Source organism: Ictidomys tridecemlineatus, chromosome 6 (assembly GCF_052094955.1).
Source record: "Ictidomys tridecemlineatus isolate mIctTri1 chromosome 6, mIctTri1.hap1, whole genome shotgun sequence".
Lineage (NCBI taxonomy): Eukaryota > Metazoa > Chordata > Mammalia > Rodentia > Sciuridae > Ictidomys > Ictidomys tridecemlineatus.
In genome coordinates, this window is record NC_135482.1 from 147,855,876 (window position 1) to 147,927,964 (window position 72,089).

The following is a 72,089-nucleotide window of genomic DNA, read 5'->3' on the forward strand; positions in this document are numbered from 1 at the left end:
GGGTAGGAGCAACATTCCCTATATCACTGAAGTTATGCTTCCATAGGTTCCATATATTAGAATGGTTTCTCTCTTACATTAAATTATTTTTGCAACCACAGAGAAATACCTATAGAGTATTCCTAAAATGAAATTGATGTTATTTCCATACAAATATTTAGTGAACTGGAGATGGGATAAATTTATTATGATGAATGTCTTGGTTACTCAAGAATTTGCTCTCTCTTATCATTAGGTTCCAAGTCTCCATGAACCATCAGTCCACACTGCTCTCTTCATAAAGACACAAATTTCACTTATCCAGCCATCTGTCCTGCTCTTCTAAAAAGGTTACAAAGAAATGATTCCTTTGAAAAGACAAATCTGGGCAATCTTCTTACATAGGCAATCCTACAGTCTTTTTCACCATGCTAAGCCTTGCAGACTTTCATTGGCCACTTCAGCCTTTGTTTCAGGTTACCCATGTTTTGTTTTAGATGGCAGTAGATCTGGGCACTATTCACATGGTACAGGTTCTGCCAGAATGCAGGATGCTAATGTGAAGGGGTATTGGAGGCTTCCACTGAGATTCCAAAGGGAAATCTGTAAGGCCAGGCAAACTGTTGTAGGGTTGGAGTCCCTGTAGACTGCCTCTGAGAGGGTAATATGTAAAGTGGTAAAGGTGATGGCAAAACTGGAATGCAGCCTAGGGATTAAGAGATGACAGTAACATGGGTAGTCTGCTGAGAAAAGTTGCTAGTTATAGATAACCAGTTTAAAATAAATCTCCTGTGTTAATATGGGAAAAAAATGCAATGGTTTAAAGTGTTTGGACCTTGAGAGCTGTATCCTAATCAGATCCTCCTATTCCCACTGAACCAGCAGCCCACCCTAGTCTCCTTTTAAGAATGAAATTCACACTAAACAAACAGCTCACTTTACTTTCTCATTGTTCCATCTTAGATTATTTCATTATAAAAATGCCATTTGTGATAAAAAGGCCTTTTTCCTAGGTGTGGGAGTAGAACATAAACATATGTTTTGATGTGTATGACCCATAGCATTCTATATTCCTATCTTTATGAGATTTTTATTCATAGGTATTGACTTTTGTCATAGGATATTTTCATATCAATACATGTAATCATCAAATCCTGGGTTTGCCACTAAAATACATTATATAGGGATTTTTCATGTCTAAATTTATGATTTTGTTTGGCCTATCAGTTTTGAGTTAGTGTTTCTTTCATTGTTTAATTTTTGCACCATCTTTTCTGCTTTAACCATCTGGTAGTACCAGCTTTTTAAATTGTTATTTGTTCCCTGTTCTTCTCCTTCCTGGAAATGACTGTAGAGGAGTAAGGTACACATAAGAAAACCATGAAAGAATGAATCCTTAGCCTTGATCTTGTGATATCTAGAATTCAGCTTATCTCTAGGCCTTCTATTATGTAATAGAAGTCATAATTGTTTGTCAGCTTTTTAAAGAGTTTTATTATGAGTAAATATATTTTTGCATGTTAATCTTATTTTTAAGATTATATTATAAACATCAAATTACCATTGACTCATGATAAATAATAAGTAAAACTATAAATTGAGTTTGTTCTTCTTTTTTACCACATTTAGATTGTTTCAATATTAAGGTATGAAATTACAAGAAAAAACTTATACCAAAGTCTTATTTTTCCAGTAAAGAGAGAATATATGAGTATATATATATATATATATATATATATATATATATATATATCAAGTGGAACCATCTAATTTAATAAAGCCTAAATATATTTATCTTACTATGCTTAATGTTCAAAACAGTGTCCAGAGCCTTTGATTATTAAACAAATGGAGATTGATTGGCTGGCCTAAGCTATTGTCAATCCACATAATATGTAATAATTTTATCTAAATCATATAAAACAAATGGATTCTTGAAAGAAAGAAAGAAAGTATGGCATGTTTTAACTCAGTGCAAAAAAAATAGTATGTAGCATAGAACCACATAGATAAACACATAGAATGGACTAGTGCCTACATAAACTATTGACACAAAATGATAAGCTTCAAGAGGGTTTATAGTAAACTGTTAAATTGCTACATCTTTAACTGCAAGAAAGTTAGCAGCTAATCTGTCAAGAATGGGTAGAAAACTCTCTGAAGGTATATACTTCTCCTCTTCCTGCCAATATTGTAGATCTGGAGTCTGTAGTCCATTGACCAATGTGGTCAACTGTATGAAATATTGATGTGAAAGAAGTTTTATCCTGTGTGCTTAGAAGTACCTGCCATGGTATCATGGGCTTGCCCTTTTAGGTGTAGTGTCTCACTGCAGGTCATAGAATCTTCCCTGGGAGAATCCAGTGGAGGAAAGGGAGAGGGAACCTCAGATTTTGATTCATAACAGAGATTTAAGGAGAGCTTATTTTCACAATTTTAAATATTCATAAATTTCAAGTAGTTGTAGGCAATGGAAAACTAAGCTGGCCAAAAGAGGAATGTCATCGCTGTGTCAAGGTGATAAGAAATGCCATGAAAGGCTTAAGGTATTAAACATCTCAGCTGTATCATATTAATACCATGTCAATGACTTTATTTTTCCTCAGTACAATATAGGAATAACTATTATGTCAGATTTTCTTCCTAAGAAGTAACTGGAAAAATAACTAAGGGAATAGGAAATATAAATGTATTTTGTTTTCAACATTTGTCTTTAGAAAATGATACATCTTTTAAACTTCACCCAAATCAAAGTTTATGTGAAAAAATTTGATTTACAATGTATTCTGGAAATTTTATAAAATAATCTCATGAAATTTTGTATTGTTTCACATCTTCCAAAAATCATTATGAGCAGAAATGTAGGTACATCTGCAGGGAGATGTACTTGGGATGTGTGTGTGTGTGTGTGTGTGTGTGTGTGTGTGTGTGTGTGTGTGTGTATGCATCTGTGCATGGAGTAGAATTATGATGGTATGTATATATGTGCTTATAAACAGGCAATGGCCACACAATAAAAGCTGGACAAAGTTGGTAAAATCATTTAAGATGTTGATGTTCAAATTTTTTAAATGGCTTGTAAAAAAAATACACATGCTGATATTTTATTGTAGAATTCTTATTCTGTTCCTTAGACAATTGGAAAATTTTGAAATAAAAAATTCATTAGTAAAACTGATATTTAATATCTATATGCAAAATCATTTAAAATATCCCATTCATAAAATGGCTCAGCCACCAACTATTTATTGACCACATAGAATAAAAGAATTACTTTACTTATTTTATTCAGAAAACAATAAATTGAGTTTAATCAGAATTTGGATACATGTCTTTTTCATACAGAAAAACATTATCAAAAATATTGACTTCATTTAATTACTTAATAACCACCTTATTCAAGATTGACAAAGTTTGTGCATTCCATATGGTTTCGTTTACTCCTGAAAATGTTGAAGGCATATACTGGCATAATTTTTATGCTTTTATCTTCAGTTTCAACCTTGAAACTTTGAAAAGAATAGATGCAGGAATTTTTGATAAATTAATCAATGATCATTGAAAACAGAATCAGATGAGGAGATATAGTCTAAACTGAAACCTAAATATCTTTCTGGTTTAAACTTTAAACATTTTGCATGCACATTTTTGTATACATGGATTTTTATTTTCTTTAGTGGGTTTCTAAAAAGAATAATTTTGGATTTGCAGTTGATTTTAAAAGATTAAATATTTGAATTTAAAAGGTTAAATAGCCAGGCACAGTGGCACATCCCTGTAATCCTAGCAGCTCAGGAGGATAAGGCAGGAGTATCACAGGTTCAAAACCAGCCTCAGCATCTTAGAAAAGTTCAAAGCAACTTAATGATATTCTGCTTAAAACAAAAATATAAAAAATAAAAATAAAAAAAGGCTTGGAATGTGCCTCAGTGGTTAAGCACCCTTGGGTTTAATCCCCAGTACCAAAAAAAAAAAAAAAAAAAAAGGGGGGGGGAGAGTAAAATAAGTTACAAACTCACTTTTCTGTTATTTGCTAAAAGAAAACTTAGGTTTGTAAAGCTCAAAATACAGCACAGATGTTTTTCCTATTGAATATTTTTTAGTGTTTTGCATTTACTAAATACACTTCATGTAATATTGTTTACACTGCACGTCTTTATTATTTCCTATTTGAAAATATTTCTATACCATTTGTATCTGAATCGACTTTTCAATTAGGTAGTGAATCAGTGAAAAGAGAGCTAGAGAAGTGAAAGGACAAAACTGGCCTTGCAGATTTGGAGGAAAGATAGGAAATCAGGAAGAAATATCTAGAGAAAGAGTAAGAACACAAAAATCGCTGATGTCAATACATACATCATTAGCCCATAAACAAACAATTATTTGGGCTCACCAATGCAAAGGTTTAAAAGACTCCTTTGCTAACCACATTTACACAAATTCAAACTGTGTGAGGTTATTTTGTTTTTGTTTTGTTATTTCTGTTTTTAAATTTCCAAATATTTGAGGATTAGTTTTAATAACCAAGAAAAAGATATAAAGGACTAAAGTAAAGAATCTTTTCTAGAAATTGTCAAAACTGAAGTCAGAACAAGAAAGAGTTTTAAGAATTCTCTAGTTCCACTGCCTTATTATACAAGAGAATGCATGAATTCCTAGGACAGTGACTAGCCTTAGTTACACTGCGACTCAGCAGCACAGGGAATGGATCCTATGCCAGATACTCTAAAGGTTGGTTTGATATCATTTCCCCTGTAATATTTTTCAATCCATATCATTCAAAGGAGTTGAAAAGAAGGAAAAATATTATCAGTATCACACAAATCCAATCAGTTTCAGAGATTTCAACTTTATAATGTCAGATCTCCTTTAAGGCATCATTTCATCAACTTTTCCATCTTCGATTTCTCTCTTTCCAAAAACATTTTTCCTTCTCTAATTTCCATCATATCTTTCAAATACATTCCTAATGCAACCTATTTTACTGCCAAACATTTAGAAAAATAATCTATATTTATTATCACCAGTATGGTGTTTATCAATTTATTCCTCAGCATATCACCATCTGGTTTCTATTTGCCTCACTTTTCAAATCTTCAAAAGACGAACTCAGCAAAGTCACAAAATCACATATTAGGAGAGAGCAATTCCCCTTCCCCTTCCATTTTACCTTCCCCTTCCTCTTCTTTTTCTTCTACAGGAGATTAATTCCAAAAGTTCTTTACCACTGAGCCATATCCCAGGACTTTTTATTTTTTATTTTAAGAAAGTGTCTAAGTTTCTTAAGGCCTCACTTCATTGCTGAGGCTGGCCTCAAACTTGCAATCCTCCTGCCTCAGGCTCCCAGGCCACTGGGATTACAGGTGTTCTTATTTGAATTTCTATTAGACACTACTTACTATGATAGGAGGCTTATTTATTTATTGTACAGTACTTAATTTATCCTTCTATTTAATTTGTTGAAATACTAAATAGCTTATCCATTATTGTTCAAAGTTTATCTAACTATATGGATCATCACTGTCTATTATCTTTGACTTATAAATTTTGTTGTACCCTTTTTATCTTTACATTACATTTTATAAAATATTTTCCATGAATTCTCCAAGATTTTAATGGATTACTTCTAACACACCAAACATCTTCTTAATAAATGCTAAATTTAATGATTCCTTTTCGATTTTGTCTTTAATGTTTATCTGATTACATTTTGACTTTGGACATCATCAACTCCTGTTCTGGTATAGAGATGCCTTAATATGGTAAACAGAAATCTGATATATCAGCCGTTAGTTAACTTTATTTTCTAGATCTAGAGATGTGTAGCATTGAGCAAATTTAACAATTCTTTCCTTTACTCCTCTAGTTTGGAAAATTAGGAGCATGTTACTTTATAATACTGTTTGGAGGATGACTTGAGATAAAGCATGTAAAGAGCTCAGCACAATGTCCAACACACAAGAACTCTATTCACCATGACTTTTATTCTGTGCTTAATGTTTATTACTTTTGTCTTTTCACTCTTGGTATCAAAATACCATATTTCTGATTATCCTTTTGGCTAACACAAGTTTATTTAGAGATGATTTCCCCAAGTCCAAGGTTTCAACTGCTACTTCAAAGTCTTTTTATATACATATATAACTAGATCTATAATTCTTACCTCTCTCCACAGATTGGTTTGCAGCTCAAAACACTCCTAATTCTTTCTCAAAAAAGTAATATAAAATTCAAAAAGGTCCACAGAGGGTCATGTTTCCTTCATAAAAAATATATATACTGTTTTCAATCATACAAAGGTAGACAAGATAGATATCCAGAAATTTCTCCGGAGCTGGAGTGTGGCTCATTGATAGAGCACTAGCCTCACATGTGCAATGTCCTGGGATCGATCCTCTCAGCATCACATAAAAATAAATAAAATAAAGGTATTGTGTCCAACTACAACTGAAAAATAAATTAAAAAAAAAGAAATCCAGAATTTCTCAACTCCTTACCAATTCCATCCAAATATGTTAATATGAGAGAAAAACAACTAACAACTTGGTTTTATTCTTTGCTATTAACCCAGCCCACCATTCTACTTAATGGCATCAAAATCTTATCACTGGGCAACTTGTCCTCTAAAAAGTGCTTTGCTTTACCAGCCTTGGACATCTTTGACTATGTTCTTCTCTCTTTAGCTTGGTAAATTCCTTTTACAATATTCTTAACTTTTAAGTACCCCTTTTTTTGTTTACTTCCATAAATTCCCCAGGACTTAAATGAAAATTTTCAAATGTTTCCACAATCACTTTGCAAGAGTTTCTCACATGACAGGTATTAAAATCATTTTGATGTCCCTCTACTTCCAAAAAAGAAATATGAATATCATTCACTTTTCTATATAGCCTCATCTCTGGATTGTTTAATAATGATTTTTGAATAATAATTCATTTCTAATTGTAATTTTTTTGGCTTTGTAAAATCTATTTGTACAAAACTTTTTTATAATATACATTCTAAGAACAAATTTTGATAAAATATATTTAAATATGTATTGGCTACAATTCCTTGTCAATGCCTACATTGTGTAGTAGCTGATTAACAAAATACTGTTATAAAAATAGATTTGGAAAAAACAATAACTCAACACTTAAGAACTATACCAACACTCACTATTCTTTAATCATTCTTTGTCTTGCCCTATGTCAGTTCTTATATTTCTCTCAGATAAATGAGAATGCAAGTCTACAAGTTTGAATTATATGTTCATAATCCTTTTTTAAAAGTGAAGTTATTTTATATATGCAAATATCCATAAATAATGTTTAGTCATTTTTAAAAGTAAGTGGATTAATCCTCCACCAGATGAGTAGTATATGAGTTCACAAGTTCTCCCACAATTGGTATTTTCAGCCTTATTAATTTTTACGAATCAAACAGATAAAATCATGCCATCACCATGAAGTCTAATTTTAATATTCCTGTTTACCAATACAAGTTATTAATTTATTTTTTGATTGTTTAACTTAAGAACAATATGATCTGGTAGTTGTTCCTTGCTACCCAATATGAGTAATTACCACAAGATTATGGCCTTCATACATATTATATTAATTTGACCAAATAATTTAAAAATCAATGAGAATTTAAGAATCATCTGTCTTTTAATTAGTCAAATATAAGAAAAAGGAGAAGTCTTTTAAAATAAATTGCTATATTTTTCACACTGACCAATATTTAGGCATAAAATTGTTATAATAAGGACTCTCAGATTGAAAGATTTTAAGATAAGTATGAAATTTAGAGATTATCCCAATTCAACAGATTTTAAAATACATTATAAAATCAAAACACCAAAAAAGGTAAAATGATCTAATTAAGGTCATATAAATTATAAGAAAGAATTAAAATTAAAGTCCATATCTTTTTCCTACTAACCAGGATTCTACGTTGTAGTACAGAAATTAAAAGTGGTTTGTAACAGACTCAAAAAAGATTAGAAATCTCTAAGTAGGACTGGAGTTGTGGTGCAGTGGTAGAGTGCTTTCTTAGGAGGTGTGAGGCATTGGGTTAGCACTGCATAAAAAATAAATAAATAAAATAAAATTATTTTTAAAAAGACAAAAGTTGTTTTTCTTGTCAAAGAGTATAGGGCAAGAAAAAAAGAATACATTTAAAATAAAGGAAAGAATCTGTGAGTAGGTAGACGTAAAGTATAATATGATATTAATATTTCAGATCTATTTTTAGCTATTGTGATATATACATGAGTGACCACTAAGAGTAGGATGATTCCTACTGTGGTACACTGTTTTAGAAAAGCATTTTACTAATAATTTCTCTGAATTAATATATTGATAGAAAATACTATCAAAATAAAATTGTAAGTCTTCAGTTAAAATACTTTGGTATAAAAAGAGTAAAGACTGTAGCTAATTATGTTTTTAAAAAAAATTTTTTTAGTTGTTGATAGACATTATTTTATTTATTTATTTTTATGTGGTTCTGAGGATCAAACTAGGGCCTCATACATACTAGGCAAGTGCTCTACCACTGAGCCACAACTCCAGCCCAATATATTTTAAAAATAAAACTATTGCATATAATTGTCTATGTGTCATAATTTTATAGACTGTATAAAAATTAAATGTATCTCTTTTGAGATGACTAAGATGGCATTGTAACTCATAGAATAAGAGAATGAGAAAGTAAATTAAACACCCTAAAATGACAATTAAATTTATTACAATAACAAATTAATAAATGCCCTTATAATTAATTTATAAATTATTTTAATAGTGTTGCTGTTTTTTCTGCAAAATTTAAGGTGAATGTAGTAGACATCTTCTAATTAAAAGATTATAATATGCACACTGAAAATTTATCATTACAATAATTCAGTGAAAGATTAACGATAAATATACAATATAAATAGATAAGTCAACATGTCCTACCTCTCCTGTAGTTAATCATTTAGTGAGATTACCTTAACTTCTCTAAGCCTTGCTTTCCTGTACATAACATGAGGGATTTAAACACAAGATAGATAACTCAGGTATCCACCTACTCTAAATATGTATGATTGATTATAAAAGCTAATTCCAACTTTCCAAATTATACATATCAATGAAATCTGAGTTTACCTAAATTATTCTATTCTAGATTGTTAAAAATTTCAATGACTTTTAAAAAAATATCAAGCTAATGATACTTTTCTGACAGTGTAATACAATCATTGGTACTTATATTTAAAATTTAATCTAAATTGAAAGATACCAGTCTCTAAGCTCAAAACACCAGACCTTTAATATCATAAATTCTTTATCTCACTGTTCTGTCTGCTTTTTCTAGAAGATAAACAGAAATTTGTAATTCTATGTATTTTCCATTGCTTGTTCTCACATTTTAAACTAGAGACAAATGTGAAAAAAAACAGTTTTTCAAAGTAAAAAAGAAAAAAGTATTTTCCCTGAAGGAGCAAGGAGTTTTTATATTATTATGATTTGCTGAACTCCAGGGAAGACCTGACCAAGGAAAGAAAAAATAGATTAGCAAATCCCATGGGTCTATGGGTGCTAGGAGGTCCATCCAGCAGAGATGAAAATGAGAATGTGATGTTTACAATACACTTGATTTTGAGTAAAACAATTTCATATTTCTTCAATGAATGAACTTACCATGTTGTATTTTTAACTCTGGTAAAAGAATATTAATTAACTGTTTCTGCCATAAATTAGAAAACTATATAACATATTTTACAGGTGAAAAATATTAAAGGTAATATATATTAAAATAATCATTAAAAACAGTGTTTTGGCAGATACTCCCTTAGGCAGAGTCTCTTATGTCTTGAAAATGACTATCTATGCTTCTGGTAAAATTTAAATATATTTTGAGAATATTTACTAAAAAAATCTAAGCAATCGTTGCTTTCAGCCATTTAAAAATTATTAATTGAACATTTACTAATCTGCCTGGTCTATGTTTACCATATTTATAAAAACCTTATTATTTATTTTGGGAGATGAAAGTAAATATAAGTTAAATACTTAAGAAATGTATCAAACCATCCTAAAAAAACGGTGTGTGTGTGTATATACATATATAAATTTTAAGTTTACTAATATATATATATATTAGTAAACTTAAACCAGTAAGAAAAATCATTAATTTTCCTCCCCTAAAATGCATAAGATTTTTTCTAATTTTCAATATTATAAGTATCTCAATGACATTAATAAATATTCTTTGGGCTTCTCATAATGAAAATAGATTTTAAAAAATATTAACTGCTGATAATACTGTTGTAGATTTACAGAGTATATGAATGTACTGATATACTCTCAGTTATATTACAAATTACTACAAAATTCTAGAAGTATATTTATTAAAAACATATCAGGACACCTTAAAACTTTCTATTCCATTAGAAACACATATTCAATACTTAGTCATTTATAGTAAATAATAATAAATATTGACAAAGATGCACACAGAGAAAGCTTCACTGAAAACCTATGTGTATAAAACATTGAAACAAATAAAATGCAAACCTAGAGGAGTGTGTTTGAGTTCATCTCACTGACCAAAAATATCTGAAAAGAACAACTTAGAGGAAATTTATTTCGAGTTCCCAGTTACAGAGGTTCATTCTCTGGTCAGCAGACTCTCTAGCTCTGGTCCCAAGATTAAGTGGAAGAAAGTTATTCAGCTCAAGGTGGCAGGAAAGTGGAGAGTGAGGGCAGGGTACCACAACAAAATACAAATCTCAAAGTCATTACCCGAGTGATCTACTTCCTATGGCCAAGCCCCATCTGCCTACAGTTACCACCTAGTTAGTCCATTAAAATTATTAATCCATTAAACTGATTAATCAACTAATTAGGTTATATCTTTCATAATTTAATCATTTCACCTTCTGCATTAAGACGGGAGCTTTTGGGGAACACATCATAAGCTAATCAGAAAAATAAACAAATATTAGGCTGCCCAGAAAAGATATAGAACAATATGTAAAGACATTGAAAAACTTATTATGAAATATAAATGAAATGGTGTATAAAATCTCTAAGTTAAATACAAACGTCTAGGAATCAAAATTAATTAGATAAAGGCACCAAAAATGTATACTGAAGAAAGGTCACATACACTGCATTTTGAAAAGCAATCATGTTTTGGGAAAACCTTAGCAGACATTATAGGATTTTTAATTGAAGAAAAATGTGCTGGCAAAGGTACAAAAACAGCAACAATTATGTAGTATACTGAAAAGAAAAGGAACCATGTTCTAATTTGAATGAAAATGATGGGAAGGAGAAGGAAAGGGGAGAGTAGTTTTAGTATTGTTGCACTCAGCACTTATTAAACTTTGTGACAAGAACTTTGGTGAATATTTTAAATATATTTTCTCATTTAAACACATAAGTAAGTACTAGCATTAGGTAGGTTACTCAGACATGAGCAGGTGGGTAGGGGAAGGACAATGCAGGGCAGTAACATGCAAGGCAGACATCAGGCATATGCATTTTAAGAAAAACTCATGAGTCACAGAAGTGAAACCACAGGGACCTTATCAGACAGGTAAGCATCTGTAAAATGGGAACCTGAATGTTCAACTTCCCTTAACAAATAGATAATTATAACTCCTTAAGGGAATAGTTACTTGAAATAGTGGGGATCCTTACTGAAGTAGATAAGCTTCAGGAAAATGGATTCCAGTATGTCAGAACCTCCCCGAGACATAGTTCATAATAATCCCTTAACTACTGATACCAGACCACTATCTGATGTCCAGGTTGGAAGGATCCTCCCTTATCATTAAAGCCACTCCGTACCCCTTATGACTATTTATTACAACCCTCAGGCCCTTAGGAAATTGGCTAAAGGCTATACAAAAGGATAATTAAGGGGATACAAGATGGTAGAACAAAGTCAAAGAAACCTGAACTTTTCAAAACCCCAATTCTGTTAAGAGCCACACAGTTCCTTTCAGAGATGGTCAGACCCCTTAACAGCTGTACTGTTTGCTTATCTTTTTTTTAATTTGTTCTAATTAGTTATACATGACAGCAGAGTGCATTTCGATTCATTGTACACAAATTGAGTACAACTTTTCATTTCTCTGGCTGTACAGGAAATAGAATCACATGATTTGTGCAATCACACATGTACCTAGGATAATCCTGTCTGTCTCATTCTACCATCTTTCCTATTCCCATGACCCATTCTCTCCCCTCCCTCTACTTATCTGAATCTCATTTTCCCAAACAAATTCTTTCCAGCTAAGAAATCCTTCTTGCAAGATTGCAAAAATTGGTGACTGAGAATCCCCACAGCTACTTCAGTTCTGTGGGTGGGCTTACTCTGCAACAATAGTAACCCTGTTTTCCAGGGTAAATTACAAGGAAATGGGTGAGTGAAGAATTCTGAAGGCAACCTGCCTCATTCTTGACTCGGCTTTTCCACTACTGGCTGGGTAATCCCAGGCAAACTACATGGTCTCTAGATGTCTCATAGTAAAATAATGATAACAATGCCTAGCTCACATAATCCTTATGAAAATTTTAAAAATTAATGCATGTAATGTTCTTAGGACAGTATCTGGCAAATGGTAAGTGCTGCAAATTTTCAACCATTTTTATTAAATGGAAAAATTAAGTCTTCAAAATTCTAAGTAATGTTCAAGATAACACTACTAGTAACTTGCAAAATCTGAAACTGAAACCAGATCTTTTTTTTTTTTTATCACAAAGCCTAGTCTCATAAACAAATGCTTTCCCTTTGTTCATACCTTTAGTCTACAGTGAAATGCCTTCCCCTACCTTGGTAATGAAGTCTGTCCTCTGATTTGATATGCTATCAGAACAGAAGCATAAAAATACTCTTTAGTGAGAGAATGGTTCCTAGACCTTGGGCTTCCCATACTCTGAGAAAGCTCCCATGCTTTTAAAGAAATTATGTGTTCAGTGGCAGAGACTGATCAGTTTTTGAAACTCAAAAGGAGTAACCCAGAGGAAGTATGCATGGAAGCACAGAGAAATGCAAACGGAATCAGAGCCAAATGGCTGTAAGTACTCCATTTCCATTGGCATGATCCTTCCAGAATCAGCATGCCGTGAATAAACATTTTATTGATTTTACAATTTTATTTCCTTGGTTATTTTTCCCCTTCCCATTTCCACTATCTTTAGAGGGAAAAGAAAAAAAAGAAAAAGCAATAACCATGCCACATAAATATGAAAGTTTTTGTAAGGGTTAGATTTTTGTTACACATTGATCTTCTGTACCAATCTTGTAAATTTGGTTAATTTAAGTTGGCCACATATTTCATTCTCTAAACTACAGTATCTTGAGTGAAAGATGGGAATGCCCTGAGAAAATAAGCTAAAAATAGATTGTCCTTGAAAAACAAAAGCATATAGTCAGGATACATGAATATGAGTTAAGAACTTATTTAAAAGTACTCACTCTATTCTCTTTCCCTCCCCAAATTAGATTTTTCATCTAATTAGCTGCATGATCTTAAATAAGGTACATAAATTTTTAAGTAATAATCTACCAGTTTTTAAATTGTAAATAATTATGCATATTTCACAGGTTATTGTGGGAATTTATATACAATGCACACAGGCATAATACACACATATATATCTTAGTCCCCTGAAACCTCAACATACAGTAGCTGTTAACATTTTCTTGCTACTCTAATACCACTATCTCAGGTCTCTTGTGAAGCAGACAGTTGATTTCACTGAGGCAGAACTTCATTGTTTTACTCTATGCCTTCCTTCAACTTCTATATTTGTAGTGTTCCAAGAACAGTCAGTCGTCCATGTTATTAATTTGGTGATAATAAAGCTAGGAACCTCAATTCTTTCTTTCACCAACAGATGGCACCAGTAGTTATTGGTTTCATAATAGTTTGGATGTAGAAATAAATATATTGGTGAACTACCATTTCAGTAGCTAATATAAGTATGGATGTTTTTATTTTGTGTTAGAAAAATTGTCATATACAGATAGTTTGACATAGAATAGGGATATAAGATGGAATGAGACTCCATTCTCAGGGAAGAATATTTAAGTGTCACATGGGGATAAAGGTCTTTACAACTCTAGATGATGTCTCTTAATGACAGAAAGAATTTTGAGATGCACCGAATTTGAGGACTTTAGGGAATAGATATTGGAGGCATAAGTATAGATGACAAGAATTATTATAAAAGGGCTCTCCAGTGAGTGACTATAGAAGGAAACATGTGAAACCTTTGGAAGAATATATAATTAAAAGGTAAAAAGAGGAAAAAAAATCTAGCAAAGACAAAAATAGAGTCAAGATATAAAGTACAAAACAAAATTAAGTGTAGTGTCGGAGAAGTCAGGGAAAGTGAACTATAAATGTGTAAAGAACTCATAAAGGAAGCAATAACAATAAAAGCAATAAGAGCCTGTTACCGTCTCTGTTGTTACTACCATTATTCAATGTCTGATAACTTGTATGGAATATGCCTTTTCTTTGCCAAAATCTAGTGGAGGGAAAATATAAAACTGAAAATACCAAAGATTGCTGATATCTTATAACAAATGCTTAAATGTGAAAAAAAATGTCCTTTTGCTATTTTTTTTTAAAAAAGACATTGCTATTTTGACTATGGCATTATGGAGATAAAGTGTAGGCTGTTGTATAACATCCCAGAGAGGACTGGGCAGTGATGTAGATGCAAAGGATCAATGGCTAGCCCCAAAGAGCTTCTTTTAAATATTATAGTTATATGGTGATGGCACCTGAAATCAATCTTGATCTAGAACTTCTACAGGACTGCTAAGATTTAGCAGGGATTCCTGAGGTTTTGTAGCTTTAGGACTGACGTACACTATAGGTAAAATGCCTTTTATGAACATTACTGAATAGTTTAACAAGCTCTTGTAGGATTCTACTAGGTTCATTTTTTTTTTCCAAGAGGTACTGGAATACGAAAGTGGTAGTAATTGTGTTTTAATGTTTTTTTTTTTTTAATATAGCATGCCATGTATATCCACATTTAGAATAAGGAAAATTGCTCCAATATACAATATATTCCATGCTTATGGTACAGTAAAAAAATTTTAATCCTTTCATTTAGTGAAAACTATCATGAAAACTATGGCTTAAATTTCTCAATTTTTTTTTCTCATTTCAACTTTTTTTCTCCTTTGCTTATGTGTGTTAAACTGAACAAAGCCAAAATTCTGGGAAGTGATAACTATTAGTCTAGCAATATTCATCTTGTCTACATTTATTTGTTTGACTCGATCTAAATCCTATAAATACATGAATATAATATAAAGTTATTGATAAAATTTTGTCACTAACACTTTATTCCATTCAAATCTAATTAATGAGGGATTTATCTATAACAAGGAGAAATCCACAAAACACAATAATTATTGTTATTATATCCTAAATAAATTTGATATTGACTTCATTAGAGTTAAATATTATCTACCATTAAGAATTGGTGGGCCTTTAGGATATTTTGTTTCATTTTAAAGAAGCACATTATTTTTACCAAGCAAATGTTTTTCTGCCCTATAATTCTAAATAATTAATTAAATACAAACCCACATTCTTTTCTTGATAGTCCAAGTAACTTGAAAAAAAGAAAATATGTACATGTTTTATTGAATATAAAGCAGATGTACATTTTATTGAAATCCATTTTTATTCAATTTTTCAAGAAGTTTTGTATGTTTTGATATTGCTGTTACTATCAAAGTCTATGAACTATTTATAATGAGTATGCATGCAATATTCAGCATTTATGCTTACCTCAGTAAATATTAGAATAACTTTGCTATGTACAAAAAAGACTCACAAACATTATAATAAATGACTAAAATTTCCCTATTCAATCCTAACTTAGTACTTCCTAACTGTGTGACATCAAGCAACCTACTTAACCTACAAAAGTCTCCAATTCTTCATCTGTAAAATGGGGTCATCTTTAGCTTGCAAAAAGCTTGTGAAGATTAGAGGTAATACCAATCATGCACCTGATAAAAAGTTAGATGCTCAATAATTGGTAGCTGTTAGCAGTAAATGAAATGGAGGTCAGCAACCTCTAATCTCTTTCTATAAAGATATCCAGAAAGAAGCAGCTAGTGATCAAAGCTATCACACCATGAAATTTTTGCTTCTTACAACATGGATAAAGCTCTTCACTGACCCTAGAATATTCATTCAGTCCTTTTATATACCACACATGCAGAAATCAGAAGAGTCATGCAGGTTTTTTTTTTTTTGTTTTGTTTTTTTTTTGTAAATCCCACCTTAGAATCACAGAATGAAATAAAAAGAGATTTTATAAAGCCAGGCAAAAGAGCTATGTAAAAACATTACCTGAGCATAAATTTTCATTAAACTTTCCCAAATATAACATATTAGTTTGTGAAAATGAAGAATAGATATCCAAAGAAAGACAGGATCAGTGCCCTAAAGCAAAATTTAAAATTCTTTCTCTCCTTCAATGGATTTGTTTTGGCCCTGACCTAATTTCTATGCTAATTTTTAGGGTTTTGAATTTCTTTATTCTGTGCACAGCCAGTATTTCTCCCTCCTTTCAAGTGTCCTCGGGACTGACTCCAGGGAGTTAGCATATACATCATCAATAAACTGCATTCAGATAACGGTTCATTATTCAGCAATTGCTGATCCACTTTGTGGATTTTCCATGCCCTTCATTTCTTCTCCTCCTCAATCCTACCACCTTTCTTTTGATGATTTCACTGCTCATTATCACCTCTACCAGAAGTAAGAAGGAAGAATGTGAAATTCAAATGAGTTGAAAATGACTTCTAAAATTTATTTTGAGGATAAGGAAATAACGTTGAAAATGCTAGCTAAAATTAAACTTGGAATTTTCTAGTGACTTCACCCAGTTATACCTATCCCTGTTAAAGTGATGCTAATTGAGTTCTGAAAAATAAAAGGACCACTTGACCCTACTGCATCCTTTCCTCTTGTAATATATAGGGAAAGGGGAAAAATGTGTAATCTATTTACAGAAAGTATTCTACAGCATAGAGGAAACTAATTAGAATAGATTTGTGCTTATGGAAGTCCCTTTTTATGAATTGCTCAGTACAGTAATACATGTTTTGAAATACAAGTTTGTAGTACAGTAATTTACCTTATTTGCATACTCTTCATACAAGTAATATAAAGGTATATTTGTTTACCAAAGTAAACTCTCCAACTTTTTAGCAAAAGAGCCAATATATTATTCCCAATTAGTCTCAAAATTAATTTCAAATTATATAGAGAAAATGAAATAGGATTTTTTTTAAAGTTTGCCCAATATACTAGAAAAATACTCAAATGAGTAATTGTAAAAATTTGTAAACTTGAAAATTAATAAAATAATACAAAGTAATCAGAATTTATAGCAATGCTTAAGATCAAGGCATTTGATTTTAAAAATAGAAGATAGAAAAATGCTGTCTTTCTAGCCTATGTCCTAATATCAGACAATCCTGAGAACAAAATTTAGAACTATTATAGGAAATGATAGGATTTTAATGAGGATTTGAATCAGCTACATATTTGTTGTCTTAAGGGCTAATTTCATAGCCCTAAAATTACTGAGAATTTTGCAATAATATCAAGTATATACAGAAACATAATCACATAGTACATTTTCAGTCTACAAATTGGGATATCTAAGCTATCCAAACACAGGTAAATTGTGTCTGTGGGTGTGTATCTATTTAGAAGTACTAATGGACTAAAGAAGATTTACTTTAAAAAGGCCTCATATAAACAACTATGCCATCATAACTTTTGCTATTGTTGTAGGCAAGTGGTAAGTGTTTATTGAATTGAAATGCATTTAAACATATATAGGCCCTAGATCCACCCATTTAGGAGAGAAGCATATACCAAAGTTGGAAAATCATGCACTTTGGAGGCTACAGATCAGAATCCAGTCAATGTAAATACTGAACAAATATGAAATATTTGGCCACAAAATGGGTGTAATAACAACTACATTATAAAACTGTGAAGATTAAGTAAATAATACGTAAAGCACCCATTAGCATGTTTGGAATATAATTAATATTCAATGATTTATCATTTTATTATTTCTCATACATTACACTATTTTTTAAATCTCTTCACCAAAATTATTTAATTAGAAAAATATAGATTATTCAATCATATATTATATACTTTTTATTGATATTTATCATAACAGTATAATGATATTTAATATATTTACATTACATGTACTATATTTTACAGCATACAAATTTATATAGACATACATGTATAACATTTGCATTACATATACACAAAAATGTATATGACCCTTCAAAAGAGACTGCTGATTTCATATGTTCTATTATATGAAATATAATATGTAGAATATTATTATGTTCTATAATAGGACAAATGATTGAAATGGTCTTAAAATCAGGTAATATTCTTAACTTGCATTTATTTTCAGTTTTTAATTAAACATTCCATGATTGGATTATGATTCTAATGCTTTAAATATGTATGTGTATATTAATGACATGGAATTTTGTGGATACCTTACAATTATTAAAATACTTTAAATGATGCCATGAGAATTAATTGAAAAAAAGTTAGTTACTTATAAAACACTAGAGAATAGGACAGACAGCAGAATACATCAGACACTAGAAAGGCAATATGTCAATCAATGGAAGGGTAACTGATGTGAAACAGCAATCTGTATACGGGGTAAAGTTGGGAGTTCATAACCCACTTGAATCAAACTGTGAAAGATGATGTATTAAGAACTATGTAATGTTTTGAACGACCAACAATAAAAAAAAAATTAAATGTTTTAGAGTATGTTTATAAAAATGCAAGTTTTGAAAATGGTATCATGATGAACACATAAAATCATGCTCACAGCTTTATAATGTAGTAAGATCACAAATCTTGAAGTAAATAAAAAAATATTAACCTCCAGTGATATAGTAAATAATAGCCAAATTAACCTGTAATGCAATGTCTGTTGGTTAATCATATGAGATAAGTCATTTCATGCCTATCTGTACATATAGTAAGTGAGGGTGTTTTATAGAAAGTTGAAAAAGAAATGTATAATTGCCTAACATCATACAAGAACTTAGCAACAATCCTGAGAATGGAATACAAACCTTCTAGATCAGTTCAGGTTACCAGCTATTATATCATGTTGGTATCCTTGTCTATATAAAAATATAGGCTTGAAAGGCATATAATATAACAGTTCTTTTAGATTAATTTTTACAAAACACCTGGGAAGCAGGCCCAGAGTAATTGAGACATCTGAGAAGTTTATGAGTATTATTTTTCGAGGGGCTAATACTATAGGAGCTCTCTAAATCAGCTTCAGAAAGAAATATGTGACACCAAACAGTAAGTCACAGGACTGGCAATAAAAGGAGTGGGAATTTGGGATTACTTTCATAATACCCAGGAAGATGGTACATAAGAAGAAAGAAGCGTATTTGGTCCTTTTTTAAAAAATTTAAGCCCAATTAAAAAATATCAAGCTGCATGAAACCTCTGTATAGATCTTCAAAGAGAAAAGATAATAAGTAGTCAGTGAACAGTTTGACATGTGATATTTAAGATATCGCCCAGCATCATGCCAAGATCTCCCAGTCTTGATGTCAAACTTCTATTTAGAGATTTTGTAACTAAAAAAAATATTCCAGAATGTATTAATCCCTGTTTACAACTTATATAAATAGCTTTTGCTTTAGTTTATATGTTTATTATTTTTAGAAACAGTATACAAAAATTATGGTTGAATGGGTAGATTTAATTTCTTTCAACTTAACAAAGGGAGAGGAGTGATAATAACCCTTTCCATAGGGGGCAGCTGAATGATAAGTCAGAAGACCAAAATTCTGCAATAGTGGGGTAGAAGGGACATTTTAAAAAGGTATATTCATATTAAAAGCATCCACTCCAAAGTGGGGAAATGGAGAGTTTAAGAGTCAGCCCAAGGGAAATTACAAATAATTGAGAAAACAACTACAAAGAGATAATATTACTCCATTTGGATATCTCCATAAACAATAATTCTTATGTAAAGTCCCTATAAACAAAGGGAAAACTATGAAAAGAACTCTACATTTTCACCAGAAAAAAAAAAATCTTAACCAATTAGAGAGGGCATAAACTGACTGTGTAGGGCTGTGTAGGAATACACAGTCCAATGCATTTGTTGGTTTTTGTTTGTTTGTTTTGGTACTGGGGATTGAAGTCAGGGGCACTTGACCACTGAGTTACTTTCTCAGCCCTTTTTATTTTTTATTTTGGTATAGGTTCTCACTAAGTGGCTTAGGTTGACCTGAAACTTGCTGTCATCCTGCCTCAGCCTCTTGAGTTACTGGGATTACAGGCATACACCACTGTGCCCAGCTACATTTGCTATCAGTCTAGATGCACAATTACTTCAGATTTCAGGTTATGTGGCCATTGACAGATTGCCTAATTCTGGTCATGTGTCTCTAACTTCTAGAAGCTATGGGTATTGAGTGAAGACATAAATTAAATACACTTCAGAAGCAGCTTGTTACTGATTTTTGGAGTCTAGTATATTTCAGCTACAAACCTCAACATAAATATTTACCAATAATTGTAAAAGTTCAGCTGTAGGGCAGAACTGGCAGCTGAAGAAGCAAGGAGAGGCAAATCATGCTTCCCCTACTGTGGTTTGTTTATTGATTATGTAATGGCCTAAAACGCAGAGGCCCAAGTTCATGTGTGTGTATGTGGTTTGCCCACTTTATCAGGATTCCAGTTTTACTGGCACTTGAAAGAGCTTTTTTATTTTTTATTTTTTATCATTCATGTTCACACCACACATCTGATTTGTATTATAAAGAGTTTGTGAATTCCATGTACAGCACCATTTGTGCAATAACAAGCTGTTATAAACCAGGTGTTGTCAATATTTAGGACTCTGTCTCTAAGATTAACAGGAAGGAGGAGAAAATATGAAGGGTCCAAAGCACAACAATTAGCTGGAACAATTTATATTCTAGCTAACATATAGTAGAAGAAAATTAAATAGGTTCCTTTAAAAAACAGAGAACTCATTTCTTTGATCCAAGAAAAAAATTTTTTTTTTCTGTTCTATCTCTATCATTTGTCATTCCACAGGTAAGGTTTTATGTTTAGGACTGTGAAGGGGATATCTGGAAGTCTATTGATAAAGAATAATCCCTACTTAGTGAGATTGAGTGATCTTTTCCATTGTTTATATGGCACCCTGCATTTCAAAAGTGTTTCCTGGACTTAATGCACTGAAGTCCCCCTTCAGCCTGATTTTGTAAATGAAGAATAAGCCCAGTGGGTAGGTGATTCCATGACAGTCATGTGGCTATTTAGGATTGGACCCAGAGGAGATCTAAGCATTTTCACCAAACTCCTCCAGGATTTCTTCCCAAAGGGTCATTTCCCAGTAAACACAGTAGGGGGCAGGGGCAGGGGCAGGGGTGGGTGGTGCAGGAAAAAAAAATAAAAGTGAATAATCTGAAAAGTAATACAATTTTTTAACCTAAGCTTTGGTGAGTGCCCTCCCTATCTTAAATGCTCCCTGAGAGAAAGATGTTAAAATTGCTTGCAAGCAGAAGCACTCCTGTTAGAGCAAATCTGCTCCTATCTCTATCTCCATCCCCTACATTTTTCTGCCTTTTTCCTTCTGGTCAGAAACTGAGGCTGCCACTAAAATAAAACCATAAAACAGACACCCAGAGATGCTTGCACCTACAACTAACAGAGACTCTCTCATCACCAACAGTAAAGAATCAAATTATAACATGTGGAAACATTTACTGAATTCATATATTTGCTTTTCTGGCTCACGCAGCGTTTACAAAGAAGTTGAGACGCCTCTCCTCTGAGAAAAGTGCATTTTCTTGCGCTATGCAAACACTGCTGGATTCCAGTCTTTGGGAGGAACTGATGGCAAAGCAGGCTTTCGGGGGCATAGCGCCTGTGATTGCTCTGTGGATCTGACTTCCTCTCTCTCTTGAATTCAGATACAAATGCAGACTTATTTCTTTTAATTCTCCTACTCTTGCTAGCAACCTGTGGACTTGAGATCTAACTGGTGCAAGGAGGTAAGCTTGTGGGCAGCACTCCAGTGCCCGATCCTGTGACACCTCGACGCAGTCTTCAGAGGCAAGTCCCCCATTTCAGCTCCTTTGGCAGGTTCCGGACGAATTCGCGTCCAGGACTAGAAACCATAAATGTGCCCTTCTGCCCCTCGTCTTTCTGCCCGCCTTAGTTCCTGTCCTTAATTGACAAGCCAGTGACTATTGGCTGAAGTTCCCCAGCGATTTGCATGAACGGAGAGGGAGTGTCTTCTGCCACCCTCCCTTCAGGAGCGCGTTGACTGCAGCCTCCCTGGGAATGCGCGGCCAAGGGAATGCGCGCAGCTCGCCGGCCCTGGCAGTGAGCTGGCGCCCAGCGACCTGGCACCCGCGCCTGGATATGGGGCATCTACATCGTCCCAGGAGCAGCACCAGCCACAGGAACCTACCGGTAAGGATTCAGGAGCTCGCGATCCCGACAAGTTGCACTGCTGTAAAGCAGTTTCTACTCCTTAATGGTTGTTGAAACCTTTTGCCTTAATCCAAACTTCCCGGGAAGAATATGGGAAAGGAAACAGACTTTGGGATAAAGTGCTTACATTTTGGCAAGAAATATTTAAGTCCTAGGTTCCTAGGAGGAAGTTTCAATAGCCGAAATTTAGTCAAATGAGATCGAAGAGGGAGGCGACGGTGCGCTCAAAGCGCTTTATAAAAGATACAGAGGTTCCGAGATTGTTTCCTGCTGCCGGCATCTGGCTGGTTGTCTACTGCAACTGACAAATTGTTTTTGCATAATCATTTTCCGCGTTTACTTCTCTTCCCCCTAAAAGATGTGGTAGAAGGGCTTGGTAGGAGCTGGAGACCCAGATCATTTCATTTTGATTTTACATGCGAGCTAAAATGAAAATCACTCTTTGGGAGACCTAAAGCGTTGCGGGGAGGGGTTTGGGGTGGGGGTTGAGCAGGTGGGGTGTGTTGCCATGTTTTTCATATTATGGCTGTTACTGTTTTTATTGGTCTCAGAGGGATGTCACAAATTTCGTGTTCTAGGACTCTAATGGCTGAATTGCTCATTTCAATGAGAAATTAATCGGCCACCTTTCAGTACCCTCCAATGCCAGCCCCCTCCCTCCTCATAACCTAGGGAGGTTTTTCTGTCGCGTTGCGCAGTCCCTGAATCGGAGCCTTCTTCATCCCAGTGTGTTTTTCCAGGAATGCTCTATGGTTTTGGATTTTTGAATGTTAGCTGGTGATGATGGGGACATGATGGGGGCAACATGGAGAATAAAAAATGAGCAGATAAAATAAGTTTTGGAGACAATGTTGCTCCACAGACCTCTCCTTCGCCGCAAGTTTCCTCTTCACCCTATTTTGAGTAGAGGTTTTCCTCCTGGAAATAGGGATCTGGGCAGCATTCAACCTGGAGCACTCTTTTCTAACTCTTATCCCTGTTATTTCCGCGTGTGTGCAAATGAACCGTCTCTCCTCCTTCCACTCCAGCATGTGTTCCTGTTTTTTCTCTTCGTGGGACCCTTCAACTGCCTCGCGAGTTACAGCCGAGCCACGGAGCTTCTGTACAGCTTGAACGAAGGACTGCCGGCGGGAGTGCTCATCGGCAGCCTGGCTGAGGACCTGAGGCTGGTACCCCGGGCTACAGGGAGACAGAATCAGCAGTCCCTGCCAGAGTACGCCAGCTCGAGCGCTGAGTGGAATCCCCCTCTCTCTTTCAGCCTGGCCTCTGGGGGACTAAGTGGCCAGTATGTGACCCTAGACAACCGTTCTGGGGAGTTGCACACTTCTGCACTGGAGATAGACAGAGAAGCCCTGTGTCTTGAAGGGGGTGGAGGAGCTGCCTGGGGTGGCAGCATTTCCATCTCCTCTCCTTCTTCTGACTCTTGCCTTTTGCTTCTGGATGTGCTAGTTCTGCCTCAGGAATACTTCAGGTTTGTGAAGGTGAAAATTGCCATCAGGGATATTAATGACAATGCTCCACAGTTCCCTGTTTCCCAAATCTCAGTTTGGGTCCCAGAAAATGCACCTGTAAACACCAGGTTGGCCATAGAGCATCCTGCCGTGGACCCAGATGTAGGCACTAATGGGGTGCAGACCTATCGCTTGTTGGACTACCATGGCATGTTCACCCTGGATGTGGAGGAGAATGAGAATGGGGAGCGCACCCCCTACCTAATTGTCATGGGTGCATTGGACAGGGAAACCCAGGACCAGTATGTGAGCATCATAATAGCCGAAGATGGTGGGTCTCCACCACTGTTGGGCAGTGCCACTCTCACCATTGGCATAAGTGACATTAATGACAATTGCCCTCTCTTCATAGATTCACAAATCAATATCACTGTATATGGGAATGCTACAGTTGGCACTCCAATTGCAGCTGTTCAGGCTGTGGACAGAGATTTGGGTACCAATGCTCTGATTACCTATAGTTATAGCCAGAAAGTTCCACAAGCATCCAAGGATTTATTCCATCTGGACGAAGCTACAGGGGTCATTAAACTTTTCAGCAAGATTGGAGGAAATGTTCTACAAACTCACAAACTCACCATCCTTGCTAATGGACCAGGCTGTATTCCTGCTGTGATCACTGCTTTAGTGTCTATTATCAAAGTCATTTTTAGACCACCTGAAATTGTCCCACGTTATATAGCAAATGAGGTAGATGGAATTGTTTATCTGAAAGAACTGGAACCTGTTAACACTCCAATTGCATTTTTTACCATAAGAGATCCAGAAGGTAAATACAAGGTTAACTGCTACCTGGATGGTGAAGGGCCATTTAAGTTGTCACCCTACAAACCATACAATAATGAATATTTGCTAGAGACCTCAAAACCTATGGACTATGAGATGCAGCAGTTCTACGAAATAGCTGTGGTGGCCTGGAACTCAGAGGGATTTCATGTCAAAAGAATCATTAAAGTGCAACTTTTAGATGACAATGATAATGCTCCTGTTTTCCTTCAGCCCTTGATAGAGCTTACTATTGAAGAAAATAATGCACCCAATGCCTTTTTGACTAAGCTGTATGCTACAGATGCTGACAGTGGAGAGAGAGGCCAAGTTTCCTATTTCCTGGGACCTGATGCTCCATCATATTTTTCCTTAGACAGTGTTACAGGAATCCTGACAGTTTCTACTCAGCTGGACCGAGAAGAGAAAGAAAAGTACAGGTACACTGTCAGAGCTGTTGACTGTGGGAAGCCACCCAGAGAATCAGTAGCCACTGTGACTCTTACAGTTTTGGATAAAAATGACAACAGTCCTCGGTTTATCAACAAGGACTTCAGCTTCTTTGTGCCAGAAAACTTTCCCGGATATGGTGAAATTGGAGTAATTAGTGTAACAGATGCTGATGCTGGGCGAAATGGATGGGTTGCCCTCTCCGTGGTGAACCAGAGTGACATCTTTGTCATAGATACAGGGAAGGGCATGCTGAGGGCTAAAGTCTCTTTGGACAGAGAGCAGCAAAGCTCCTATACTTTGTGGGTTGAAGCTGTTGACGGGGGTGAGCCTGCCCTCTCCTCTACCACAAAAATCACAATTCTCCTTCTAGATATCAATGACAATCCTCCTCTTGTTTTATTTCCTCAATCTAATATGTCTTATCTGTTGGTACTGCCTTCTACTCTCCCTGGCTCCCCAGTTACAGAGGTCTATGCTGTTGACAAAGATACAGGCATGAATGCTGTCATAGCTTACAGCATCATAGGGAGAAGAGGCCCTAGGCCTGAGTCCTTTAGGATTGATCCTAAAACTGGCAACATTACATTGGAAGAGGCATTGCTGCAGACAGATTATGGACTGCATCGCTTACTGGTGAAAGTGAGTGATCATGGTTATCCTGAGCCTCTCCATTCCACCGTCATGGTGAACCTATTTGTCAATGACACTGTCAGTAATGAGAGCTACATTGAGAGTCTTTTAAGAAAAGAACCAGAAATCAATATAGAGGAGAAAGAACCACAAATCTCAATAGAACCAACTCATAGGAAGGTAGAATCTGTGTCCTGTATGCCCACATTAGTAGCTCTGTCTGTCATAAGCTTGAGTTCTATCACTCTAGTTACAGGGATGGGCATATATATCTGCTTGAGGAAGGGGAAAAAACACCACAGAGAAGATGAAAATTTGGAAGTACAAATTCCTCTAAAAGGAAAAATTGACTTGCATCTGAGAGAGAGAAAACCAATGGATATTTCTAATATTTAATATTTCATTGTGGATTAACAGAGAGCTGTTTTAACTGACTTTGGATAGTTTTCTTTGCCTACACAAGAATATATTGATGGCAGTTCCAATGAAGGATGACTAATTTATAACTTATATTGTAAATAGCTGTTTACAGGTTTTTAAATTCAAATTCAGAGTTATAAAATGTGTACAGCATTTTTAAATGAAAATTAGTACTAACAGCTATAGAATTGTTATTTATAATACAGCTTGGACATGATTTGCAGCTTTCATACACCAAGCAAATGATTGATAAAACCTGGGAAGTAAGGTAAGAAAAATGATACTTTTTTTTTTTTTTTCATCTAAAAGTCTTTTCACCACAAGAGGGCATGAGCTGCTCCTTTGCAGGGAACTGTTTGAGGTATTGTACATGACAGTTGTTGTACATGAAATTAATGAGAGAGTATATTTTAAATATGTTTTTAACATTAAATAAATGTAAAATTACATTGAATTTTGCCCTAATTAAATATATGCTATGAAAGAAAATAAATGTACTTAGAATGTTTATTACCTCATAGGTACATCATGTATAGTTTGAAAGAGAAGGCATTAAAAAGAAGTGCAATTCCTTCTTAGCAAGGATAAAAACATTGCCATGTGTTACAAGTTTGGACTGGTGAAGAGTATTTTACTTTCTGTGTACTCAAATTGCTTTCTGTTTGCTTTACCACGAGACTTGCTATGATTACAGGGGAAAATATATGTATCCTTCTTTACAGAAAATGTAATTAGAAATTGTGCTCCCCCCAAAACAGCCAGAAGCAAATAAAGGTCTCAATCCTTATTTGCTTTTTAGTGTTCATGACATTTTAGTGCTTTCAATATTTGTCAGTAGTAATTTGTACTTGGTTATACATTAGATTTTTATATGCTTAAACTCATCTATCACATAAGAAAACAAAAAGCACATTAAAACCAAATTATTCTAGAAGCTAGTCTGTGCTACTGGTTGTTTTAGTTGGGCATTTATATGAAAGTTATACTTTCCTTTTATTGTTTAGGTTGTTGGCTACCATTTCTGGCTTCCTTTCTTTGGCTTTGGATTAGATCCAAGAGTTTATTTGTAAGCCCAGCAGCCGATTCCTTTGATAATTTAGCTTTTTCTGAATGTTTTGCAATGAAGAAAACTGGTCCATCACTGGATTTATCACTTTTGCTTCATTGTATGAGCTGGAAATTTTATTTTATCTGAGCACTATAACAAAATCTGTATAAACAAGGAATGTGTTAGCTTAAACTGGATCATCTTACTTTTTTGCATCATGTGTCTGTATTGTACCAAAAGTGTTTATATGTCTGCAAATTAAAGGTATATATTTTCATAATTTCTTTCTCATTTTTACCATTTTATATTTGAACATGGGCTTGTTCTTTTACTGAAGTGCCTATATTGGCATCAGTTTGGCTTTAGGGTTAAATATGGGTAAACTAGTATTCTGTGCTAAAGTTTATCTTAAACTAATTCATTACTAAATTGAACACTGGGTAAGTTAGTAAGTTTAGGTGTATAGAAATAGACAGCAGAGAGTCTGACTATATGTTTCATGTAAGTTCATGAAAATTTTACACCCTTTCATATACATATGCATATTAATTTATTATAGATTTAATATTAATTATAAACTTTCCTTCTGTCACATACTTACAGCAAATCTTTCATTTCCTGTGTTTCATTAGCTTTCAATAGTTTCTCAAAGTAAAAATACACTGAAAATGATAATTTAATGCAAATCCCAAGGACCATTTGAATTTGTATTAATTCATTTTTCTTGTTTACTTCAACTTGAGAATTTGAATAAATAAAAATAAGCATATGAGGCAGTAGTGTTTGTTACAAAAATAAATATATTTTTATCATGAATTACTTTTGTATGTGAAGTACTTGAGCTAAGAGACTAAGATCATTTAACCCACAAAACTTTTCATTCATACTTGATATATTGCAGTAGAGAAAACCATACTTTTTCAATCATATTTTACTTCTTGCGTTTTTTTAAGGAAGAAGCTACATGAGATACAAGTAGTGTGGTTAATAAAAAATAAACTCTGCATAAGTGCAATGACTTTTACTATCAGTGTAAATTATTTAAAAAATTCTATTCTTTTCTAAATTTGAAGAAGATTCATATGTTGTGGGGTATGAACTTCATCTCCAGCATGAATAATGTTTGTAACTTTAATAAAACGATGTATTTCTTAATACCTTCTTGTGACAGGATTTCCTTTACAAAAACATCTCATTCACATTAAAAACATTAATAACAGAGAAAGCTAAAGTAAATTAAACTCAAAGATAAAAGCCCCTTTTTACTAACACCTTGTGCTAGAACAGTTGCCAAAATGTATGCTAATCATGTCAATGTTGTTAGTTGAGCTGGCACAAAAATAAATGTTCCATTCATTAAAAACCCTAATATCCATTTAACAGTTTGAGAACCAGTTAGTTCTCCTTGCCCAATTTCATGAAGAAGAGACTGCTCTGATCTTTGTACTGCCAAGTACATCTTTATACAACAGAGAAATAGTTCATTAATTTGAACTGGGAAATTTAAAACCAACGTAGCAATTTCAGCTAGAGAGGAAAAACAATTTATATTATTTTACATCAGTTGAGTAGATTTCCTACCCTATTTTAAAATAAAAAGTTCTAGCAGTTATATTTTTATCCATAGTAGTTCAAAAGGTAAAGAAGAAAAAATGTTGTTCCTTTTTTTTCTTTTTTCTTTCTTTCTTCTTGTTTTTGGTTGTAGTTTAACACAATACCTTTCTTTATTTTATTTATTTATATGTGGTGCCGAGGATTGAACTGGTGCCTCATATATGCTAAGTGAGTGCTCTACCATTGAGCCACAACCCCAGCCCTGAAAAACACTTCTTTAAAAACAATTTTGTATTATCAATGTATTACAAACATCCAATATTTTAGTGTTTTGACTGTCCTACATGTATTTTATGAAAATAACAGCCATCATTGTACTATGAAATAACATCACTAGAAGCAATATTAAGGGTAGTGTCTGAAGTTGCCTAGATTGCAGGATGATCTCTCACAAAGATTCAGATTTGTACTCCAAGGAAACACCTGTATTGATAATAATAAAAGAAGGAATTAAGTAATTCTCTTCCCTGAAGTCTCAGGTTCCAATCTCTTCTCTATGAGGTGAAGATTCTACTGGGTCCTGATGTTTGACAGACAATGGATAATGTAATGAAAGTGTAGCAGAGACTACATAGTGTTCTTCAATTCTATTGGGCAGCCTCAGTTCATGGAGGCCAGAGACAGAAATATGAAAGCATTTTCTTCCCTCTAGGCTAGACTTGCTCCTTGCAAAAAAGAATTCTATTGCTACAAAATGTTACATTGTTGATTTGTATAATTTCTGCCTTTGCAAGTGAGTAGCCCATGGATATTTGTTGTAAGGAAGAGAAATGACAGTCATGCAAGTGGACTCAAATAAGAAAAATTAATTAACAAATTAACTAAAACGATTACTAATTCCTGAGCACAGAAGATCCATCATAATATTTTCCTTAGTTACTGCTATTTCTGATAAGAAATGTTATACACATTTTTTTCAAATTATATATATTACATATGCATAGATACATATAGTACACAACCATTTTCAAATGTCACATATATAATTGTTATTAAAATATTAACACTTGTTTTCTCTGAAAAACTTATATATTGGGAATGGCTTTTTTGAAGGATATAAAACAAAAGTGAGTGAAATTTAAGATAGTCTATTAATGTCTAGAAGAACAAACACTGGTGATTTTAAAAATTCAGTCATACATTCCATAATATTTTAGTATCTATAATTAACAGGGATTCAAATAAGAACAAGACAGAGTTCCTTAATGAACTCATATTGGAAGGCCAATAAGAAACCATAAAATAAGGATTCCCAATGGGAATGATTTCTATTTTGAGTCCTTCTCAGAAGAGGTGATGTAAAAACTGAGACTTAAAACAGAAACATTAGTCAGTGGGAAATGGACAGAGAAGTGGTAAGGGCATATGAGGAAGAAGAAATGGTATGTGACGCACATGTGCAGGAGTGAGCATGTAATGTTTGAAGAACCACAAATATTACAGTTCTTCTTGGCTGAGGGGATGAAGAGAATAAAAGAGATTATTAATGATATGCTAGGAAGGCTGAGGTAAAGATATTTTTACAAATTTGAATGAGAATTGATATTTTGAAAAGAATACTTTTGACCATTTGTGGAGCTGGTGCTAAGGAAGATTGTAGATATTGATTAGGGGGTTCAATGACAATTTAAAAGGTGTTGTCTTGAACCAGAGACTATAAATGAGATATAATATAGCATGTAATAAAGTAAGTAAACATTTTTTACCTCATAAAGGACTTGCAATACTATAGGAAATAATCCACACACAATGACTAGAAAATGCATAATTTCCATAATTTGTTTTTGAGCTTTTTATTTCTACAAAATTGAAAAGGATAGGGAACATATTCACTAAACAGCAATAAAAGAATTGGAGCAATAACCCTTTCTCTAATGTTGGGTTTTATGACACAGATGGAATTATGAAGATAATAATTTACCCAGTTTATTCATCTTTATGACTGTCAATTCTATTCAATTTAACAAACATTACTGTGTGCCCAAGTGGTAGATATACCATTATGAAGTTGACCTCATCAGAATATTTTATCTCAGGCACTTAGAGTATTTTGCCTGTAGCTGCACTAAATACATGCACATACAAAAGAGTCAGGTTGAAAACTTAAGAAACGTTAATATGTGGTGTAAATTTAATTTCATGCATTGAGTGAGTACAAAATAATGATATGAATGTCACAAGTAATTCTGAACAGGATCTTTTAAAAAATAGGTATTTAGAACTAAGAAGTACACAGGTCTTGGGGTTTAACATTACTTTTAGATTAAATAAATTCCTTAATCTATATTATACTTCGATGTTTTGGTTTAAAATGAAGAACATAATAGTACCTAATATTCACTGTTTAAATTTTGAAACCCAGAATAAACAGACACAGAATAGACATTAAAAACAGTATTGTAAATAGTCCCAGCATCAAAAAATAAAAACCCCTTACCTTCCCTTTCAATTTCCTCTTAAGATTAATTTCTCTATGTAGAAATTATGAAGCTTCTCTATTTCAAGGTATAATTATGAAAATTAAATGAGAGAATTTATAAAAAATATTTTGCACAAATGAAATGCTTCAGAGATATTAGCTGTTATTGTTACTAGAATTTAAAAATGTGCCACCACGTGGTGGTCAAAGTAACTCATTCGTTCATTCTTTCATCCAATTCATTTGGCCAATATTTTTATTACACAAATAAAGTCCATAAAAATTATCAGTGTTTTAGATTAAAGGCCTATAAGCTGAACACACTCAAATTTATTTATTCTCATTATGCATCTCATAGACACTTTTTAAATTTTTTTCTCATGATTAATTAATGCATATCAAGAAAAAAATTACAGTAGAGGATATTAGATGAGAACAACAATGAATTTCAGAAATATTTAAAATCTTACTTAAAATGGCTAACAGTTTCTTTACCTTCAAATTTTTCTCCTAAAATCATATCCTTTCATTTTATGTTTATTAAAAAGTTAACCAAAATGATACTGACAAAGACAATCTACTGGTTGTTAAAATAAATTTTATGAGATAAAATCCTAATTTTTCAATTATTAAAATGAATTAAGAATCATAAATGTTCCCAGTATGTAAAGGGGGCAAAAGATACAAATGAAAATGAACTTACGTTTACCTCACACATAGAAAAATTTTGTAAATTAAATATTTGACAAGCATAATAATAAGAAGAAAAGAATAAAAAATTTTAAGAGGATAACAATTAGAGTTTATAAACAGCAGAAAAGCAAGAACTAAAATTGATTTCTAATATGGCAATTAATAAATACTTGTGTGTAAGATACATGTGTATGATATTTAGAAAAGTCAGGTTTGTGGATACAAAGGACATGACTGATTTGAAAATAAGAATAGAGAAATGTAGGTAAAAGGAATGAAAAAAAAAACAAAAGAAGAAATCAGAAGAACAAAAGAAAATATATTTGCCATTAAATAATTCAGAATCATTAATTAGGAAATAAAAGCCAACATTTTAAATATTCAAAAAAAGAAAAAGAAAACAAGGATGATCAGATTATGGTTGAAAATGTAAATGAAGATCAACCCAGGATGACTACATGCTAGGAAGTCACTAAATCACAAATACTTTTAACCCCAATGGAACTTGGGATCATTGTCCTTAAAATTTAGATCATAGAGTGCCATACTCTGAAGCTTCAACAGGATAATCACTTTATACATTAACCATTAATTTATTAAATGTATTAACTTTAGCCTCTGTTTATTCTTGTTCATTCTCAGAAGAATTATTCTGCAGTTCGGAAGAACTAATGAAAACAGGGTAGATTAAGTCTCTCCTCCCTCTGTTCTTCACCTGTGGCTCTGCAAGAAGGAGCCAAATGCCATTATGACATATAAAAGTACTACCTAGAAATATGTACTACATATTGGAAGCTAGTAAAGGAGAACATAGAAATCATTAGAAGAAAACAATCTTTACAATAGGTGTGAATTGAAAAATGGGGATTGAGTGTTTTCTGTGAATACAAAAATACAGATTTGAAGACATGTATTTCTTGTGCTCATTTGGAAAACTAGAAATTCCTATACCTCTCAAATCCAAAATTCATTGAAATGTCAAAGAATTACATGCATTGGGCTCTGTGAACCACTTTCGCCCTTGAAAAGACCATACATAAATTTACATGTGAGTATAATTCAAATACAACTATTATATTTATTGATTCTATGTATATACAATTAACCTTATTTCAAAAATAGCACTGATTTTATTTTGCAAATATACTTTATGTCATTTCAAATTCAGTTGTCTGTTTTCTTAAGTGTGCTTTCTTGATAAGTGAGGTTTTGATTTAATAGAGAATACAATTGACTTTGAAAGTTGTCATGTACATCTTTCAAATAATACCATGCAATATTATTTTTCATTGTTATGATATATGGTAAAAATGTATGATTAGAGGACATTTTATTTAATTTATAAAATTAATGCACTCATTATAAAGAAAAAAATTACTCAGAGAAGGTAACTAAACAATTTAGAGGGAAAAAATGTATTTTAAAAGTAGAGTAAAATAAGCAAAAAAAAAAAAACCCTAACTGAATAATATTTTTGAAATTCTAAAAGTAAACACAATTACTCAAAGAATATGTTTCATTTTTCAAAAGAATCATTCACTTAGAACCCTTATTATTTTGCTTCATTAGACTGGGACAATAGTTTCCTTTACAAGTTTCTAACCCAATTATAAGTTCCTAAACATTTTCAAACTTGAATGAATGTTGGCAATGCTAATCAAGCCAGGTTCTTAGCATAAAAGAGAAGAAAAACAGACAACAATCCCCCAAAAAACTTGCTTTATGTTGAAATAATTGTCCATTCATGATTCTTCAAATCATTTTTTCAATAATGAAAAGAAACTCCATTTGATTTACACATTCACTATTAAGTAAGCAGTCAAAATTCTCCATAGGAAGAATTTCACTAACCTGTATTTAGCTTTTTCCTAAAAATATTTACAATGTATCATCTTGGCATTAAGCTTAGGAAAGCCCACTACCCTGTATATGTTTGATTTTTCAAAGTGGCCCTACAAAAGATAATTTTCCACAAGAGCAACGTAGAACATACCCTTCTCATTTATAAATGCACAAATTTATGCGAAAAATAACCGAGTATGTTGATCTACAAAATTCTTTAAAACAAGGGATCTAATACAATTTACCAAAGAAAGTAAATTCCTTTGGTTTTGATTCTGGACGTGCTATTTGAAGTACCATGACATATCAATATTTCCAATCACTCCATTTAAAGAGAATGTTAATTAGTTCATTCTTAAATAAGATTTCTAAAAGACTTTAGTAATGAAAGCACACAATAGAAAAGATAAAATCACTGAAAATATACAAAACATCTGCTTCATGAAGCCAAGAGGAATTCTAAGATACTAATATGTTCTTCCCACTTCAGCTTCCTTGAGACCACTCAGTTATCATGCTGCTTGGTCCTTCAGAGTAAGCTTAATATTTATTTACAGAACCCATTTATCAAATCTAACCAGTTGACAGCATATTCCCCCAAAGATATCCATGACAGTCTGTGGAACCTGTGACTGTGTTATGCTACATGGTGAAATAGAAAGTATATTTGCCTTGCAAATATGTACTACTTATTGGTAATTGGTATATGGATCTTAAAATAGGAAAATGAGCCTCAAAGAGCTAAAAAAAAAAAAAAAAAATCTCCCAGCTGAGTCAGCAAGAAAATGGGGATCTTAACCAAGGAATTGCTTTTAGCAACAAACAATCTGAATGATCTTGGAAGTAGACTCATTCATACAGCTTCCAAGAAAAGGAACAAACAACACTAACAAATAAAGGAAAAAAAAACAAACAAGCAAACAAACAGCCCTCCTGACTGACACCTTGATTTCTACATTGCAAGACACTAAGCAGAGGACCTGTTGAGCCATTCTGCAACCAACCAGACTTCTGACTTCATGATTGGTAATTAATAAATGAGTCTTATTTTAAACTGCTAAATTTGTGGTAGTTTATTATAGCAATAATTGAAACTATTACACTATTCTAAAAAATGCATTAAGCATTCATTAAAGACCAAGTTTAGTTGATTCATTATAACAAAACATTGTTTTATATAAGTAACATTTACAGTAGATGTTTCCATATTCTATCCAAAACAAAGCTATTAAATACATATCTATTTGCTAAGCAAAGGAAATAAAACAATCTAAGAATAATCGATATAAATACATGGAAAATAAAACCATGTATTGTGATTTACTGTGTTGCAGACACTGTTATACTACCTGTTTAAATCTATCTTCATTTTACTTTTCTGAGGGAAGTCACAGAAATTAACAGAAAACCAGAAGAGTTTTTATTTCCCTAATAGACTTTCTCAGTTTACAGGAGCTGGAATGAATAGCACTGAATTGTTAAATTGATCTCAGACCCAATTTGAGATGAGAAGAACTGAATGACTGATATTTTTAATTGAGATAACTTGCATGAGTGTGTTGTGAATGCTCAGGAAAAATAATTTTTTAAAAAAGAATATATGTTAAATGGTGTCATATTATGTTACTGCAGACAAAATAGCCTTTTGTAGGACTAGTCTCCTTAATCAATGGATCATTTGAAGGGAGTAATAGTTCCTAATTCACTGAAAACAAGCACTTTGGTAATTTTTTTTAAGAATATGTTGTTATTCTACTTCCCATCAACTGTACTTCCAATTCAAAAGCTACTTCATTCTATACAATAAATGCACAGAAGATAAAGTTCATCGTAATCATTGATTTAGTATGCACTGACTTTTATACTGGGCATTTAGTATCAGTGTATCCAATACATAATACACAGGATTATATTATAGAATGTATTTTATACTGGTAGAATAATACCATCTTGTAGTTATAATCAAATGGTTTGGATTCATATCAGAACTTTTCCAACTGAAAGGGAAAGGCTAAAAAGCAAAGTTAAATTTTTCTCATTTTGCCAAAAGACAGGTATCTTTCTTAAACCTGTATGCTTCTTTTTCATTTTCTATGTCAGTCATTTTTGATTACTGTAGGCCCTTTTTCCTATATTCTAACCTAAGAAAAATATTGGGGATACTGTACAAATACATTTAAAATCTAAACAGGAAAAATACATTTTAGAATAAAACTTTCAGAGTTAATAAAAAAAGAATTTGGGTAGGGTAGGGAGATATTGAGAGTTTAGGTTTTTAGAAAGAAATAGGAATGATTGCTTATAGAGCAAGATGTTTTATTTCAAAAGATTCCCTATACTTTCACCACAAAAAAGCATGTTTTTCTCATCATTTGTTTAATCACCCACTAGGAAGAATAATAATCAGAATATTCACTTAGAAAATACATTAAGGAAACTTGCGTGGGTCATTAAGGAAACTTGGGTGTGGTGGTGCACACCAATGACTCCCAAGGATGAAGTAGATGAATCTCAAGTTCATGCCTACCCACATCAATTTAGCAAGACCCTGTCTTAAAATAAAAACAAAAAATAAAAAGGACTGGATGCATCGTTCACTGGTAGGGTGTGCTGATGATCTGCATTGAGTAACAAGGCTCTAACCAACACTTATCACCTTGTCAGGACTGTAAAAGCTCTGCTCTTTTGTGAGCAATTGGCTATCTGTAACCTCATTCAGGACAGAGAAAGCGTCTCAATGCTCCAGGACCAGGGAAGGCTTAAAAGAGACACTCCAATGTTTCAGGTTTCTCAAGCAGTTTGTAAAACAATCCCTGCTATGGTCGCATTCAATCCCCAGCACCATAAATAAACAAATAAATATGTACCCTTTGTATGTCCCAGAAATCCTGCTTGGACTGGAATGGGGAATTTAGTCTATGTAGGTTGTTACAACAAAATACAATACACTGTATACCGTAAAAACAATATATTTTTTTTTTCTCATTGTTCTCAAGGCTAGAAAGAGTAAGATCAAGGCACTTAGCAGATTCAGTGTCTGGTGAGCACCTACTTTTTCATAAAAGGCAGTTAAGAAAAATTGTGCTGTGAGTGGATAATTATGATTGTAATGCATTCCACTATTGTCATGTGTGTAAGAAATAAAAATTTAAATTAAAAAAAAAGGCACCTTCTTGCTATGTACTCGCACACTGCAAAGAGTACTTAATCTTCCTCATGCAGGCTCATTTTGCTGAATCAAATCCAAAAGGCCCCAGATCTCAATACCATCACCTTGGACTTTAGGATTTAAACATACAATTACAGGGGAAATACAAACCTTCCGACCATTATAAGGATTGTTTTACAAACTGCTTGAGAAACCCACAACATTGGAGGGTCTCTTTTAAGCCTTCCCTGGTCCTGTAGTACTGACACACTTTCACTGTCCTGAATGGGGTTACAGATAACCAATTGCTCACAAAAGACCAGAGCTTTTACAGTCCTGACAAGGTGATAAGTGTTGTTACTCAATGCAGATCAGCAGCAGCAACATCACCCAGGTGACAATTATACATGAAGAATCTATGGCCCATTCCAAATCTTTTTTTTTTCATTCCAAATCTTATTAAACCAGAATCTGCATTTAATAGGATCTCCCAAGTGATTTGCACAAAAAGATTAAGAGAATTTTTTGAAGCACTGATTTAAAAATGTGTAAGTCAAAATAACCTAGAAAGTTAAAAACAAAATAAAACAAACAAAACATCTTATACTTGATTTTCCAATTTAATTTGTTTTGGGTATAAAATAGAAATCATGATTTTTGAAAAGCTCCCCAGGTGATTCAACTATAGAGCAAAGTTCGAGAATCATTAGTTCAGAGACCTATTCCTATAATTTCCTATTTTCACTTTGAACTCCAGCATATAGTCAATGTGGCATGCACTTCCAAATAACCATAAAATATAAGTCTAAGGACTGAATTCAAAATTAGCAAGAATAAGATCTTTTTTTTTTCTTTTCTAGCATCATCAGAATATTGTTATCACCATCATCAAAAGTAAAGAAAGTAATCAGAATGGTAGCTAGTATGTCTGCTCTTACATTCTGGAAATTTTATTCTAGGAGCGTTACTGAAATGTAAGTCTGATAAACACAGTAACTTTGCTGACATCATCTCCCCGCCCCCACCCCTTTCTTTTTATTTTCCTCCTTAACCCTCTCCACGTCTTTTTTCAAGTTGCAACCTCAAAATCTAGAATAACATCTGGCAAAAAAAAAAATGAGATATCAGAGAAATATTTGTGGAATGAATGAAAAATGTACAAATGTCAGGTAGTCCTAACACATAAATTAGAGTAGTTACGGACTTTAGAACAAAAACATTGTCTCTTGTCCTGAAAAGGCTATGCCACAGAGACTTGAAGCAATCTTAAAGAATTGCTTCTGAGGAGGGTCTGCAATGAGATGAGGGAGGATTTGTTCCATTATTTTTACATATCCTTGCTGTTGGAGTAGAGAGATGAATGTGTTCCAGAGAAACAAATGAGGAAATAGGTAACAGAAATTCCATATATGGCTATGGGGGGCAAATGATATAATTATTTTGGAGACTTTTATTTTCAGGGACTAAAAACTTTGTTTCAATTGCCAATGGGAGTAGTGTCTAATAATGAGAAAGAAAATAAAATACAGAAATAGGAAAATACAGAAGAAAACAGAAAAGCATACCTGAGACATGGAAATCTGAAGTAAACACAGTAGAATTACTCACAATTGCAACTGTTAAGAATGAAAAGATGTGATTGATAAGAATCTCTCTACTTACCCTTCTATTTTACTATCAACTGAAAGGAAATAGGAAATACTACCTAACTTGATAAAATGAATTAAAGACTTGACATAGCTAACGTAAGAAAAATATATGTTAAGTTCTAAATCTTCCACCTACTAGTATTAAAATTAGGGGAAAACTTCATAAATATTTATAAGCTACATTTACCTCAAATATACATGTAGGATATCCCAGGGGTGATACTTAGAACTACAGATAAAACATTTAAGGTGGCTAGCACTACACCTGGTAGGCAATCATTCAAATTTCATTCTCTTCTCCTTTTCTTTTTGCCTGTCGTACCCTAATTTAAGGTCATATTAGGAACGTTAAGAATAAAGAAAATTTCAAGGCCAATTATTGCATCCTCAGAGACTAGTCAAATAAAAAAATAGTAAGAGTTTCAGGTTTTAATTGCTTTGAATGGTGGTGAGAAGGAAACATCAAAATGTGAAAATTGATTTATAAATTATTAAAAATTTTCATTAAGCACCTGGTATGTAGAATACATACAGCTACTTTAACAATGTGCAATTGGAACTATTCTTGGGGACTCAGCATTTAGTTAAGGACACTGCGAATAAAACTGCAATTTGATGGGATAAATGTCTTAATAGGAGATAAATAAAGCCAAGAAAAGCAATTCAAACGTTTGGTCCACAATATTTTTGTGAGCAGCTGGTTTCATTTTCAAAATTATTAAAAATCTCAAGGTTGAGTACATTTCAAAGAGTGTCCACATATATTGTTACAGCAGAACAAGCAGGAAAGGAAAACTGAAAGGTTTGGCGAGTTTGGACGACAGAGGCATCATCTGTTCCTTATTTTACAGACTTTTTCTTTCTTTTCCCTGCCTCCTGCTCTCTAATTACATCCAAATGGTTCTCTCATTTGTTTTTTTTTTTTTTTTTTTTTTGGACATTCCATCTGAGACATGCTGCCAGTAACGTATGCCATCTTCATTTTGGCTCCTTTCTTTCTTATCTGTGCTGATAACTTACAGTGTTTTGTAAACTGTAGGATTTGTCATTCTCGCTAACACATGTCATACTGCCTCAGGTAGACACATTGATACATGTTATACATGAAATCACAAGCTAGTAAATGTGCTTAATCATCTTTACCATTCTTTACTAATCATACTACGAATGGACACACAAGACAACTATAGATAGATCCTGCTTTGTGAACAGACACACAAAGAAATTCTCTTCCAATATAATTTTATTATAGTCTTGGCAATTACAGAGAAACATAATTTCAGAGAGTACATGCTGTTGGAAAACTGAAACCAATAAGCTGTTAATGTAAATAAAATTGAGAAAATTTTTCTGGAGGGAGAATGGCCAATATGTTTACATTTTAAAATGAACATCATACTTTTCTTTTGCATTTTCACTTCAAAAACTAATTCCCCCCAAAAATTAAAAATTGAAATATAAGCAAAAAAAACTACACTGCAAAATTCTTTGTACAAATATACCTACTGCAGAGTTTGAGAATAATGAGAAAAATCCTTCCATGTCCATTAATATGTGATTGGGTAAATAAATTATCACATAAAGGGAGAATACACAGAATCTTCTCTGCCTTTATAGAAACATTTCCAACTCATCCGGAATGCCATAGCAATTTCCTGACTTCTTATATCAGTCCTATAATTTTATTTTTTTTCCTATTAATTTCACTCCTGATAAAGGCTCCCCATGCATCTGGAACAGAATTACTTTACCTGGTATGTATGTAACATAAATATGTATAAAAACAGAAAATGAGATGACAATAGGGGGCATATTATCAAATTGTTTTGCATTCCGTGGAAAGATCAGTCATAATTTGTATAAATGTTGTGATCCAGTAATATGGGATGATTTTAGCATAGCACTACTGTGGTGGCTATCTTGGGTTCTTTGTGGTAAGTACCTGTGTATCAGGCTAATATTGAAGAAAGAGAGAAAAGGGAGTGGAAGGAGAGAGGAGAGGAAATAAGGAAGAGAGAGAATATTGAAACAAAACTGCTGACATCTTTTAAACCATCAGATCCATCTGTGCTTGAAACCTGCCACTCACTCTAGTCAGTTTCCATTGTAGGAACATAAATTGACCTGCTACTTTTTTTTTCTTCCAAACTATTTTAAATTGTTTCCCTATTAAGTATATTCTTAAATATCTTGACTAATACTTCGTCGTAACTGGTTGTAGTTCTCCAAACACACCATGATGTCCATGTCTCTGTCTTTTCACAAGCAGATCCTTCCTGTCAGATAGCCCTTCCTCTTTTATTTATCTGAAAAGCATCTATAATTCATCAAGTCTCAGCTCAAGTGTCATCTCTTCTGGGTAGCCAGTCCTTGACAACTTATTCTAATTCCAGTGCATTTTACATATTCCTATACAGTAGCAATTAACTGAAAATTATTATAGACTATAACTATTCTTCTGCATAGTTTTCTTATCACAAAAATATGTTCTTCAATGGAAAAAGTTATGAAGGAAAATTTAAAAAAATGAAATTGCTTTTTCAAATCAAATCAGAAATACATCCAGAGATCTATCATTCAGCATTTGGCTTTTTAAGCCAATCAAGCTAGTGCCTAATAACTGTTGAGATTTTTACTCTTTCAGTATTTCCCTTAATACTTTTGCTTAAGCTGATTTATATTACTTAGGAGGAACAGTATGTCTCTAATTTATTTATACTTCTCACTTTTACTTGGCTATTCACAAAGTAAACTTCTCTCATTAGCATTCCCTGTTCCCCAGACATTTCTGGGTCACCTTAAATTATTAACTTTAGGCACTAGAGCCTCTGCTCTCAATAGAAGTCATGGAAATACATGACATTAAGTTAAACATAAATCATAAGTATTCATAGAATAACAAATATAATTTGATATATAAGAATATAAGATAATAATATAATTGTAGTATATATAAAACTCTGAGTCAGAAGCCTCCTATTCAAGATCTACTTTTGCCGCCTATAGCTATAATTTTGTAATATTGGTCAAATTCAATTTCAGAATATCAGTTTCTTGTTCAGAAAACATGGATAATATTACAAGACTGAAATAACACTCAAAGCAAATAAGGTAAGTGAAAATCATTTGTGTATTCTAAAATGCCAGATGGATCTAGCAGCAAAGAGGTCACCGTGGCCTAGACAAGAGTAGTTTCAGTAGAATGACAGGAGTAAAGCAAGATAAAATTGAATGTGGATTTAATAGAAAGTGAATAAGGGGCGTCAAATACTTCAAGAGATTTGGCTTTGAGAAAGAGAAAAGAAACAGTGTAAAACTCAAGGGGGATGGTAATTGAAGGAGATTTTATTTCTTTCTGCTGCTCAAAAAAAAAGATCAATAGGGAGAGATAGTTGAAGAAAGAAAATATAATTAATTGCTGTACTCTAAGATAAGTCAGGAAGGTGTGATATGCAGAGAAGAGGTAGAGGTAGTAGCTAGAGACAGGAAAAAAAAGCCTCATAAAAGTAAGCCACAGATAAAACTATGGAGTTGGTAATTACTTATTTTTTTTTCTATGAAATAGAAAGATGAAATCATCTGTCAAAAATCAAGGGGAGATAGAAGAGTGTAAAAGTTTTTGGACAATGTGAGATATTTGAAATGATTGCTCTAAAGTAAAAAAGAAAGAATCTAAATATGGAAAGGGTAGCAATGACCATGAATTTACATAACTTGTGATCACTAATCATATGCACAGGTTCAGTTGTGCAAAGGGGACATTCCAACTAAGACTGATATTTTGTTAGGAGTTAATAAAAAGCAAACAGGGCAAAGAAGATGAACATACTAAAAAGAGGTTGGTTGTAGGGTTGAAACAGTGAAACAGGGAGGAGTTAAAAAAATTCTGACAAGAGATAGCTGTGAAAAAAAATCATAGAATTTTGTGGATTAAAGTATATAAACTGGATTAATTTGTTTCTTTAAATTTTAAGGATAGAAGGTTGTGGAACAGGTTTGACTGACTCCATTATCTGAAGTATTACCATCAGAGAGGAAATAGTGGAGGAAAGAGGATCAATAGAAGTAAGATAATAAAATCCTAGAGCTCTGGCTGGATTACCTACATGGAGGGTAAGTAACTGAGAAGGGTGGCAAAGCTTGAGGAGTTAAGGAATACCCTGAGAAAGACTGCAAATCTTCTTGAATAAATTGGAACTTATTCATTCATCAATTCTGAGGTTAATAGTGACAAAGATTTTAACAGAATGTGTTTCACTCTTTTTTTTTTTTTAATACCAAAGATGAACCCAGGGTCACTCAACCCCTGAGCCACATTTCCATCCCTTTTTATTTTGCAACAGAATTTCTTAAGTTGCTTAGGGCCTCCCTAAATTGCTAAGGCTGGCCTTGAACTTTCTATCCTCTAGCTTCAGTCTCTGGAGCCACTGGGATTGTAGGCATGTGCCACTGTCCCTGGATCATTAATCCTCTTGATCTCAATTTTTCCATACCTTAAACTGACTAGGTATTTAAAGTTATATACAACTTTTTTTTTTTTTGTAGTTTGGTTTACTTGTGGTTTGAAAATTTCCACCTTTGTTATAAAAGTATGAAAAGCACTATTGATCCTATCTTATTAAATCAGTGTTTATTTTTAAATTCTACAATATGAGCACCCTGGATCTTTAAGTAGCAGGAGCTTTTTTTTACACACGAGGTTGTAGATGCAATAGCTATTTCCAGTAACAAGGAGCGAAGAGTTCACTCTATATCTGTTGACCCTGAACCACAAGGGAGGCATGAAAATGAAGAATTAAGTAGACTTTAGGGTAGCAGTGCTCTCAGAAAAAAAAAAAAAGTTTTGTTTCTGCTTCGTTCAAGAAATGAAAGAGTCATAGAAGAGCATGAAGATGTTAATTGGTTGTGGAAGAATAACAGTCCTGACACATTAATTGTAGATCTTTTTTTCTGTTCCCTCAAAACCACAGAAATTAAGAGTGCAGGACCCAGGACTGCCATTCACTATAAAGGGAAACACTTGGCTAATACTAAGAGAAAAAGACTCCACATTTTCTAGATGCAAGAGCCTACTTTTCACATATGAACTCTAGAAAGTCCAATATGTAATAGCCAAATGATTTCTTCCCTGAAACCTCTGAAATTAAAATAATAATAATAATAATAATAATAAAAATTTTAAAAACAGTTCAAAAGAAAACCTCAGAGAACAGAAAAAGAGAGAAAGACAACAGGTTTAGAAATAAAAGTTAATATTTCAGAAGTAATTCATGTATGCGGTGAGGCAGCAAGCACAGAACACAATGGTAAATTCACTCTTTCAGGAGTCTAAAATCCCCCTTCAAGTTTGGACTCCAAGGCTAAAGATAACCTGCAGATCTCTCTCTTAGTCCAGGCAGAAATAGAAAGCCTACTGTTGGAGAGTGGAAATGTAAATATGAATATGTGTGCAATTTGAAGACTGGTGATGCCTATTGACCACCTACATTGATTAATTAGGTGGAGCAGACTGGTATCTGAAAGTTTTATTTTTCAAATGATTACAGGCAGAAGTTAACTGAGAAAGCTGTTGGAGTTGTCAGCAAATAATTTCTCTTACAATCTGAACCCAATGGAGATCTTGTGGGGACACAGTTCTTGTATTAGTAGGTCATTGGCACTATCAAAAAAATAAAAATAAAAAGGAAATAAAAATAAAAACATTCATTTTGCCACTCTACCTGTAAGATTTCAGATTCATTTTACATTCTGAAGAACATAGAGATTCCTGTTTTCACAATGACCTTCTGGAAACACATGTGCCTGGAGAAACTTATAATTTAATTAATTTCATTATGGAAGGGCAAGGAGAAAACCTCAGAAGTTCATTTAAATCTTAACATGGTTGAACTATACCATATTAAACAGATAAAACAATTTTACTGAATTTACTTTGAGTTGGCAAGATTAAATTTTTCATTACAAAGTGGAATCATGCTTAAAATAAGAGTTAAATTGAGTAATAAGAAAACACATGTATTGTTTTATATACTAAAATATGTAAACAGTAGCTGAAAACAGAACAGATTGGTTCAGGCAAGTTCAAAAGCCAGGAGAAAAATAAGTAGTCGAAACTGGCTCAAGAAAAAGGAGAAAATGGAGAAAAGAGATTACAAAAACAAGCATTAAGTGTAAGCCAGGAAAATATGGAATGGTGAAATTTTGTTTAAACAGAATAACTCCTTATGGTCCCATAACAGACAGGAGGTGGGAACTGGGAAGGAGCTACTGAAAATACTCAAGAGTTTACATAAGGTTTAAATTCCATAAGAAACAAGTCAATGAACATTGTTACTATAGTCTCTCAGAATGGTACTAATTTCAAATTGACAGCATTTAAAAGCTTAAAGAGGAAAATGTACCATTAGGACCACAGCTATTTAACTGTAAATCTTCATGTAGGATCCAGAGTTTGATTACATTTTATTAAATCTAAGGTGCAAAAATTTGCATATATACCATCTCTGAAGTTGGAATTGTTTCTGTTATCCTAATGGTATATGTTGTAATCAACGACTTCCACATTTGAATAAAATATAATGTACAGTAGATTTTCAATAAGTCACAATTTTATATCTCATTTTCCTTCTATTCAAATGCAGAAGTAAATAATCCTCAGATTTTTAATTCAAATCATCTGTAATCTAGTTCAGAAGGCACAACTGAACAGAATATCCTTCCATAAAAGTCATATGTGGCTTCTACTGTAGCTACAAGTTCAAATTAATTGCCTCATCTACAAGACCATGACATAGTTAAAATGTTGCTAATAATCAGCAAAATAATGTCTCAAGTCTGATTTTTTTAGGTATACTATATTGCAGTTTACATATTCTAGAGTATTAGGGAATTTTTTAAAATTTAGTATAAAATAATAACATTGTTATTTGTATTATAAACTCTAATATGAAATGCAGAGTAATGATACAACAAATTTTCATAACTGCTTTTTATATTTTAGATTTTAAAACAGAATTGCTATCTTTAATAATCACTTTGAAAAATCCAGATTTGTGCTTCCTTTTTCACAATGCTTTTTTTCCTCTTAACAGGAAAAAATAAATAAAAACATAAATTTTTAGAAACTCATTAGATAAAGTTAGGTGAATTTTTGATACCATATATTTTTTAAAAATGTAAGTATTCCTGATTTTTCTTTTATATGATGCTGGATTATTTTCAGGTATACTAATTAGAATTTCTTGCTTATCTTTGGAGGTGAAATTACATACAATAAGGATAATTCTTCATTTCAGTGTTTTGTTTGGCCTTTATTATATCTTCATATATTTTTTTACACTATCAAGGACATTCTAAAATCACAAAATAAACATTCTACATATATTATACTTTGGAACAGTTAGAATTGAAATTAGGAGAAATTGAGAAGAAATATCTTGACCTGCCATTCAAAATATAGTCCAAGTAGTTTAGCAAACTTTTGGGAAGTCACTGGCTGAAGAAAACCATCAGTGGAGTCTCCCAGATCTTCTGTAGAATCCTGCCAACTAAGTCATTATTTCAGAGCAGTCTGAGTTAGGGGCATCCTGGTACAAACGTAGTAATTGATTTCAAAGCACAGAACATGGTATTCAATTATACTCTGTAGACCACTTCAATTACATGCATTTTTGTGGCCACTATAATAACCACTTTTAAAATTAACTTCATATGCTTCAATTTTCTCCTCTGTAAAGTGAAGTAAAAATACTAACTTTGTCCTAGGCTTGTTCTCAGGATTAAATAGTACACAATTAAAAATAAATAAATAAATAGATAAATAAATAAATAAATAAATAAATAAATGAAAAAGCCTGACACACAGTAAGTGCTCTAAAACTGCTTGTTAATATGAAATGAAATAAAATCAAACCATGCCAACTGTTTTAGGGAAGATACCAAGGTATTCTTTCTACAAGTACAATGGTTTCTTCATTCACATGGACTACATAATTCACAGTGTTTACAGTTCTTAGTATGAATTTATTTGGAAAGGAGGCAGTGCTCTTGTATCACCAGAGAACTAGCTGCCACATGCATTTCAGCAGCAGTATGTTTTTGTAGAGATATGCTTTCGATAGTTCATGTTTTCAGAAAAAAAAAATCTATGCTTGTTCAGTATTACAGAAATGTTGCAGGTAGTCAACATTCTGTGAAAGATTGATATGATTCACTAGGAAAATTTTTCTGAGAAGGCCTCCAGTCTAAATTTTAAAAAGGCTGCTATGTAGAAGATTCACATACACACACTCTTCTCACATAGAAGATGATGTTACTTATGTCAGGGACCCATTAGGAGATCTGGTATCCCTTTCATCCAGCAACAGAGAGAAAATAGATTGTTGTTTGTGGAGAATCCTGATGCCTCACTAACACAAATGGGACCCAGATGTATGTCTCTAGAGAGACCCTGAGGTATTCCTCACCACCACTAGAGATTGGCCAGTAATTGCCACTCTGTAATTCAATTTATAACATATCAAGGTGATTTTACATTTCCTTGCCTACTTCCTAAACAGTATCTATCACTCAATACTCTGTGATCATTTGAGTTTCTGCTTTCTTACGATCATTAATATTGTACAAAAAGATCACTAGAAATGTTGCTGTAATAATTTTATAATGCCCTTGATTAAATAATGATAGGATGTCTGGATTTAAAATATTGCTCATTCGTGCTTTTTTATTAAACAAAAAAATCATTATTCCAATTTTACATCAAACAGAACTGGAAACTTTTTATATTATTACTATATTATAATGATGCTTAATATGTAAGGTGATCACTTTAGAAATTCAGCTTTTATTTATATTAATGTTATTCTTTATCATTCCTCAAAGGAACTGGTCATTTACTACAGTGTTTATTAAAAAGACTTACCACTGGACTTAAATATAGAGGTAGGTGTTAAATCTTTAAATAATTAATACAATTCTCAGGTGTTTCAAATTTTAATGTTAAAGTATGAGCATATTTTCCTAGAAGAGGAAAACTAAAACATTTTCAAAGAACAAGAAGCTTCTACTAAAGACGAGATTATTTTCTTTGAGAAGTCACTTTAGTATGTTGAACCCCTCCAGTAAATTAATTGTACTACCTTCTAATATCCTGGTGATTTATAATATTTGTTTCCTGAAATATTTTTAATTATCTATATTACTGCTAATCTTTAATAAGAGAGCAAACATATTTGAAATTTTATTTCTCTGTATTGTATGTCATGAGTCTTATAGCGAGAACTAGAATCATAGAGTTGCATATAGTAATTATCTTTAATAATGTAGATTATTTCTACTTATTTATCTTTCTACTCTGTAAATCACTTTTCTACATTTTACTCTTGGATTATACAATTATTGTAATAATTTCTATAATTGGTGTTTCATCTTAATTCCTTTCTACTATACTATGACTTAATGGACTTGAATTTTATTTCCTCATTCTTTCATTGCTTAAAAGAAAATCCGAGTCAAACTGAGAAAAAAAATCTAGTGTTTAATACTGCATTTTTGAGAGTAATAGTTGAAAAAATTTTAATTAATTAATTCGATTGTTTTCTTCTAAAAGGAAAAATTTATTATTGTTCTGTGAAAAGTCTTTAGTATTTAAAATTTATAGTCATTTTTTCTAGACTACTAAGTAAAATATAAATTACTTAAATATAAATTATAATAATTGAAATTAGAATTGATAAAAGGTATTTAAATAACAGAAAAAATTTTGTTATAAGCATCTGGTATTTGGTAAATACAGTTAAGTTCTGGGCTTATCCAAGATTCCTGGGAATAAAAATAAAAAGTGACATATGTCAGATTTTTTAAAATTTCTTATAAAAGGAAGCATGGCTTTGCTGACAATATAAGTAAATTATATCCATTATTTTTAGAAGGGATTTATGTCAATTAATTGTTAAACAAATATAAGTCAAAGATTTAATATGAAAGCTTATAAAGATCTCACTCTGTAAGGTGGTCTATTTTTTTTGTTTTGTTTTGTTTTTTTTCCTGCTAGGTACCAAATTATAACATTGACAATTTAGTTCACCTATTCTAATAATATTTTTATAAAAGCATCTGTAAAGAATATTATACTATGGATTAAACCAGAATGATTAAACCCAGAATGCTAAATATATTTTTCTAAAAATTGACATATATTTCTCTTAAATTCATCCTAGAAACATTTATATTGCTAAATAGGTAAGAAGCTCATAATGTACTCCTGACTCCTGAAAGAAAGTGATATGCATTAATCAACATAACTAAGATAAATAGCTTCACAAAGTCACTTTTCATTTATGTTACATCTACATAAATCAGAATTCTTATGCAGAGCAATATAGTCTCTGATGAGTATCATTATTAGATGGAAGTTAAACAAAATCACTCCTGAAGCCCTATTAATATGCTACTTCCCCTATAATGGTACTCATTCATTTCCTTTTTAATTTTTCTCCCCCTATGGTACTAAGGATTGAATCCAGGGGTATTTTACCACTGAGATACATTCCAAGATTCTTGAGTTCCTGGGATTATAGGCAAGTACTACTCTACCTGGCCATTCTCTTCATATCTATTACTGCAGAGCAGATTACATTATATCTGCTGAGTTATTAAATATATTGCAGCAGCCACAGAAAAACTTTCAAGTGTATACTTGCAACCCCTGACAAACCTGGAAAACAAAAATTTATTTCAGGAAGAAGCAAAAACAATATGTTTCATAAATAATTGTGTTATGATATAATATAATAGGAATAATTCAATAATGGAGAATAGAGTCTTTATAGACTTCTATCCAAGGTTTCTGAATATAGCCACCTGTATAACCTTTCTACTAAAATTTCTATGCATATATAGAAAAAAATATCAAAATATATAATAGCAAAAAATATAAAGCACAATTCAGTACCAAAATATGAGATAATTAGCTTGTAAATAGAACACAGAGAGAAATATACATATTAAAAAGAAAAAATCTGCAGAATTGGAAAGCCAATCTTGGACATGGGGGCTACATTAAAGTTTCATAAGAAGACACTGTACAGTTCCTTAGTTCCTTATTTTAATTTCTGAACTCAGAAGCCCAGGTTTATCTCTTTGAAGGAATTGGGCAGCAATGGTGACTGCTTCCGGTGCCAGATAAAATTGCCCAGAGTACCTGATACTCTACCATTTTTCTTACAGAAATAAAAAACCCAAGGAGAAAAATAAACTCCATTGTTCTCATTTTATACTTTACATTCAGAGAATCCCTGTTATTCCATATCCAACTTGACATCTTAGCATGACTTAGCACCCTCTGAAACTGTTCTCTTTTGAAAAACTACTCCCAACTTTCATAAGTGCATAACTTGTGTTTATTTTATGTACTCCTTGATCACTTTTAATTAATGAAAACTATTTCATTCCTACTGTTTCCCTTTTGATAGGCTGTATATTAAGTTATAAGGAAAATTAAACATAGGTAAGCAAGTAGCTTAGCTGTCTGGGTGACTCAATGTCACCTAAAAATTAGCAGTTATTCTAATAACTATGTTTAATAACTATGCTTAATAACTATGTTTTATGTTTTCCCTCCATACTGCAAGATACAGCCATTAATTCTTTCTTTCATTCAACTGTATGTTGTAGGTAATGAGGAAAGTTATCCTGAGATTGATAACAGGTATGATATGGGATGGAATAAGGTATGATATGAACAAAATAGAAAAGAGTTAAATAAGGGATCAACAGTGACTGTTTTGCCAGAAATGACTTAAAGAGGTGACAGTGAGATTATTTGAGTGTTCCATGAATGAAGAGAAAAACATGGGGATCCTATGGCAACTTAACTCAGTGTCTCTGAAGAAACAATGAGCTGATGTGAAAGGGAAATACAATGTATGAGATCTAAAGAGCAGGCAGTGCCCATATGAACAAGGACCATGTGAACCATGGTAAGTTTCTTTCTTTCTTCTTCTTCTTCTTTTTTTTTTTTTTTTGGTACCAGGGATTTAACCCAAGAGCACTTGACCACTGATCCACATTCCAAGCCCTTTTTATTTTGAGACAGGATCTTGTTAAATTATTGAGGCTGTCCTTGAACTTGTGTTCCTCTTGCCTCATCCTCTTGAGCCATCAGGATTATAGGCATGCACCACTATGCCTGGCATAATTTCAATAATGTATGTAATTTTCAGCATGTAAGCTTTGCACCTTCTTTTTAAATTTAGACTAGGGTACTTTATTCTATTTTTAAATTTTCATTTTTGGAGTTCTAGATGGATAGAATGCCTTTATTTTATTTGTTTATATTGGTGCTGAGGATCAAACCCAGTGCCTCACACATGCTAGGCAAGCACTCTGCCAGTGAGCCTTAGCCCAAATATTTTATTCTTTTTGTATGCTATTTTAAATGAAAACAGTTTATTAATTTCACTTTTACATTATTCAGTGTATAGAATAGCATCTGATTCTTGTATATTGATCTTTGCAACATGATGAACTCATTTTTACCTTCTAATCTATGTGGTAGTTTGAAAAACTAGTTTTCCAGGGATATGTAGGATTGCTAGACTCTATTGAGTGCTTAAATAAGATTTTAGGGTCATTCATTATGAAAAAATATAATTAGAAATTTAAAGGTTTTACTCCATTTGAATTTAGTTGAATATGTAGAGATTGTTACAAAAGTATACTAAATGTTTGACAGTTGGATGAAATGAATAGAAAATCATGAGAAAAATGTCTTAAGACTACTTGAAAAAACTGAAATATCAAAACCACAAAGAATTTAAAAGAAATTGCTTATCTCTCATAAATGCTTCTGCAACTCCATGAATGGCAATTCAAGCCCAAATAGAGTGAGTAATCATTTACTTTTATGTCTGTAAGGTCTTTGAGGATAAAACCCAAACATTTATCACTAATTGTCAACATTTTACAAAGTACTCACCTGTCAGTGACTTTCTATAAATGTATATTTAATGAATAATGAATAAATGAATTGTGAATTTGTTAGAATAAATTAAGTAAAACTGTGCCTGAATGCAGTTACTTGGATTACATAAGTAGGTATTCTTCATTTAAGTAGTGTTGCAGTGATTCTCAATGTTCCCTGCACAATAAAGTCAGCTTAGGTTTTAAAACATACCAATGCCCAGGCCCTCCTACAGAGTTTTTGATTCAGTTGGTTTTAGATGGCCTATGCACTGGAATATTTTTAAGTCTCTCAGGAAGATTATTATATGCAACAAAGATTAAGGACCACTGACCTTTAGCCTCTGCCAGCTCCAGTGATTATCATTAAAGTTTACTTAACATTGACACTAATAATTATTTTTTCTATAGTCATCATATTTAGCTATATTTAAATATAGAAGTCATTATATCTGTAGATATAACAGAATGCCTGACATGCAGTAGGATATCAGTACTATTTTATTTACCTGGAACTTTATGTTTCGGGTTGCTGTGTCTAGTAGTATACTTTTAAAGGTTCTAATAAAAGTACAAATTATTTTAAGTAAAAATTAAAAATAATTGCTTTTAAAATATTATTCTTTTTCATACTCTTACCTTTCAAAAATGTTACATGGTAATAGAAGGATTACACTCATAAGAGTATCAGGCACCTCCTGAGAAACCCAGATCTCTTCAAGAAACTGAAAAACCATGAACTAAAGAAATTGTGGTTATTATTCTTGAGTCTGTATGTTCATAAATAAAAATCCATGGATCCTGATTAAGAACCTCTATACTAGAAGAAATGACATTTTAAGGCATTAAGTTCACTTTCTAATTTATTAATAAAAAGTATAAATGGAAAGAAATTTTAAAAGTTCCATGACAGTATTGAAGTTTAATTTCAAACAAATTCAAAGTCGTCACTACTTTGTTATTTCAATATTCTTCTTGACAAACTTCTTACCTACGTATTCTGAATTAGATATTATTACTCTTATTAAAGAATAGAAGACAGTTAAAAAAACAAGCAATCTTGATGTCCCCAACCCCCACTACTTTTCCATAAAAAATTCTCAAACCTATAATGTGTTGAGAATCTAAAATGCTACATGAACTTTAAAGTTACCATTTATCAGAGTATTTAGGAAAAACTCCATAAAATTTGTAAAATATTTAAGTTTAGCAGGTTCTTTTGTGAATTATTGGTTAGTCACTAAATTGGAAATGACATAAATGTTTTTTGTACTCAGTTTTAAAAGAATTCTGCTTGATTACAATGCTAAATGACTATTTCCTGGCTTGTCTTTAAATCTTTTCTACTCTTGCTGGATCCAATTTAACTTTAAAACCCATGGGCTACATAAAATCTTAAAACTGTACTGACATTTCTATAAAGGCACAACACAAGGAACTAGTGATTACCTTCTTTTATGGAATCGGATCAAAAAGTGGCAATATTCCTGTTCATTCATACTACATAAATAGTAGGTTATATACTTCCCCCAGTGGGATCACTCCTTGTAATTTTTGTAATATCACTTTGACAACTTTGTCAGATTTCCTTTAAGATAAGGGAGGACAGATCAGAGAGTAAGAAAAACAAATGACAAGAAGACTTCTTATTTTCCTTATAGGAAATGTCTTTTCTAGACTGTTTTATTAGAGGGTTTTCTGAAATTTCATATGACATGATAAATTCATATGAACTGGTGTCACCAATCACATTACCAGTAACATGTTGTGTCCTAGAAGATGGATGACTTGCTAGGAGAACTAGAGCATGCATTTTTTTTTGTTTTCAACATCCAGTTTTTTCCTGATGGCTACAGTTGTATGCAATAATCCTGTATTGACTCAGTTATTATAGGTTTCATTTTTACTTTTCCATACCTAGTGGCTGAGGTAAATTGATTGAATACACAGAAGTTGTAAGCTCCCTCACTCAATTGTGTTCTTAGGTAATTTTCCTGATTTAATCAATTTATTTCCTAATATGATCCACAAAACCATTGTCTGTAAATATGATCAGTACCCTCCTTTAAAGTCATGAACTATAAAGAATGAGGAATGAACTATGGTGAGTAACATGCATTCGATCCCACAGATTGATTATAAAATTGTGAAATGGAGCCTAGTGCGGTGGAACATGCCTGCAATCTCAGCAGCCTGGGAGGCTGAGGCAGGAGAGTTGTAAATTCAAAGCCAGCTTCAGCAACTTATCTAGGCACTTAGCAACTCAGTGAGACTCTGTTTCTAAAAATATTAAAGATGCTGGGGATGTGGCTCAGTGGTTAAGCACCCTTGCGTTCAATCCCTGGTTAAGAAAAAGGGGTGGAGGGATGTTTTATTCCTACTCTTTCAAAATAAATCTTAATCTTACCCATCTTGAAATATCATTCCCTATAACATATATTCACGTGAAATATTTAATGACAGATAAATGGACATACATATGGTATCACATTTTTATATTCCACAAGAAAAGCATTTTATTTTACGTTTATAACCAGAAATCCAAGTAATCATTTCTTGTAGAATATAACACTATGAAACACCACTGTATCATATTCTAACATTTTAAAGAATTCCTGTTTCAATAGAACAATCCTGGAAAAGAAATAGCATTATTAAATGTGAGTTCTACCATGATTCAATTATATCTATTTTGACAAAAGTTTGTTGAATTTGTACTACATGCCAAACATTATGCACTTGCATAAGATATATATCTTGGAAATTCATATTATTCTTAAAGTCAATCATTTAGTGGATAGAATAAAAAGAAGAAAACTTTTCTGCCACTTTAAATGCAGTTAGGATTCTGTTCCATGCTACCTAAATGTAGAAAAAGAGATTGACATGAATTGGTGTCCCCAACTTTTGAACAAAGATTCATATTCTTTCCATAATCCACACAACTGTCTTTTTTTGTTTATAAAAAATTCACTCTTTAACAGAAATTACAATCTTATGTTTTCTAATAGATTGCAAACCTATTTTAAAATAGGAGCTATTCCTTAAATACAGTTAGATCTCCTTGAAAATTTAATACATTCTTTCCCTCCTGTTATTTTCATTTTCAAAATGATACAAAACTGTTATTGTATCAAAGAAAACGTTTATAGAAAGATAATGACTAAGGCTACTGTCTTTAATTATACTATGTAAAGGTATTAGATGTTTGTCCTACTACTCCATTTAACTGAATAGTTACTAAAATGTAAAAACAAAATGAAAATATTGTGAAGGTATTACGATGCAGAAACTAAACAACTGTTCCAATTAAGAACAGAAAAGTTTTTGATGAGTTGCCGCCATGTTTTCAACCTTAGTTGTTAAATTTTACTTGGATAAATAAAGTAATAAATACCAAATATCTAAAAACCAAAAAATATAACCACCTAAAGTTTGTGTCAAACTTTACAACATTGACATGGCCCAAGCATGAATGAAATTTATAGAGAAGTCAAATACTAAAGTTCTAACCACAGTTGCACATGTTAGTGAGAAATACAGTAGACAAATGGTTTTATCCCTCAGATTCTATGTCTTGATTATGTCATGTACAAAATGGAGATAACTACTTTCCCACTCCAGCTATTCAAAAGCAACTTCCTAAAGATAAAGACTGGAAAATTTCTTGAAAGAAAAAAGGTATTAACATATTTTTGTCACTGAATAATAAAAATAAGCTCCCATATTATTAAGAAATTTGTTTTTCATTAATTTTAGACTACTTAAATTAGATCAATTATTTTTCTGGAAAAATATTTTTTTAATTTTTTTTTACTTGTAGTTGGATACAATATCTTTATTTTTATGTGGTGCTGAAGATCAAATCCAGTACTTCACATGTGTGAGGTGGGCGCTCTACCAATGAACTACAGTCCCAGCCCGGCAAATATGTTTTAAATTTTCAAATGTATAAAATAATAATAAAATAGAGGTCATATGATGAAGAATGTTAGACATTTATAAGAAGAAAGACAACATCCCAGAAAGGTAAACCATGAAATTGGAGTGCCCTGTTTTCTGCATATGGAAGAGGAACAGATGAGAGGCTGAAATGTTGGAAGAGTAAGGGACAATTGCATGCTTAGAGTTGAAGGAGTAAAATCAAAGGACTCATTTAAAGGTTCCTGATGAACTTTCTTGCTTTAAATTGGACTACCCAAGGACTGAAATTTGGACATGAATTTGAACAAGAAATGTTAGACTGCTTCCAGGACTTAACATCAGCTTCAAAGGACCTCAGTATCTGCTATGTAATTATGCAATTCTGGATGGTTATTGCCCAAGAGTCAAGTAAAAATGCTCCTTGGAGAAATAATATCATGATAGAGAGCAAAATATTTCTATAAATATTATTTCAAATTAAATTTCCAACAGACTGTTAGAAATCTTAGTAGATGAAATTAATCAACAAAACCTACAGAAACAAAAGAAAAGGGAAACAGATCTATAGGCACTATAGATATTGGAATTATTAGTTACAAGCTTAAAAATACACTATATGTTATAAATAGATTAAAATTTAAATTTTTATGTAGTATGAAAATCTTATCTTATAAATAGGGTATTTATAAGATACCTATAAATAGGGTATTTATAAGATACCTTTTGTTACCACGTATTGTTACTTAAATGTTTCAGCTAAAATCTCCCATTCTAATTGAGATTTCTCCTTGTTCCATATATGATTTTTATTCCTCATGTTTCCTATTTTTTCTAGGAATCATTGTGTAAATTTTATTCTTTCACTTTTCTTACTACTAGATTGAAAATTAAATGTTCTTTAAATTTTATAACTATCCTTTCTCTCCCTTCCTACATTAATTTTGTCATACATAATATTCTCTCAATTTTAGTTTATACATGACCAGTAATTTCTGTATATGCCCATATTAATATTCTTGAAAGTGAATTTTTAAAAATATTTATAGGTTGGAGAGAAAGGAAAAATGAAACAATAAAATGCATACAACTACTCCCCAAAAAGGCAAAGCATGGCATACATAAAACAAAAAGATCACTTAATACTATGAGAAGTTTTAAATGCAGCATGAGAGTGTTAAATGTAAATAAACTAAGTGCTCCAATTATAAAATAGGATTGTCAAACCTCAATTATATTTTGTCTATGAGAGACACATTTAAATATAAGGATTCAGAAGGATCTTAGAAAGCAAAAGATGAAAAAATATATTGCATGGAAAATCTTACACAAGAAATCTTGATGGGATTACCTCAAAATAGACTTTAAGGCAAAACAACTCACTAAAGAGAGACAGTTCATTTGTTATACAAATTCAATTCATTAGTAATATGAAACCATTCTAACTTTAGAAGGGCATCACTTCAATATATATAACATGGAAATGAATATATCTAAGAGGAAAAAATAAATATGCATAATCTTGGAGAAAAATATTACACAACGATTCTCAGAGCTTGCTACTGAGTATGCAGTATGTAAGGTATAGAAGCTGTGTGCTGGCAAATGTTCAATAACTAGCTCAAGAATAAAAATTCTTGATTTACAGTATTTGCTAATTTCTATGGTGTTAATTCTATAACAGTGGCTTATTTCAGTCTACCAACATGACACTTACCCAGAGTTAGGAAGAAACAGGCTCAATAGGCTCAGGAAAGCTTGTGTGAGCTACTGGATATATCAGGCTGGAACAAACAGATTAGCATATTCACCTAATAAGCATTTATAGGATAATACCCCTACTAAGTACAATAAGCCTCTTTCTGTAACAATTAACATTCATAACAACTTAACTATGTATGGCAATAAAATCTAAGGGATGGAAATCATATAAAATATGTCTATAAGCACAATTCATAAATTGATTTTTAAAGGCAATTGGAAAATCCCAAAGGATTTGAAAGTATCTAATAACTCATTAATTTTAGAAAAATTTAGAACCTTTAAAAAAATATTTTGGATGAATATTAGTGAAAATAATGCATATCAAAAACAGTAGAAAACAATTTAAATTTGCTTAAAAGAAAATATATACCATTGAATGTGTATATTAAAATGATGATCAATAAGCTAAGAATCCATCTCAATAAGTTAGATTAAGAAAAATACATTAAATCAAAGATTATAATAAGCAAATTATAAAGATAAAAGGGAGAACTATAAAGATAAAAAATAAATTAAATAGACTAGATTTAACAAAGCCAATGTAAAACCAATTAGAAACTGGGAAGCAAATGCTGATAAAAGAAAAACATGAACGACTGAACTCCTACCTGACAAAGGAGGATTTGATCTATTGTATCATTGCACAAAATTTTCATGACTCCCCTCTGCTGAACTGACAAAAAGTTTCACCAAGGAACTTGCTTTGACCAGTGCAATGTCGGTGCAAGTGACATGGGCCGCTTCTGAGAAAAAGATTAACCCAGGGAATGTATGCATTATAACAATTATTAGCACAAAATACACATTTCCCAGAGAGGGGCTTCTAAAAAGCTGTGGTCTCAGGGAATAGAGCCATGGAGAGTGAGAGCCAACTCAAGATGAGAAAGTACCAAGTATGAAAAACAAACAAATAATGTTATTGTAAGTCAGAGCATTTGGTTCTTTGCATTTTTATTCATTTCTTTACTCTCCCTCTTATTTTCCTTCCTTTTCCTTTTGTTTATTCTCCCTTCTCCCTTTCTTTTCTTTTGTTAAGCAATATCACACATTTCATTAAACTGACCTGAAGACTGTCCAAACAGAAATAATTCAGGAGAATGCTAATTAGAATCAGGGACTATTGTTAAGTTTTCACATTTTTAATGCATGAATTTAAAAGCAATGACTATGTGTAAGAATTTCACAGACAAAATCTTAAGCCAGACATATAGCACAACAGATAGTGATTATATTTATGTAAAACATTAAAGAAAGTAGGAAAAATAAACTGGAGGAATTAGGGACAAATTCTTAGTTAAGCCACAAATAAAACCAGGGAAGTCACTATGGATACTGAGGTCTACACATTCATAAGTCTCAAAATCTATGAACCTGGTTGAAGAGCCAAGCAGAAAATTATTTTGATATTTTAAGGCAAAAAAAAAAACCTTCTAAAGCAAAATGGTAAAAAGATTTCGACAATGATAATGCATTTCAGTTAGAAAAAGACATTAACACTTTGTAATTTCATTACTGTTCTTAGCAACATTCTTAGGTAGATAATCAGAGTTAGATATTGTTAGTCTTGTAAAGAATAGAGGACAGATAAAAATGTGAGTCAAGCTTAGGTGAATCCAGAAGACTCCATTTTTTGCCCCTCTTTTACAGTCTTTAAAATTCTATTTTGGAAATATAAAATACATGTATAGGAAAATTGCCAATTTTCTGACAATTGAGAAACCACCTAATATTTGCCAATATATCATTTTAGTGTTTATGTGAACCAGTAATGACATAAATATAATGCCTAATAGAAATAGTAATCAATAAATCTTATTTTTCCAGACCCTTCCCTTCCTGTTTGATACATTTTTATAATATGCATTACAAAGTACTATATACAAAAAGGTCCAAGGATGTGACCTTTTTTCCACATACCTTTAATTCAACAATTTCGTGTAGTATTACAAATATTAGACATCCAGAGAAATGCTAGTTAACTTTGGGGAAAGAAATTCTTTTGAGAATGAAGAAGATATAACTCTCTTTTTCAAAAACTGTACAAGGAAGTAACTGTAATAAAAGCTAGAATGGTGTTTACTTTTGAAAGTAGTGATTAGGAGATGACATAAAATGATTCTAAAAAAATAAGTAAAGAGACAAACTTAAAATGAAATAAAAAAGCAGGAAAAAATGATTTTAAATCCTTATATTCCACAGGGACAAAATAGAATTTCTATTACTTCCTACCTATCAATAAAAGAGCACAAATGAGTTACCTGGGAGACCACAAAGATAAAATATGTCTTGAACTCCCATTAAAGAGTCATCACACCTCAGGAAATCCCCAAATATTCTACATATATTTGACTTGTTTATACTCATACTTTCTCTGAAGCAGAAAACTATAATTAACCTCTCTACAGCATCCTACTATGGTTGTCCATAACTTGGCTTGCAGAGACAAACTCTCAAATAAAATATGAAAATAGTGAGTTTATAAGCATCATATAATTTAGAATACACAGTTGCACACCCCAAATCTTAGAATTTTCACACAAAATCCAGGAAATCTGGGGTAGTACTGTGCCTTGATTGCTACATGCAACTGTCAGTGAACCACTTCCTTTAAACTATTTCTGAATCAGCATCCACAGCTAACACCAAACATTTGGAATATCTGCAAGAGATTGAAGAATTTATGACATATGTGAAATATTCTACATATATTTGTTTCATTTGGAAAAAGAATATTTGCAATATTCTTTTATTAATTTAGAGATAGTTACCTTGGCTGAGTCCAAGTAATCTCACCAGTCCCAGAAATTGGACCACTTTGTGATGTATCCCCAGGTCATCTAGACTTATAGATCCCTCAATAATTATGAAAGAAACAGAAGATCCTACCTAATTAAAATGAAGGATAAAACAGAAAGAAATACTGACAATAAAATAACAGCATCAGTTATGAAAATAAACACGAACCACAGATGTGAAAGTGAACAAGATAAATACAGAAAATATTATGTAAATATTTTTGAAAATGTATTTGAAAACTTGGAATATAGGTTTTTCCTATTTTCCACAAAAGACAGAACATAAGAATAAAAGACTAAACACTAGAAAAATATTTGAAGTTATATGACAAAGTATTTACGGCATAACATTAAAAAAGTAAAACAGAGAAGAAAGAGACAAATAGAATTCACACGGCCACAGGCAAAATGTCGTTTTTCCATTAGGTATATTGTATGTAACTTTCTTTTTCAAGGAATTCTCAGTAGGACTGGAAAAAGTGTTCTTTATGTATTAAGCTAACCTGAGAAAATTCTGTTTCTTTTGAAACTTTCAATGTTATTAATAAGAGTGGGCTGTGTTAAACTAATAATACTTGTTATTAGTTTACAAAATGTTAGAATAAAAGGTCCTAAGTTCAAATTCTTCCTTAACAATTTATTAGGTGTGTTGTCCTAGGAAAATAACTACATATTTTTGAGCATAACTTTCTCCTCCAAATGACAATAATACATTCCAAATTATGAATAATGGAACATCACAAGTGAATATGTACCATTAAGAAAACAAAACTATTTATAAGACACTGTCAAGTATAAGATTCATGGTTATTTCAGAGATGATAAAATTTTAAATTGTAAAATCAATAAAATATGGTAATACAAATGAAGCATGGATAAAAAATAAAGCAATCTATGTTAAAATGGCTCATGAACTAAATCAATAGGATATTAATTCCATGCCTATAATACAGTATTTTAATATCTGCTATCATAGGTTGTTCTCTACTTTGCTTTATATGTGAACATTATGTCTCCCCAGAGAAATGATAAAAGCATTTCAGGGAATGTAATGTTTTTGGTATTGCCAGAATACCTAGAATAAAATTATAACAAATAGGTACCATTTGTTCATGTTTCAGATGTTGTGGAAAAAGTTGAAAGGACTGTAATGTTTACCTAAATCTTACTACTTGTATAGCTCCTATCAGTACCCAGCTAAAACCGTTGCTGTACAATTTCACATTTAATGGAGGCATTACAAATGAACATTAAATGTTATAGAACTATTTTTAGCTTGTATTTTGGGGGGCAACTATCTAGTATGTTTTACCAATCATTTATGGGTTTTCTATATTTCTGCTAATCTAGCAAAATAAGACACTGACTGCTCTTTTTTTTCTATAGTCTCTTTATTTAGAATGTTTACATGAGAAACTGTACTGAAAGAAACTATCATCCTCCTTAGGAATGGGCAGGATTTCTTAAAGCCTTGGAAGATAGATATAATTTCTTTTTCACACCAGAGTAAAGCAAAGGCATTGCATCTGACTTTTCCATATAATATAGATAATGTCTCTCTAATAGTTAATTTTGTGTTGACTTGACTAGGCTAACAGTTGCCCCAATAGCTGGTAAGATATTATTTATGAGTGTATCTTCTGGCAGAAATTAACATATAAATTTTTAAACTAAGTAAAGAAAACTAAGAAGATCTGCCCTCACCAAGATGAGTGGGTATTATCCAATGAATTAAAAGCCCAAATACAACAAAGGACAGAAGAAGCATGAATATGCTCCCTCTTTTCTTACCAGGACATTCATATTCCCCCTACCATTGGACATTAGAGTGCCTGGTTTGGGAGCCCTAAACTCTAGGAATTATGGCAATAGTCCTAGGGTTATCAGATCTTCAGATTGGGCTAATATTATGAGTTTTTCTATTATGAAGTTTGTAATCTTGGCCTTCATAATTGTGGTAAGCAATTCCCACAGTGAACCTATGAAATAGAGTAAAATTTTTGAAACTTTGCAGTTTTTCAAAATTTTATTCTCCAATTTTTACAATAAATTTGTTGTGATTTATGGTTGAATATCTCAACAACAAAGAAAATGGAACCTAATTAAGAAATTAAAATCATACCCTTGGGAAGATATGACTCCAAGGAGAGATTTGGTAAGTTTGTTCTATAAGACTTTTTAGAAAAAGAGGTTATTGTATTCTTTTTGTAATAATTAGAATATATTTCTAAAGGAAAGTTTTATTGTAAAGGAAGTTTAAGAACCTATTCTGGTCCTAATAAAATAGAATTTGAAATGAGCCTATCATTGATATTCCAAGGTAATAAAGGAGAAAACAATATGAACATTATATGAATACTATGGCAATGTGGAATTTTTCATTTTCTTATCAAAACTATAATAAGATTTAATCCATAGACCTTGATCATTATTGTTACAGGGAAATTGTCCCCCCCCCCAAATTCTTAAAGTTAGCTCATGCATCATATCACTCAACAATTTTGGATCAATTCAAAAAAGTTTCTATATTGCTATATATATATATATATATATATATATATATATATATATATATATATAGAGAGAGAGAGAGAGAGAGAGAGAGAGAGAGAGAGAGAGATCCATCTGATTCTCTGCAGGCATGTATAATTGTTGACTTTTGTTTTATATTTGTTTTTGTGGATATAGCATTTCAAAAGGGCATTTGGGATATTTAAGTATAAACACTTTCTATATTATGTTTTTTTAAAAACAAATGCCTATATATGTGTACATAAAGTATAAATCACATCTATACTCTTTTATATTTAAGAAAAGGTAATATAATATTAAAGCGATTTGCCTTTTCAATATTTTCTAATAAAATAATATATGATCCTGCTTCTACAAATGTTTTGATTATAATGATAATTTCAGTTATGGCATCAGTGAAATAAATAGTTAATGCGTTAAGATAATAATGCTTTAGAGAATTGCAAAATTAAACAATAATAAATCTAAAAATAGAGGAAAATGTAAATATTTTTCAGAAATAATTTATTCAAAAATATTAATTATCTTTGTTTAGTTTTATTCTTGACCCATCCCAAAGCATTACTCTTCACAATTTATTAATTATGGTTATTTGGTGTGATGATTTTAAAATATTAAAGGAATAATTAAAATTATTCTAGCCTTTACTAATAAAATCCTAATAAATAGTCACAAGTCAATGAGATAAAGATAACTAAAAAGTCATCAGTCATCAAGTGCTTAAATTGAAAGTTATTTATTAATTACTCAGTTAATCTGCATATATATCTACCAGAGATTCATAATGCCATATATTTGTGTTGATATGACTGGTCCAATCATTGAAAAATCTTGTTGAATATGACATACTCTTTGTCCTCTATTCTGTACCATTGGTCTACAAGTCTATTTTTGTGCCAATACTATGCTGTTTTATTATTATTGCACTGTAGTATAGTTTGAGGTCTGATACACTGATGCCATATACTTCACTCTTCTTGCTAAGGATTGATTTGGCTACTCTAGGTTTCTTATTTTTCCAGATGAATTTCATGAACACTTTTTCTATTTCTATGAGGAATATCATTGGGATTTCGATCGAAATTGCATTAAGTCTGTAGTGCTTTTGATAGTATGGTCATTTGTACAATATTAATTCTGCTTATTCAACAACAAGGGAGATCTTTTCATCTTTAAAGGTCTTCTTTAATTTCTTTCTTTAGCATTCAGTAGTTTTCATTGTAGAGGTCTTTTACCTCTTTCTTTAAGTTGATTCCCAAGTATTTTATTTTTATTTTTTGAGGCTATTGTAAATGGGGTAGTTTTCCTTGTCTCTTTCAGAGGGTTCCTCACTGATACACAGAAATACCTTTGATTTATGGGTTTTGATTTTATATGCTGCTACATTGCTGAATTTATTGATTAGTTCTAGAAGTTTTCTGGTGGATTTTTTTAGATCCTCTAGGTATAGAATCCTGTCAGCAGCAAATAGTGTAGTTTGAGTCCTTCTTTTCCTATCCATACCCTTTAATTTCTTTCATCTGTCTAATTGGTCTGAGTAGAGTTTCAAGAACTATGTTAAACAGAAGTTGTAAAAGAGGATGCCCCTGTCTTGTTACAGTTTTTAGAGGGAATGATTTCAATTTTTGTCCATTTAGAATGATGTTGGCCTTGGGCTTGGCATAGATAGTTTTACAATGTTGAGTTTTGCTCCTGTTATCCCTAGTACTTCTAGGGCTTTAAGCATGAATATGTGCTGTATTTTGTCAAATGCTCTCTCTGCATCTATTGAGGTGATCATATGATTCTTATCTTTAAGTCTATTGATGTTATGAATTACATTTATTGATTTCTGTATGTTGAACCAATCTTGCATACCTGGGATGAATGAACCCCACTTGATCATGGTGCACTCACTAATTTTGGATATGATTTTTTATTCAATTTGCCAGAATTTTATTGAGAATTTTTGCGTCTATATTCATTAGAGATATTGGTCTGGTGTTTTCTTTCTTTGATGTGTATTTGTTTGGTTTTGTAATAACAGTAATATTGGCTTCATAGAGTGAGAGTTTAGAAGTGTTCCCTCTTTATATTTCATAAAATAAGTTGAAGAGTATTGGTATTAGTTCTTCTTTGAAGGTCATGTAGAACTCAGCTGTGTATTCATATGGTACTGGGCTTTTTTTGGTTGGTAGGCTTCTGATGACATCTATTTTATTGCTTGAAATTGATCTGTTTAACTTGTGTATATCATCCAGATTAAGGTTGGGCAAATCATATAACTCTAGAAATTTGTCAATGCCTTTGATATTGTCTATTTTATTGAAGTACAAAATTTCAAAATAATTTCTAATTATCTTCTGTTTTTCTGTAAAGTCCACCCTGATATGAGCTTTTTCATCAAAAATGTTAGTAATTTGAGTTTTCTCTCTCTTCTTTGTTAGTATAGCTAAGGATTTATCAATTTTATTTATTTTTTTCAAAAAACCATCTTTTGTTTTTTTCAATTTTTTCAATGATTCTTTTGTTTCAATTTTATTGATTTTATCTCTGATTTTAATTATTTCCTGTCTTTACTGCTTTTGGCATTGGTTGTTTCTTCTTTTTCTAGGGCTTTGAGATGTAATGTTATGTCATTTATTTGTTGACTTTATATTTTTCATTTCATTTTTTTAATTGTAGTTGGACACAATGCCTTAATTTTACTTATTTATTTTTATGTGATGCTGAAAATTAAACCCAGAGCCTCACATGAGTTAGGCAAGTTCTGTACCTCTGAGCCACAACTCCAGCCCCAACTTTTTCTTTTTTTAAGGAATAAACTCTATGCAATTAATTTTACTTTTAGTACTGCCTTTATAGTGTACCAGAGATTTTTGATGTTATATCAGTGTTCTCATTTATCTCTAAGAAATTTTTAATTTCCTCTTTGATGTGTTTTGCAACCCATTGTTCTCTCAATAGCATATTGTTTAGTCTCCAGGTGATGGAGTAACTTCTATTTTTATTTTATCATTGATTTCTAATTTCATTCCATTATGATCTGACAGAATGCAGGGTAGTGTCTTTTCTTTTTTGTATTTGTTAAATTTTGCTTTGTGGCATAATATATGGTCTAATTAAGAGCAGGATCCATGTGCTGCTAAGAAGAAAGTGTATTCACTTGTTGATGGATGAAATATTTTATATATGTCTGTTAAGTCTGTCATTGATTGTATTATTGAGTTCTATAGTTTTTTTTCTTTTCTTTTTTTTTTTTTTTTGCTCTTCTTTAGAAGATCTATCCAGTGGTGAAAGAGGTATGTTAAAGTCACTCAGAATTATTGTGCTAAGGTCAATCTGACTCTTGAACTTTTGAAGAGTTTGTTTGATGCGTGTAAGTACTCCATTGTTTGGGGCATATATATTTATACTTGTTATGGCTTGTTGATGTATGGCTCCCTAAAGCAGTATGAAATGTCCTTCTTTATCTGTTTTGATTAATTTTGGCTTGAAGTCTACTTTATTTGATATGAGAATGGAAGCCTCTGCTTGTTTCCTGAAATCCCTGTGAATGACATGTTTTTTCTCAATCTTTCACCATCATTCTGTGGATGTCTTATCTTATGAGATGAGTCGCTTGAAGGCAGCATATTTTGGGGCCTTTTTAAAAATCCAATCTGACCATCTATGTCTTTTGATTGGTGAGTTTTGGCCTTAACATTCAGTGTTATTATTGAGACATGATTTGTATTCTGGGTCATTTTTGTTTATTTTTGGTATTTAACTTGACCTGGTTTCTTGATTGTTTTTTTTTTCCTTTAGAGTAGTTGCTCCCTGTGCTGATTTTCATTGTTGTTTTTCATTTCCTCCTTATGGAATATTTTGCTGAGGATGTTCCTTAGTCTAGGCTATCTAGTTGTAAATTCTGTTAACCTTTGCTTATCATGGAGGTTTTTATTTCATCATCAAATCTAAAGCTTAAATTTTCTGGATATAAGATTCTTGGTTGGCATACATTTTTTTTTTCAGAGCTTGGTATATGCTGTTCTAAGATCTTCTAGCTTTCAGAGTCTGATTTGAAAACTCCACACATATTCTATCTGGTTTCTTCCTGTATGTAATCTGATCTTTTCTCTGTGGCTTTTAAAATTCTCTCCTTATTCTGTATGCTAGGCAATTTCATTACAATGTAACTTGGTGTGGGTCTGTTGTGATTTTGTACATCTGGCATCCTTTAAGCCTCTTTTATTTGATTTTCCCATTCATTCTTAATGTTTGGAAAATTTTCTGATATTATTTCATTGAAATAGATTGCTCATTCCTTGGTTTGTAACTCTTTGCCTTCCTCTACTCCAAAGATTCTTAAATTTGGTCTTTTTATGTTATCCCATAATTCTTGAATGCTCTGCTCATGATTTCTAACCGTCTTCACTGTCCCTTCAACATTCAAGATTATATATTTTGTCCTCATTATCTGAGCTTCTCTCTTCCAAGTGATATAATCTGTTGGTGTTTTCTATTGAGTTTTTTTAAAAGAGAGAGTGAGAGAGAGAGAGAAAGAGAGAGAATTTTTAATATTTATTTTTTTTTTTAGTTTTTCTGCGGACACAACATCTTTGTTTGTACGTGGTGCTGAGGATCGAACCTGGGTCACATGCATGCCAGGCGAGCATGCTACCGCTTGAGCCACATCCCCAGCCCTTCTATTGAGTTTTTAATTTGGTTTATTGCTTCTTTCATTTCAAGGATTTCTGCTTTTTTTCATAACCTTTATCTTCTTATTGATGTAACCTTTGGCTTCCTGTATTCACTTATGTTGCTCTCCATCAATGAACTTTTGTTGTGTATATTTGCTGTATTATATCATCCTTTAATTCAAAGAACATTTTAATTATATACATTCTGAACTCTTTCTCTGTGATTTCTTCTGTTGTGCTAGCCATGGATTCTAATAATGTAGTATCTTAGTTTGTTTGGGGCACTTTCTTCCCTTGTTTTTTCATGTTGTTTGTGTGTCTTCCCTTCACACACTGAGGGTATGAGGCATTACAAGTTTTTACCCTATAGGCTTATAGTATCTCTGCAGGGTTACAATACTTCTCCTTTAAGGGGGAGAAAAATATCATCAGATCCAAATACAAACAACATAAAGCCTTAAACCAAATAGCTGCTAGTAAGGCATTTATGGTTTTGTCACAATATACAGAAATGGTGAGTTCAATTATTATCTACAATGTAAACAGAAGGTTTGCAAAAGGGCCTACAGTTTTTAATGGTGAACAAAGATAGAATGGGGGTGAGGTATAGAATGAGATGTTAAGGGGTATGAAGTGAGGTTATAGAGTTAATAGATACTAGAAAGGTTGAAATAGGTATCTAAAGAAGTTGGTTAGTAGCAGGAGAAAAAAGAGAAAGTGATTTGGGGGAGACAAGTAAGTGGGAAGACAATAGAGAGAGTACAAAAAGCAAACAAACATAAATATTAAGAAAACTAAAAAAAAGTAAAAATAGGAGATAAAATAATATTAAACACAACTGTATTATACTATTCAAACATCCCATTCCTCAGTAGCCTAAATCATGCAAAGTACTTGGTTTCACAAATGATGGGAGAAGAGAGAGAGACAGAACAGAGGAAAAAAAAAATCCCAAAAGAAGATACAAGGATTGTTTTTGTTAGAGACCAGGATCTTTCCAGCTTTCCTTCTCATCCAAGAGGTGGGGCTGTCTGTTGTTTGCTGGTATCTCCATCCTCAGGATAGTGAAGGTTATAGGGTGGGAGGGTAGGTTTTGGGGATGGAGCTCTGGAGATGGAGTACATCACTTGCCAGTCCTAGATAGGAGACTGCATCCCAAGGATCTCCTTTGGGTCCCATTTGTATGATATGGGCACCTGGTTTTATCTCCTTATATTACCTGTAGACCTCTAATTTAATCTCTAATTCCTGGTCTCTAATTTAGTCTCTAAACTATACCTCATTCACCCCCTTCATTTTTTCTTCCGAATCAGGAACCTCTCTCTCTGAAGGTCTTGTGGTCTGAGCTCTGGGGGCTGCAAACCTATAGCAAAGAGCTGTTTTGGATTGGGCAATTCAGGACCAGGTTTTGCCAGCTACGGACTCACTGAGTAGCCACAAGCACTGTACCAGGTTAGTGGCTGCCAGGTGAGAGGGGGCAGTTGGGAACAATATTGGTTCTAAGATCCAGCAAGTGCCCCAACTAAAAATGGTGTCCCAAGATGGAGGTGGTTACTTTCAGCAATGGGGTATTGGGTCAGGTAGGGCCAGGCAGTGGCAGCTGTTTGGCTGGCCGCTTTCTTCAAATCCTGTGCAGTGTCCCCAGGTTCAGGCTACTGCATGTAGGGGACTATGGTGGTGGTTTCAGTGTTCCAAAATGGAGGCAACCAGGGGAGCCCCTCGTTGGTAGATGGGTGTCCACATGGGAGTGGTGGCAGGAGGGCCTGTGTTGATGCTGAGGCCTAGAGAGCTGCACAGGAATGGTGGCACTAATTCCTGTGTAGGAGCAGCTGTTGGGGGTACTATAATAACTCCCAGAGAAATTATATTTCCAATACTTTAATCCCAGGTCATGGATTGACACAGAATGCAGCCTCCCTCTAGCCCGCCATCTTGGATCTTTGGTATTATGACTTTTAACATATAGAAATAACTGAAGAATGGCATGCATTGTATTTCAACCTGCTTTAGCATAATATTTTATACATAGTAGTAAACTATGGATAGACATCCTCAATTAACCATCAACCATCAAGCAACCATATGCTTGAGTATTTTCTTTCACCCTGCTGCTAAAGATCTTTTCCATATTAACTTGCCCTTTTACTCCAAAGTAAATGTTTTCTGTTTTTAATGTTCCATACTGCTAAAGTCATCACTATCCTCAGTTCCTCTAAGCTTCATTTGCTACTTGAATCAGCCTTGAAACCAGGGTGGGTTGGGAGACTCAAAGATCTGGATTGAAAGATATTCAAAGAATCTATATGGAATTATTATTTTAAAATTCATTTTATAGGTATTTGGGATCTACACTGCTCTTAACACCTCTGCTATATGTGACACAAAGTAAATTTCTACTTTAGATTCCTGACTTCCTATAAAAAATTATCATGAATTTTAGCATCCAATAGATGCCTGAAGTGTAAAATTCCTAATAAAACTGAAAATAACAATAAACAGTTAAATGCTTGACAAAATAATCTTTTATTTTACCTATCAATATTATATGATTTGATTCAATACACATATAAAATTATATAGCTTCATAGAAATATGAATATCACTATTATTTGTATAACATTTTCCTCAATATTAGTGTATCCTTCAGGGTAATAAGAGGCTATTTATCTTCCTATAAAGTCATATATAATAAAATTAGAAAACGGATCTGTTAGCTACCTGCTCACTGAGTATTAGAGGCTTATATATTTTATCTCTCACATCATTTTGTAGATGAAGAAACATGATCAGAAAGAATAAAGGTCTCTCAAATTGTTAATGATACTTTAATCTGTGTAACACCAAAACTAGTGGCTTTGTAATATAATACAAATAATTTGCTTTTACATTCTCACTACAAACCAATGAACCAGAATTTATTAACTGAACTTTACAGATGGGGAAATTAAAATAAGCAGTCACATTGATGTGCATATGGTCACACAGTAATTTAAAAGCAAACATTAAGTTTAAAGAAGTCCAAAAAAGCCAAAATAAAATATTAGGCTTATTGTTTTTCAATCTTTCTAGAAAACACTGTTTTGTGTGAATTAGAATTTAGTAAATTTGCATAGTTCTAGTTTTAAATTCTGTCCTTCTGATTATAATTCTTTGCCCTTCAAAGTTCTTTTTTTCTTCAAAAATCAGTTAGATACAATATTCTAGATATGAAGAGAAAAATAATATACAATTTTAAAACAAATATAAAAACATTATTCAATAGTCATAAATAGTAAACCCATTTTGTTTTTAAAAGTGTAACAAATATCCTCAAGATGAACACTTAGGGAAGAAAAGCTTATGAAATTTGACTTGCAACTTAATTAAATGTCCATTTAATGTATTCATATGCTATACACTGTTTTTTATGATATGATTCAATTATATATTAATTATAGGAAGTTTTAAAACATACATCAATAAAGTTCAGAAAACAATCATGCTAGTCATTATAATTATTAACACATATTAATTGTACACATTTATGTGATTAACTGAGATATTTTCGTCCATGCATTAATTATCTTCCTACCACCTTTTTTTTTTTCCTGCCTTGAATTGGGCACAGCTATGTATACACATTTTAGAGATATCTGCAATGGTACCCACATGCTGATTTGTACTATTGTCCTTGCTTAATATATCAATGACATATAAAAGCTCATACACATTTAAATAATTAACAACTGGCATGTCACATTATGGTTCATATATAGACTTCCAAAGGAAGAATGAATTAATTGATGTCCGAGTTCTATTCTTTTTCAGAGATTGTCCCTTGGCATACTGATTAATATTACCTTATCTCATAATAAACCATTCTGAAAACTACTACAGATAAAATTACATTGAATTATTAATTGTGTAGACAGCCTGAGTTTAATAATGATTCCTACCTGCTCACATTTCTCAAAGCTCTTTATTCTCCTAGTCATGGCATTGCCAGAAACAATTACTAAGTCAAGAATTGAGAGGGTAAAGTTACATGGAACTGAAATCATAATTAGTCTCTGACCCAGTTTTGATACCAATTCAGTTCACTCTTTTATTTTCTTCTTTTAAATAATGCAAACATGCCTTTCTCTTCTTTTCATAAATATTCTTTAATATTTACTATTAAATGACACCCTGTGCCACATGGCTGTAATCCAGAGGCATCACTAATGAGAACTTAATAGTTCTTAACAGTTTGTTATTAGCCAGTTCCAATGTCAACAGCAGCCTGAATAGGTTAAACTGAATACAAACAAAATGACCCTTGCCTACCCTTTCCAAATAATGCACGGAAGCTACTCACTTTACACTGGGGGAATGACAAACAGGAAATTTTAAATTTGTTTCTTTGCTGAAAACACCTATGGCTACATTGAAGCAAAAGCTGCGAAATGCAAAGGATCATCTTGATACTGACAAATAACAGAAGTGAGCCAGAATTTGAGATTCAAAGGTAAAATTAACTGAAGCTCACTTTAGAAGAAAATTTAAGTGGGATAAGTGGTAAGCAGTGAACTGAGATAGAACTGCTAATGAGTAAACCAATCATTTATGAATATCAGTGAGGAATCTTGAAAAAGTTCTTTTGGCCTCATTTAGAACCCACAGTACTTTTTTAAAACAGAAGCTAAACTGTGAGTCAAGTGGAGGTTCTGAGTGACAGAGGGGTTTATTTTCTTGAAAAAAAAAGT

At 32.4% G+C, this 72,089-nt stretch overlaps 1 protein-coding gene across 1 annotated transcript; it reads left to right on the forward strand.

Moving 5' to 3' along the window:
• Nucleotides 1-21,925: 21,925 nt before the first annotated feature.
• Nucleotides 21,926-27,647, forward strand: Pcdh20 (protocadherin 20). The gene is made up of 2 exons (XM_005338140.4): nt 21,926-22,519; nt 23,569-27,647. The coding sequence occupies exons 1-2, from the start codon at nt 22,388-22,390 to the stop codon at nt 26,293-26,295; spliced, it is 2,859 nt and encodes a 952-aa protein (XP_005338197.2). The 5' UTR covers nt 21,926-22,387; the 3' UTR covers nt 26,296-27,647.
• Nucleotides 27,648-72,089: the final 44,442 nt, after the last annotated feature.

Bases quoted from the DNA above. Each gene is read 5' to 3' on its own strand.
- Pcdh20 (XM_005338140.4), top strand. From the start codon at position 22,388: ATGCGCGGCCAAGGGAATGCGCGCAGCTCGCCGGCCCTGGCAGTGAGC. The intron at 22,520-23,568 runs GTAAGGATTCAG...CTTCCACTCCAG, and splicing joins CCAGCCACAGGAACCTACCG to CATGTGTTCCTGTTTTTTCT.